Source organism: Mustelus asterias, unplaced genomic scaffold (assembly GCF_964213995.1).
Source record: "Mustelus asterias unplaced genomic scaffold, sMusAst1.hap1.1 HAP1_SCAFFOLD_35, whole genome shotgun sequence".
Taxonomy (NCBI): domain Eukaryota; kingdom Metazoa; phylum Chordata; class Chondrichthyes; order Carcharhiniformes; family Triakidae; genus Mustelus; species Mustelus asterias.
The window spans coordinates 2,911,300-2,983,388 of record NW_027590117.1 but is presented as its reverse complement, the minus strand read 5'-3'; the positions used below and the strand labels follow the sequence as shown (position 1 = coordinate 2,983,388).

The window sequence follows — 72,089 nt, the reverse complement described above, 5'->3', positions numbered from 1 at the left end:
AGCTGCATGTGTTCAAATACAGAGAAGTTATTTATTAAACGTTCCGTAGATTAATGATGAGAGTGAGTTTTAAACTCACCCGTGTAGACCATCGCTAAAACCGCTCGGCCATCTCCTCAGTCACCCAGGAGCTTGGAAAAAGGCCTCCATCCATTTGATTTTCGATCCATGAATATTTGGGGAAGAAGGTCACCCTCACCATCGCTCCTGGATGCCCAGCCAGATGGAATATGTTGGAAATGTAGTTGCTGCAAAACAGAGGAAATTTCCATCCCAGCAGGTCACCTTCTATGACTCATTCCCTCACCCTACAGTATAAATAATTCCCACATTTTATGCCTTTTAGCTCTGATAAAGGGTCAGCTGGACTCGAAATGTCACCTCTTTTCTCTCCTTACAAATGCTATCAGATCCGGGAGATTTTCCAGCATTTTGTCCATTGTTCATTAACATTTCTGATTTTACAATTGCGTTGCGAAAAGATGGTTGATAAGCTTAGGGAGACAATAAAAATATGTTTGCACTGGATCTTGATGTAGCGGCTGGCTCACCTCACTGGCCAGAGGGCATGATTCTTGCTTGGGGTAATAACATTACAATGCGGGAGGTCTCGGGTTCAAATCCTGCATGATCCCAGACACAATTTAAAAAGAAAGTTCTTCGCAATGGAGATGGCGACAATGAGCAAAAGTTGGGGCAGAGCTCATCTCCCGAGAAATCATTGCAGAGAATACGTCTCGAGAAGAAACCATACAGTCTGACAGAGTTGGCAATCCCACGGTTTTGTTTTATTTTTTCCACATTTTGGTATTACTCTGGTTCTCCCACTGAACCTTGAGGATTGGTGCGTTTCAGCAATCCAGTTCAGGGGAAATTAACAATTAGGATACATACACAAGAACACTGGAAACAGGAACAGAAGTAGGCCATTCGGCCCCACGAGCCTGCCCCGCCATTCAATAAGATCATGGCTGATCTGTTTGTGGTTCAATTTCCACATTCCCATCTACCTCCGATAACCTTTGATTCTGTTGCCGAACAATAATCTATCCATCTCTGCCTTAGTAAATATTTAGTACCCTGCCTCCACCGCCTTCTGAGTCAGAGAGTTCCAAAGTCGCACAATACTCTGAGAGAACAAAATTCTCCTCACCTCAGCCCGAAAAGCGGAAGATCAGTTTTCTTTAAGTGTCTGTTTTTCTGAATTCACCCACAACTGGAGACGTCCTTTTCACGTGTATCTTGTGAAGGTCATTCATGATCTGATGTACATCGAGCAAGTTACCTCCAATTCAGCCAGTTTGCGTTACCTTTCAGCCTAGTAAATCTCGTCTGCACTGTCTACCCACTCAGTTATCAAACTAGTAAAGCTTTCTGGACCGTTTCCAACGCAATTACATCCTTCATAGAATATGGATACCAAAATTTCGCACAATGGTCGAGATACTTCACAAATGACCTGTACAACTGAAGCATAATATTCGTTTCTTTCATGGTCAATTGCTTGTAATAAAGCAAACATTCCATTCACCTTCTTTATTACTTGCTGTACCTGCATACTAATTATTTGCGCCTCATGCACTAGAACACCGAGACCCCCTCTGCAACTTCGAATTCCACAACCGTTCTATATTTGAGTAATAATCTGATTTTGTACTCCTTCTGCCAAAATAAATAACTTCACATTATATTCCAGTTACCAGGCTTCAACCCATGTCCAGAACTTGTCTATAACTAGCTGCATGCTCCTTCTGTCCTCTTCACAACTCACTTTCCTCGATGTATTGTGTCTCCTGCAAATTCTGCTCCTATGCTTTCATGCTGTGGACTGGGGTAGCTGAGCTTCTATTGAAAGACAACTCCCAGACACAAAGGTCTGAATGATCTTTTCCTGTGCTGTAACTATTCTATGTGTATGGGTGCAGGAGTCATTCTGTGTCACTTGGTGTGTGGTGCAGGATTTGAGTGTGGAATTCATTGTCTATCTGTCAGTCACTGTGGGTGTGTATGAGTGAATGATTCATTCTGTGTGACTCTGTCTTTGTAAATACTTTGTAAATCTGGAGTAATTCAATAAATAATATACCTAAATGAAATTGGTTCAATTAGTTCTAATTGGTAAACTGCTCGACACACCCCTCCTTCCAGATTTCCATTAATTACAGCTGCGCGAATCGTCTCCAATGTTCTGGACGACAGCAAATTGCAAATGTTGCCGATCCAATCATAATTTAACAGTGATTTTTAGAGTGGATTTATTGATTAAATTACGAGGTGTGTCCTATCCCATCCCATTATTAATTCTTCATCTTGACCTGTTCCTGCAATATCGAAACTTGATGTGAATATCTTCCCTCTGTTGAAGTTCTGGTTTCGGCGAGTAGATGCCAGCAAACTCGGGTAGAACGAAGCTCACGTATTAGAGAGGGACAAACAGACAACACTTGTTGATGTTCTGTTGGCGATGGGAAGTTTTAGCAACACTAATATTGAACGTGGCTTTTAATGGCATTTACTTTGTAACAAACATTTGTTGTCGTTGGCTGTCCATCGATTCGAGGATAACATCCACTCAGGTCCGTAAGTTTCTCCTATGGATCTTCATGTGAGTGAACGGGGCGATTCTCGGCCCACAGATCTTTGGACACATGGGACAGGATGTCCCACGAGGTAGTGGGATCAAGAGCGCAGAATTAGCTTCCTGTTACTTTCTTCTCTGCCGCCATTCTGCCTCATCATTAAGATCCTGTGACTCAAAGCGTGCTGCAGCTTGGGGGACCGATTTTGGCCATTTTGAACGATGACTAACAAACTGCTCCCAGTCATCAGCATGAATGAATCGCTTCAACCTGGAGGACGTCGGGGAAGCATTGCTGGTGGAATTCCTCTCGTACACTTAGGATTCTCTGATACACTGGAGCAGTTACCTCATTGTGCTGAAACCACCAACAGTCAACGACATATATGAGAGAGTGAGATACATTCTTATCTGCCCTTCTCTGGTCCATTTTATCGAAATGAAATTTTTCAAAATCTTTCACTAATTTAAAGCCCAGAATCAGGCCACCCCTCAGCCTTGTTATTACAAGAAAAGAAAGATGCAAACAGTCAAAACTTTACCAGGCCTTTCCTTTGTTCTTAATTATTATTCTTTTTATGGGCTGTGGATTTCACCTGCAGGACCAACATTTGTTGCCCTTCCCGAATTGCCCTTCAACTGAGAGTGGCTTGCTCGCCCATTTCAGAGGGCAGGTAAGAGTCACCCACATTGCTCTGTGTCTGGAGACACATGTGCCCAGACCAGGTAAGGAGGGCAGACTGATTTATCTAAAGTGCACTGGTGAACCAAATGAGGTTTTATAACAATCGACAGTAGTTTCAAGGCGGCCATTACTGAGACCCAGTTTTTCAATTCTAGATTGATCAAATCAGTGAATTTAAATTTGACCAGCTGCCATGGTGGGATTCACTCCGTGTCCGCAAATATTAGTGCGGGCCTCTGGATTACCAGCGCAGTGACATTGCCTTTCATCCCTGTGAACAAAAACAGTTCATTCAGTTCATTATTAAACCTCTTCCTGAGGAGAATAGATTCCCCTCCCCACAGAATTCTATGAAATCTATTGCTGCAAAGCCTGTTGCTCCATTCGGGAGCATCAATAATTTATTAAGATTACACAGATGAGATTGATTTCTCAGGAGCTCAATAAATTAATGATATGAGAAAATTGAATGAAGCAGACAACAATGAAATACTTCCTGAAAAGGCGCCCTGCAATGTTTGCAAGAAAATGCTAAACTAATAGTTGATGAGTAACATGGTGGTTTTCCGGATCTTTTCTGCATAAAGCGACGGTGACAGGACTCGAACCTACAATCTTCTGATAACAGCGTAATCACGAAGTCTTATCCATTAGGCCACGCGATCAGCACACGTATTGATGCAGAGGGTGTTACTGCCATGTGAATAACTACCGTGGTTATATTCATTCTCAGTTCTATTTTTGGATGCTCCGCTGCTTTCCATATACCAGAAACTCGAAGGGAAAACTCCAGCTGCTCTAACCTGCAGAAAACTAAAGACCACTTCTAACATTCCTGGGTGCTGTCTGTGTGGAGTTTGAAATCAAAAGAGAAAATGCTGGAAAATCTCAGCAGGCCTGGCAGCATCTGTAAGGAGAGAAGGTGCTGACGTTTCGAATCCAGATGACATTTTGTATGGAGTTTGCACGTTCTCCCCGTGTCTGCCTGGGTTTCCTTCAGGTGTTCCGGTTTCCTCCCCGTTTCAACAAGGTGCAGATTAGGTGGATTGGCCAGACTATATTGACCCTTAGTGTCAGGGGGATTAGCAGGGTCATTACGTGTGGTTACAGGGATGGGGAGGGATTCTCTGTCAGAGAGTCGGTGCAGAATCAGTGGGCAGAATGGCCTCCTACCGCACTGTAGGGATCCTATGCCTCCTACACATCCTGCCTTAAACATTCAACACCTATCCCCGAATCTCCATGCTCGCAGTTAATGTAGCAACTTCCCCTATGTACCTTAGTTCAATATGTTTTTTACACGTCTCTTACACCACTCAATCTCGTGTGCTGCAAAGAGAAAACGCTCCGAATTATCCAACCAAACCTTGTAGCTAAAATCTCTCATCGCTGGATCCAAACCAGTAAATCTCCTTTTCTCCCTCCTAAGGACCCTCACACAATTTCTAAAGTGTGGTTACCAGGTCTCGTTGTGATTCTAAAACAGCCGCAGTTGATCCGAGCTTTATAAAGATTGAGCATAGCTTCCCTTCTTTTATATTCAGTGTCCTAATTAATGAGGCCGAAGATGCAATCCACTTCCCGAACGACTCACTCAAAATCTGCTCACGTTCAAAGATCTCTCTAAACCTCAGGTTCCTCTGATCCTGCAATCCTGTGTAGAACTGGAGCATTCAGAGTGGCAGGGTGGCACAATCATTGACACAGTGGTTAACATATTGCCTCACAGGTTCCATTCCGGCCTCAGTTCACTGTCAGCTTGGAATTTGCATTTTCTCCCCATGTTGCATGGGTTGCCTCCAGGTTCCCTCGTTTTCCCCACACAGTTCAAATATGTGCGGGTTAGGCTGATTGACCATGGATTGAATGCATAGTGTCTGTGGGATGAGACGGGTAAATGTGTGGGGTTATGGGAATAGGGCCTGGGTGGGATTGTCGTCAGTACAGACTCGATGGGCCAAAGTGCCTCCTTCTGCACTGCAGGGGTTCTATGTTCTGTTGCCTCTTTCCATCCCTTCTATCAGAATGCAGCACTGTTCCTGATTGTGGGATGAATAATGTGTTTCTACTACAATATTAGTCAGAGCTAAGACTGCAGCTTCTGTTTCTCCAAACCGGAATTTACAAGGACTTTTGGCACTGATACATTATCTAGCCGAGCAGACTCTGTCTCTGTCTATCCCTCCACCCACTCTCATCAACTCTATATGAAGGCTGAATATTGTTTAGTGTCTGAATGCACATAATATGTATCTTCATCTGATCATATAGTATTCAGCTTGTGAACAAGATCATCATTTCAACCAGTTCCGGGGTAACCCAGGCACAGCTCTGATTGGCTGCAACCCCCGAATCTGGGGAACTGACACAGTGAACATCGCCGGCCTCAGAGGCTTTAACAGTTACTGAGCTGCGAAACTCCAACTAATCGCCGATAATCCACAGCACAGAGCGAGAGAGGAAAGCCTGCCCTGGGAGCTGTCAATCTGAACATAAGAACATAAGAACATAAGAAATAGGAGCAGGAGTAGGCCATCTGGCCCTTCGAACCTGCCCCGCCATTCAACAAGATCATGGCTGATCTGAAGAGAATCAGTTCCACTTAACCGCCTGCTCCCCATAACCCCTAATTCCCTTATCGATCAGAAAACTATCTACCCGTGATTTAAACATAATCAACGAGGAAGCCTCCACCACTTCAATGGGCAGAGAATTCCAGAGATTCACTACCCTCTGAGAGAAGAAGTTCCCCCTCAACTCTGTTCTGAACCGCCCCCCCCCCCTTATTTTGAGGCTGTGCCCTCTAGTTCTGGTTTCCCTTCTAAGTGGAAAGAATCTCTCCACCTCTACCCTATCCAGCCCCTTCATTATCTTATATGTCTCTATAAGATCACCCCTCATCCTTCTAAACTCCAACGAGTACAGACCCAATCTGTTTAATCTCTCCTCATAAGCTACACCCCTCATCTCCGGTATCAACCTGGTGAACCTTCTCTGCACTCCCTCCAAGGCCAATATATCTTTTCACAAATAAGGGGACCAAAACTGCACACAGTACTCCAGTTGCGGCCTCACCAGTGCCTTGTACAGTTGCAGCAAGACCTCCCTGCTTTTATATTCTATCCCCCTCGTGATAAAGGCCAACATTCCATTCGCCTTCTTGATCACCTGCTGCACCTGCAGACTGAGTTTTTGCGATTCGTGCACAAGGACCCCCAGGTCCCTCTGCACAGTCGCACGATGTAATTTTTCTCCATTTAAATAATATTCCAATTTACTATTATTTCTTCCAAAGTGGATAACCTCACATTTGCTAACGTTATATTCCATCTGCCAGATCCTCGCCCACTCGCTCAGCCTATCCAAATCTCTCTGCAGACTTTCCGCGTCCTCCACGCAAACTGAGACATAGTTTGACTTGTCAATGTGCAAATGTGAATATTGTGTCAGAGAGAGTGTGTTGAAGGGGCGGCTGGGTTAGACTAATGTTATTGTGTTTGTGTGTCCGCCCTCAGCGCCGGATCTCGCCGTCCTTCTGGTGTCAAATCGCAAGATTTCCTGGCATAGGATCGCGCTGCTCCCTTGCTCAGGCCTGAAGAGAAAATTTAATGGAAAATGTTCGTCGATTGCAAGGGTTCAGTTGACAAACGGAGAATAAGTCAGCGCTGGACTGAGAGAGCGCGATCAATGCAGCAAAGAGACGGGTTGAAATGGAAATTGCTGCCCGGAATTCGGATGGAACTTTCTCAACAGGAAATATTCGGATTTCAGTAACAGAAATAATTAGTCTGAGAATGCGAAATGTCAAGTTTTAATTGTAATGGGATAGATTGTGAGGAGAGACAAACACAGAGAGGCTGGCGGAGCCGGGAGCTGACAGCAGCTTATCTCTGCTCCGTCCGCTCTCTGTCTTTAAATTGCTCTGTACCGCCACCACTGGTTTCATTTCGGATCCAGTTCTGACTCTCACACACATTTTCCACACACTCTCAGATGTCATTGTTTAAAAAGGGCTGCAGGGAAAAGCCTGGGAATTACAGGCCAGTGAGCCTCACAGCTGTGGTGGGTAAGTTGTTGGAAGGTATTTTGAGAGACAGGATCTACAGGCATTTAGTGACGCAACGACTGATTAGGGACAGTCAGCATGGCTTTGTGAGTGGAAAACCATGTCCCACAATTTTGATTGAGTTTTTTGAAGGGGTAATCAAGTGCAGTGAACTTGATGATGCCTACATAGACTTTAGCAAGGCCTTGACAAGGTACCACATGATAGGGTGTTGCATCAGGTTCAATCTCACGGAATCTAGGGTAGCTAAATGGATACAAAATTGGCTTGATGACAGAAAGCAAAGGGTGCTTGTCGAGGGCTGTTTTTCAAACTGGAGACCTGTGACCAGCGGTGTGCCTCAGGGACCGATGCTGGGTCCGCTGTTATTTGTTATTTATATTAATGATTTGGATGAGAATAGAGGAGGCATGGTTAGTAAGTTTGCAGATGACACCAAGATTGGTGGCATAGTGGAGAGTGAAGAAGGTTATCTCTGATTGCAACGGGATCTTGATCAATTGGGCCAGTGGGCTGACGAATGGTATATAGAGTTTAATTTAGATAAATGCGAAATGATGCATGTTGATAGATTGAACCAGGCAAGACTTCCTCAGTTAATGGTAGGGCGTTGGGAAGAGTTACAGAACAAAGGGATCTTGGGGTACAGGTTCATAGCTCCTTGAAACTGACGTCACAGGTGGACAGACTGGTGAAGACGGCATTCAGCATGCATGGTTACATTGGTCAGAACATGAAATACAATAGTTGGGACGTCTTGTTGAAGTTGTACAAGACCTTGGTAAAGCTACACTTGGAATACTGTGTACAGTTCTCGTTACCCTAATGTAGAAAGGATATTATTAAACTAGAAAGAGTGCAGAAGAAATTTACTGGCATCTAACGGGACTTGATGGTTTGAATTATAAGGAGAGGCTGGATAGATTGGGACTTTTTCCTCTGGAGCGTAGAAGGCTGAGGTATGATCTTATAGGGGTCTATAAAATAATGAGGGGCATAGATTAGCTAGATAGTCAATTCATTTTCCCAAAATTAGGGGAGCCTAAAACTAGAGGCCATAGGTCCACGTTGAGAGGGGTGAGATACCAAAGAGTCCAGAGGGGCATTTTTTTTCATAGAGAGGGTGGTGACTGTCTGGAACAAGCTGCCAGAGGTAGTAGTAGAGGCGGGTATAATTTTGTCTTTTAAAAAGCGTTTAGACAGTTACAGGGGCAATATGGGCACAGAGGGATATGGACCAAATGCGGGCAATTGGGACTATCTTAGGTGTTTTAAAGAAAAGGGCGGCATGGACGAGTTGGGCCGAAGGGGCTGTTTCCCTGCTGTAAACCTCTATGACTATATGACTCTGTCATCTTGTCGGCTTGGTGCATATTGTACCAGAAATATATCGTGTGCGTAAACAAGACAACAACTGCTTTCTGAACGAGCTGTCCAGCTCGATTCAATCTGTCAGAAATTATTGGACGTCTTTTAAAGCAACATCGGTTTATTTGCAATATTCTCTAATCTCTGAATATATACCATCAATTTGTCGCTTGTGTTTGGGTTTCCTGGGAAAAGCGAGCACTTAATCCAGACATCTTGAAATCAATTCTAACATGGAATTTCCATTGATGTCTTATTATTCTCAAGAATCCTCTTTCACTAACGTCCCAATATGACTATTCCTCCCTATTTTTCACGTGCTCCTTCCATTCCCAAACTGTTATCACCAGGAATAGCGAACGCTCAGCTTGTTGCAATGTGTTTGAATGAACACGATGTCATATCATATCCCTAGCATTTTGAATTTCTCATTCATTCAATGCATTGTTGTGAAATGCTTTTCTTATGTCCTGTGTGTCATTACATAAGAATCTTACTCTGAAATGAGACCTTGTTTTGCTCTTATGCTGCTATGTTTATTTTCTTTCACGTTATGATTTTTCTCATGGAAGTTACAGCACAGAAGCCATTCGGCCCATATTGTAGATGCCAGCTGAGAACACCCTGGTGCCCATTCCAATACCAACTTCCTGCGCCCGGCTCACAGCACAGATCCAGCTTTTCATAGAAAAAAAATACTGAAAATTACGATTCATTCCCGTGGATTGCCCTGGAGAAGCTAATTAAACATTTCAAATGAGAACCGCTGCGAGCAGGTTTCCAACCTGCGCATGGAATCCCCGCTGTGGTTCGAGTCCAACACCTTAACTGCTCAGCCACCACAGCGGCTTATCCGTACGAATGATGTAACCACTTCAGAAACGTTCATAGCAACTTCGTCAGGCACCTAGATTATGCAGAGCACAGCGTGTGAGGTGAAATCTGTTTGTCTCTCTCTTTTTGGTATCTTTATCTTTGATTATGAATTCACTTATTAGTTCAGAGACTTTTCGTCTATTTCAATATTTTTTTCAGCATAAAAAATTGAAGCCGAATTTAACATCGGCAAAAAAAAACAAGTTAAGTCCATTTTAATTCACAACCGGCAAACATTGCGTTCGAACTGTTTGTGCCCACATGCTTTGAAACGCAAGAAGCCGTGGATAAGGTGACAATTGATTAATACGATTAGCGGGAATTGAACCCGGGTCAACTGCTTGGAAGGCAGCTATGCTCACCACTATACCACCATCGCTGTGTTGCTTAAGTGCCCGTTAATTTCATTAGTTATAATTATGGAACTACCTGAATTGCTGATTTCATCAGACACCAGGTGTGTCCAAAGCACACGTTCATAAACTGAACTTGGCTTGTCTCGTTTTTCTGGACTGTTTAACTTACCTTTTTTACTGTTGTTTCTGACTGAGAACTCATTGATTAGTTTTGAGGCCTGTTCTTCCATTGAAACAAAGTTTACACTGAAAGCAAATTGAAGCTGGATTTACCGTTCGTAACTCATTGATAATAAGAATATTCAGTGAGTCCCATTTTAGGAGTGACCCTCTTCTGTTCTGACCTGCGATAGTTAATTAAATAAGTCACCACTGTGATGGTCAGGAACTGGCGCTTGGTCAACTGCTCGCACAGACACCACGACACCACCATCGCTCACCTGACTCTGCAACTTCCCCTGTATTTACGGAACGAATACACAAGGAACGAATTGGCACAGAAATCAAAGATTCGAGAATCCTATAACCGACGTTCCGTTTCGCGGAGTTTTACATTTTCCGTAGATCGGGGTGAGCAGGATCGCCCAATCAGAAAGCAGATCTCTGGAACATGGAATTTGATTGATATCATGTTTTACAATCATTTTAATCGGTAAAGTACCACGTTGATGTTATTTCACTCCAATCCAAAAAAGGTTCTGAATGAATCGTTAACTTGCGTTCAGCCAGGAGATGGCGGCAGTGAACAGTAATTTGGATTTGCTGTTTGTGTCCACACATCTGGACAGGAATGGACCGGCTGTTGCCGCGTAGTTGGCCAAGCAAGAGGCACAGATACTGACCAACTGCACCCGCTCCAAATAGATTCACAAAATTTCTGAACAAACGGAAAACAAGCGCAACTGATCTTTTAAGAAGATATGACAATCTCTGAAAGCATTATATTAACACATCTTCAAGAATCAATTTGCTGTAACTAATTCAATATGAACCGTTTCAATGTCAGCCCTATGCATGGCCAGTTCTCAAACAGGCATTGACTGGTGAGAAGTTTTAATGTTATCAGAGAACAGTCATCAATATTCTCAGAAAAGTGAAACTGCCACCCCGAACTTCATAGAGTACCTACAGTACAGAAAGAGGCCATTCGGCCCATCGATCCTATGCCAACAACATGCAGGCCCTATCCCAGTAACCCCACGTATTTAACATGCTAATGCTCCTGATACTAAGGGGCAATATAACTTGACCATTTCACCTAACCCGGCGCTAATTTTCATGGCGGAACGACCGATTCTGGAAAGACAAAATCTGCCACTAGTGCCGCAAATGAAACTAAGTCTGCTTTGGAGCTTCTGAAATCACATGGTTTCATGGTGGCAGCTTCTACCCAAAGCTGGTGTCCTAATTTGAATCGGTTGTCAGCTCGGGTTTCTCATTTGGATGAAGAATACGGAATGGTGCTGGACTATTCACCCTTCAAACCTGTGGAACTCCGTGTCTTACCTTCACATGGTCCGTGAACCTCAAAATATGTGATCAGTTCACCTTCAATCAGTCAAGTCGGAGACAGAGTTTCAAATGTCATAACAATAAAGATGAAATGCAAATCGATTTGTGCAGAGATTTTAAACATTGACGTCGCTGGTCAGGATGGCCGAGCGGTCCAAGGTCACAATCTCCACTGGAGGAGAGGGTTCAAATCTCACTCCTGACCGTAATTTCTCATTCGCGAGCCGCCATCCAAACCCAAGAAATCTCTCACCTGGCAGCACAAGGGCAGCAGACGCAGAGAAACAACGACCCGCTCTAAGTTCCACTCCGAAACCTACATCATCCTGACTTGGAAACATATTGCTGTTCCGATGGGTCACAATCCTGGAAATTCCTCTCTAACAGCAGTGCATGTTCTGACACCACATGGACTGCAGTGGCTACAGAATGAATTCATCGCCAATTACTCAAAGATAATTAATTTGGATAATATGTGCTTCCCGGGTCAGCGACACACATATCCCGTTTAAATGAAGTATTTTAAAGAAATCACCTCGCGCCACAGAATGGCCTTCAGAGCAGAAAACTGTGTGTATGAATCACATCCTGAACACGGCTACTTTTATAGCAAAAGTGGATCTGAAAACAGTAAATGGAACCAGCTCAAGATAAACCGCTTAATGTTTAGCGGAAGTGTTTCACTGAGTGATGTGTGCAATTCCCTCTGATGTGCTTGTTCAATGTCGGGGCAAGGCGGATTTGAAAGGTTTATGGGGAAATCGGTGCAGTCTCAATAGGCTACTGTAGGATTCAAATATTTTTCTTTCATGAATCTTTCCGAGATCCCGTAGCATCTGTGGAGAGAGAAACGGTCGTTCCCGTGAAATGTCTGCATTCGAAATGTGAACTATCTCTATTTTCACAGTTACGTTCCAGGTCTGGTCGTATCTCTTTTTTCACAAATACCACCAGATCTGGAACGTATTTCCAGCATTCCACTGTACCACGAGTAGCAGTGTCAAGCTCTGTGGCTTAGTTGGTGAAAGCGCCTTTCCGGTAGCAGGCATGACCCTCGTTTCAAATCAGTGTGCACATGCACTGGAAGTGTCTCTTTTTTGACAAATACCACAAGATCAGGAACGTTTTTCCAGCGCTCGCTTGTCGCAAGAGTCTCTGGGGTTTAGTTGGTTAAAGCGCCTTTCTAGTAAACAGATGATTCTCAGTTCAAATCTAGTTAGAGCCTTGACTTCTTTCACGTGATCTTTGCAATTGCGTAAGTCACAATGTCCGTTTCTTGCTAGTCAATGTTGCCTTTCCCATTCCAGTGCATGATCTCCACAGATGAAACAAAACCATATTTCCAGACTCCCCACGAATATCTCGAATGTTTACTTACACGATTCAGGTATTTTCATCATCTTGCAGTAAAAAAACATTTAATCTGCAATTAACCCAATGCTGCAAGTTCTTCAAACACAGATTTCCATTTTTTCCCTCCGGGAATTTCTAACAGTCAAATGGCCTTCGATTCATACAATCCCGACAGTGCTGAAGGAGACCATTCTGCTCATCGAGTCTGTACCGATTCTCAGACAGAGAATTGCACACAGGAAATATCCCCACGGCGCCACGCATCCACCCCGCTAATCTACCTATACAAACACGGTATGTTAGTCTTCATTGCGACAAGTTTCGAATACAGGAGCAAGGATGTGTTGCTGCAATTATACAGGGCCTTGGTGAGGCCACACCTTGAGTATTATGTGCAGTTTTGGTCTCCATTTCTGAGGAAGGATGTTCTTGTTCTCGAGGGAGTGCAGCGAACGTTTCCCACGATGATTCCGAGGATAGCAGGTTGGAGAGATTGACTAGATTAGGATTATTTTCGCTGGAGTTCAGACGAATGAGGGGGTTCTCACAGAGACGTAAAATTCTAACAGGACTGGACAGGGCAGATGCATGGAGGATGTTCCCGATGCTGGGGGAATCCAGAACCAGGGGTCACAGACTGAAGATTCAGGGTAGACTGTATAGGACGGAGGTGAGGAGACATTTCTACACCCAAAGAGTGGTGAGCCTGTGGAATTCATTTCCACAGCTAGTAGTTGATGCCAAAACATTGAATGTATTCAAGAGGCGGCGAGATATAGCACTTGAGGCAAAAGGGATCAAAGGGTACGGGTAAAAAGCAGGATTAGGCTATTGAGTTGGACAATCAGCCATGATCGTAATGAATGGTGGAGTAGGCTTGAAGGACCAAATGGCCTCCTCCTGCTCCTGTCTTCTATGAATCCCCCAAAGCGAGAATCATACCACTGGACCAACGAGCCGGTGACATGCAAGGAGCTGAGCCAATCAATATATGTTCCGCTCAAAGCAGACTAGCTGTCTTTGCAGACCATGATCGAGGAATAGAAAATGAAGAAAACACAGCAGATTTAAAGGGAAACATGATCCTCTTTGTCTTTAACACTGAGTATTCAACCAAATGTTCAATGTCGGAATTGTAGTTTCTCTCAGCGACATTGATTCCCATCATATCAGTTCAGAGAAAGTGTGGAAGAACACAGCTCAGTGTGTTCAAATACAGAGAAGCAATGCATGAAACGTTCCATCGATTCATGATGAGAGTGGGTTTTGCACCCACCCGTGCAGAATACAATCGATAAACAGACCATCGCCAAAACCACTCGACCATTTCGTCAACTTCTCAGAAACTTGTAAACCGTCTCCTTCCATTTGATTTTCTATCCATGAAGAATTGGGGAGGAAGGTTCCCCCCACAATCGCTCCTGGATGTCCAGCCAGATGGGACCTGTTTCAAATGTAGCTGCTGCAAACACAGGAAATTTCTATCCCATCAGGTCAGGGAATGTTAGGAATGGAGCGGTGTGAAACATTCCCAGACCATGTCCCACATGTTTCTCCTCAGCATGAAAACTCACCGCGGAAAGACTGAAACAGAGGCTCATTCAATCACATCATGATTCACATCACTCACACCTTAACCATGAGGCCACTGATGAAGTCAGGATGACTTCGAATTTCTCCTAAAATGCCAACTGACTGGCAGAATGACATTACACACGGGACTGGCGAGTCACAACCATCGGCTGACTTGGCGAGTAGTGAAAATTGATATAACTCCTTCTGATCTTCACGAGAACAGGCAGTGAAATAGAACATTGTTCATTGACACCTCTGCTGCATTGTGAAAAAGTGGTTGATAAACAATTGCGTTGTGAAAAGATGGTTGATAAACTTTGGGATACATTGAAAAGTTGTTTTCATTGCGTTGAGCTCCAACGGGTGGCTCGTTGGTCTAGGGGTACAATTCTCGCTTTGGGCGTAGCATTAAAATGCGAGAGGTCCCGGGTTCAAATCCCGGACGAGCCCAGGCAGGCGTTGTTTTAGAAGATAATTCCTTGCAATGAAGAGGGCGACAATGAGCGAAAGCCGAAGCAGTGCTGAGCTCCCGAGAACTCATTGCAGAGAAAATATCTCTGCAAAAGTCCGGAAGCAACCATACAGTCTGACAGAACTGGGAATCCCACGGTCTGATATTAATTTTTCCATAATTTACTTTCATTCCGGTGCTCCGAGTGAACCGTGAGTATTGGTGCATTTCAGCAATCCTGTTCAAGGGCAATTTACAACCAGGCGACATACACATCAACAGAGGAAATAGGAGCAAAAGTAGACCATTCGGCCCCACAAGCCTACCCCACCGTTCACTCAGATCATGGCTGATATGTTTGTGTTTCGATTTCCACATTTCTATCTATCCCCGATAACCTTTGGTTCTGTTGCCAAACAAGAATCTATGTACCTCCGGCTTAAAAATATTCAATATTCCCGCTTCCACCGCCTTCTGAGGCAGAGTTGCAAAGTCGCTCAATGCTCCGAGAGAACAGAATTTGCCATCCGAAAAGAAGAAGCTTAGTTTTCTTTAAGTGCCTGTTGTTCTGGATTCACACACAAATAGAGACATCACTTCCACGTGCAACTTGTGAAGACCATTCAAGATCTGAGGTGCTTTGAACAAGGTACCTCCCACTCGGAGTATCTCTGGGACAAAGACGCCCAGCCAGTCTGCGTAACCTTTCCTCTGATCAACCTAGTAAATCGTCTCTGCACTGTCGAACTATTCATGATATCAGACTGGTAATTCTCTTCTGGACCGTTTCCAACACATTCCCACCCTTCATTAAATATGGACACCAAAACTTCAGACAATATTCGAGATACTTCACTAATGACCTGTACAACTGAAGCATGACATTCTTTTCTCACACGCTGAAATGCTTGTAACAAATCAAATATTCCATTAACCTTTTTTATTCCTTGCTGAACATGCATACTAATTATTTGTGACTCGTGCACTCGAGCACCGAGATCCCTCTGCACCTTGGAAATCTGCAGCCGTTCTATATTTGAGTAATAATCTGATTTTGTTATCTTCCTGCCAAAGTGAATACCTGCACATTATATTCCAGTTGCCAGGTTTCTGCCCATGTACAAAACCTGTCTGCAGCTATCTGCAAGCTCCTTACGCACTCTCCACAAATTACTTAACGACATATATTGTGTCTTCTTCAAGTTTTGCTGCCATGCTTTCATGATGTGGGCTGGGATAACTGAGCTTCTATATAAAAGCCAACTCCCATGCTTTCATGATGTGGGCTGGGATAACTGAGCTTCTATATAAAAGCCAACTCCCTGACACAAAGGGCCGGATGATCTTTTCCTGTGCTGTAACTATTCTGTGTGTATGGGTGTGATAACCATTCTGTCGCACTTAGTGTGTGGTGCAGGATTTGAGTGTGGAATTCATTGTCTATCTGGCAATCTCAGTGGATGTATATGAGTGAATGATTCATAGAAATCATAGAAATCATAGAAACCCTACAGTGCAGAAGGAGGCCATTCGGCCCATCGAGTCTGCACCGACCACAATCCCACCCAGGCCCTACCCCCCACATATTTACCCGCTAATCCCTCTAATTTACGCATCTCAGGGGCAATTTTAACCTGGCCAATCAACCTAACCCGCACATCTTTGCACATCATTCATTCTGTATCACCCTGTGTTTTGTTCATCCTGTGATTGGGGAATTACTAATTGTCTCCCAGTCTCTCAGACACTGGGCGGCACGGTAGCACAGTGGTTAGCACTGCTGCTTCACAGCTCCCGGGTTCGATTCCCGGCTCGGGTCACTGTCTGTGTGGAGTTTGCACATTCTCCTCGTGTTTGCGTGGGTTTCCTCCGGGTGCTCCGGTTTCCTCCCACTGTCCAAAGATGTGCGGGTTAGGTTGATTGGCCAGGTTAAAATTGCCCCTGAGATGCGTAGGTTAGAGGGATTAGCGGGTAAATATGTGGGGGTAGGGCCTGGGTGGGATTGTGGTCGGTGCAGACTCGATGGGCCGAATGCCCTCCTTCTGCACTGTAGGGTTTCTATGATTTCTATGACTTTGTAGATCTGGAGTGATTCAATAAATAAGATACCTAAGTGAAATTGGGACCATTTTTTCGAATTCTTAAACTGCTCGACCCGATCCTCCACCCAACTATTTCATGTAACATTATCTGTTTGTATCTGAAATCCATTCTCCTTCCAACACTTATCCAGCTTTCCATTAAATGCAGCTGTGCTAATCGTCTCCAATCGTAGAATGCCGAAAGTACAGAAGGGAGGACATTTGGTGCATCGAGTGTGTACCGACTACAATCCCACCCAGGTCCTAGTTCAGTAACGCTCATTTACCCTGCTGATCCCGCTGACAATCGGGTCCATTTAGTATGGCCGATCAACCTAGCCCGCACATCTTTGGACTGTGGGAGGAAAGCCACACAGACATGGGGAGAGCGTGCAAACTGCACACAAACAGTGAACCGAGGCCGCAATTGAACCTAGGACCCTGGCGCTGTGAGGCAGGAGTGCTAACCACTGTGCCACCCAAAATTATTTCCAGTCTCTTCGCAAATTTCCCGTGTCATATCCTTCAGAACCTTTGGATGGTCAAACGAAATTTAAATCTGGTGATCGTTTCTTCTCGTGTTCTGCAGTGACATATTCACTGCAATGATTTCTCATGACCTCAAACCTGCTCCCGATTTAATAAACGATCGCTGGGCTTGTCCGGGTTTTAAACCCGGAAGCATTGGCATACTAATATTGCCCTAACCGAGAATCATACCCCTCGACCAACGAGCCAACTGCCAATGCTCTGGACGATAGCAAATTGCAAATGCTGCCGACTCAATGATGATTTAATATTGATTTCTAAAGTGGATTTAATGATTAAATTACGAGGTCTATCCAATCACACCCCTTTATTAATTCTTCATATTGACCTATTCCTGGAACACCCTCACTTGATGTGAACGTCTTCCCTTTGTTGAAGTTCTGGGTTGCGGCCAGTAGATGTCAGCACACCCAGGAAGAGCGAAGCTCACAGACCAGAGAGGTATAAATAAACAAGAATTGTTCAGACTATCGGGAAGTTTTAACAATATTAATGTTGGACGTGGCTTTTGTATGTTAGTTATTTTGTAACAAGCAGTTGTTATCGTTGTCTGTCTCTTAATTTGAGGATGACACCCAGTCAGGGCCGTGAATTACTGCCATGGGTCTTCAAGTGAGTGAACAGGCCCATTCTCGGCCCACCGAGCTTTCTTCTCTGTTACTTTATTCTCTCCCGCCATTCTGCCTCATAAAAGCGTGCTATAGATTGAGGGATATGTTTTGGCCATTTTCAACGATGAGTAACAAACTCCTCCCAGTCACCAGCATGAATGCTGCCTCGCTTCAATCTGGAGGATGGCGGGGAAGCATTACTGATGGAATTTCTCTCACACTCTTAGGATTCGCTGATACGCTGGTCGCATGTACATCATTGTGCTAAAGCCACCAACCATCAATGAGAGTGAGATACATTTTTATCTGCCCTTCTCTGGTCTATTGTATCGAAATGAAATTTTTCAAAATCTTTCACTAATTTACAGCCCAGCATCAGACCCCCCTCAGCCTTGTTATTGCAGGAGAAGAAGCATCCAGTTTCTCAATCCGTTACCAGGCCATTCTCTTTCTACATAATTATTCTACTTTTTATGGGCTGTTGGTGTCGCCTGCTGGACCAGCATTTGTTGCCTTTCCCTAATTGTCCATCAACTGAGAGTGGCTTGTTCCGCCATTTCAGAGGGCAGGTAAGAGTCACCCTCATTGCTCTGGGTCAACAGTCACATGGAGGGCAGACTTCTTTATCGAAAGTGCACTGGTGAACCAGATGAGGTTTTACAACAATCGGCGACAGTTTCAAGGCCGCTATCACTGATACTAGCTTTCAATTCCAGATTGATTTAATCAATGAATTAAATTTCACCAATGGTGGGATTTACTCCGTCTTCCCAATGATTAGTGCACGCCTCTGGATTACCAGCCCAGTGACATAACCTTTCATCCCTGTAAACAGAAACAGTTCATTCAGCTCATTATTAAACCTCTTCCTGAGGATGTGAGAATTCCCTCCACAGAATTTGATTCAACCATTTGCTGCAAAGCCTGTTGCTCCATTCGGGAGCATCAATGATTTATTAAGATCTCAAAGATAAGATTGATTTCTTGGGAGGAGAATAAAATAATGAGATTAGAAAATTGAGTGAAGAAAACAACAAGGAAGTGCATTCTCAGATAACGCCCGGCAACGTTTGCAAGAAAATGCAGAGCTTTCAGCTATCGAAGGACATTTCGTTTTTTTCCGGAACTTCGACCAGATTTCTGCATAAAACGACCGCGACAGGACTCGAACCTGCAATTTTCTGATAGCATCATCACTACGATTGCCGAAGTCAGACGCCTTATCCATTAGGCCACGCGGTCAACAGATGCAATATTGCACAGAATGTCAGTACCATGTGAATACCTACCGTGGTTATATATATTGTCAGTTCTATTTTTGGATGCTTCGCTGATTCCCAGATGCCACAAATTGAAGGGGAATCCCCAGCGTTTGTAACCGGCAGAAAACTGAATTTCATTACTAACATTCTTGGATGCCTGTCTGTGTGGAGTTTGCACGTTCTCCCCGTGTGCGTGGGTTTCCTTCGGGTGTTCCGGTTTACTCCCATCCCCAACGATTTGCAGACTAGGTGGATTGGCCAGGCTGAATTGACCCTTCTTGTCGGGGGGATTAGCAGTGTAATTACTTGTGGTTGCAGGGAGGGATTCTCCGTCGGAGAGTCGGCGCAGAATGTCTGGGCCGAGTGGCCTCCTTCCGCGCTGTTGGGATCCGATGCCTCCTATACATTAACTGTATATGAAGGGGGGATCTTGTTGGTTAATGACTGAGTGCAAACCATCTGTATCTTCATCTGAACAAATAGAATTCAGCTTGTGAACAAGATCATAATTTCAAACAGTTCTGGGTTAAACCAGGCACAACTCTGATTGGCTGCAGCCCCCCGAATCTGGGGAACAGACACTGTGAGCATCGCCAGCCTCAGAGGCTTTAATAGTTACTGAGCTGGGAAACTCCAATTATTCTCCCCGAATCCACAGCACAGAGCGAGAGGAGAGGAAAGCCTGTCCTCGGAGCTGCCAATCTGAGACACAGTTTGACCTGTCAATGTGCAGAGGTGAACACTGTGTCCGCGAGAGTGTGCTAAAGGGGCGGCTGGGTTAGACTAATGTTACTGTGTTTGTGTGTCCGCCCTCAGCGGCTGATTTCCCAGTCCTTCTTGTGTCAAATCACAAGATTCTCCTGTCATTGGATCGCGCTGCTCAGACCTGAAGAGAGAATTTAAGGGAAAGTTTGGGTCGATTTTAAGGTTTCAGTCGACAAAAGCGCGATCAATGCAGGAAAGAAACGGGTTGAAGTGGGAATTGCTGCCTTGAATTCAGATGGAATTTTCACGACAGGAAACGTTCGGATTTCAGTAACAGAAATAAGTCAGTCTGAGAATCGAGATAGTCTAATTTTAATTGTAGTGGGAGAGTTTGTGAAGAGAGAGAAACACAGCTGGAGGATCCGGGAGCTGACAACAGCTTGTCTCTGCACCATCCGCTCTCTTCCTTTCAGTTGCTCTGTGCCGCCACCACTGGTTTCATTTCGGACCCAGTTCTGACTCTCACACACATTTTCCACGCACTCTCGGATATCATTTTCTGCCAGAAATACATCTGATGCGTAAACATGGCAACAGCTGCTTTCTCATTGAGCTGCCCAGCTCGGTTGGATCTGTCAGAAATTATTGGGAGATTTTAAAGCAACATCGATTTGGTTGCAGAATTCTCTAAGATCTGAATATATTCCATCACTTTTTCGCTTGTGTTTGGAGTCCTGGGCTGAGTGACCACTTAATCCATAGACATTTTGAAATTAATTCTAACATGAAATTTCCTGATGTCTTATGATTGTCTATAATCCTCTTTTACTAACGTTCCAATATGATTATTCTTCCTTATGTTCCACATGTTCGTTCCATTCCCAAACTGTTTTAAGCAGGAATACGAAACGCCCAGTAATGTCCAGCTTGTAGCATGTTTTGAATGAACGTGATATTTCATCATCTAAGCAGCATTTTGAAATTCTCATTCATTCAATGTATTCTGATGAAGTGTATTTCTTATGTCCTGTGTGTCATGACACAAGAATCTTTCTCTGAAATAAGACCTTGTTTTGTCCTTGTGCTGCTCTTTTTCTTTCTTCTCAAGTCATGATTTTTCTCATGGAAGTTATAGCACAGAAGCCATTCGGCCTATATTGTCGATGCCAGCACAGTTCCCGGTCTTTATAGAAAGAGCCCACAGTAAATTAGAATTCAATATCATGGGCTGTCCTGGAGAAGCCAATTAAACATTTCCAATCTCGCTCATTGCGCACAGAGTTTGAACCTTCGCGAGGAAACGATGGTTTTGAGTCCAACGCCTTAACCACTCGGCCAACGCAGCTGCTTATCTCTCAAAATGATGTAATCACCTCAGCGATGTTCATGTTAACTTCATCAAGCACCAGGATTGTGCAGTGAGCAGTGTGTGAGCTGACATGTGTTCCTCTATTTTTATTTGGTGTCCTTATGTTTGACTGAGAATTCATTTGTTCAATTATTCTTCTATTTCAACATTGTTTTCAGGATAAAGAAATTGAAACCGAATTCTCGGTCCGAAATAAATAAAGTTAGAACGGGAAGCGTATTTATCGGCAATTGCCGCGTTCGAATTTTATTTTGTCCACAAAATGAAGTCATAACTACATTACCAATGCGATGGGCGGGAATCGAACCCACGTCAACTGCTTGGAAGGCAGCTATGCTCACCACTATACCACCATCGCTCGCTATGTTTAAGCAATGGTTATTGACATTTGTTATAATTACGGAAGTGCCTTAGTTGTCGATTTCCTCAGACACCAGGTGGTCCTGACGCACATTTTGTAAACTGAAATTGTTCACTCTTGTTTTTTGGACAGTTTAAGCCTACTTTTTAATATTGTACCTGCCTGGGAACTCATTGAATAGTTTTGAGGCCTGTTCTTTCGGTTAAAAATGTCTCCAATCAAAGCAAATTTAGATTCCAAGTCGAACGCCTGAACCACCCTGCCATCGGAGCTGTTTATTGGCCAGTCGATGCAACGACCTCAGTAACGTTCATATTGACTTCATCAGGATTATTGAGATCACAGTCAGGGAGGTCAACTGTGTTCGGTTCCCGTTACTTTATATCTTTGTCTCTGACTGAGAACTCATTCATTAGCACAGAGACTTCTTCCTCTGTTTCAATAATTTTTTTCTGCAGAGAGAATTTGAAGCGGAATTTTCCGTCCGAATAAATAATATTTAAACGGGACGTCCTTTTTGTTTCATTTCCGGCAAATGCTGCGTTTGAACTGTTTTTGACCACATGATTTGAAACGCAAGAGGCCGTAGATAAGGACCTAAATAAATGACCAGTGCTATGGCCGGGAACCGAATCCGGGCTAACTGCTTGGAAAGCAGCCATGCTCACCACTACACCACCATCTGTTAAATAGGTTGTTATTTTCATTAGTTATAATTACGGAATTACTTTCGTTGCTCACGAAGGTGTGTCCATAACACAATTTGTAAACTGATCTTGGCTGTCGCGTTTTTCTGCACAGTTTAACCCCCCTTTTCACTGTTGTTTCTGACTGAGAACTCATTGAATAGCTTTGAGGCCTATTCTTTCATTGCAACGAAGTTTACACAGGAAGCAAATCGTAGAAATATTTCCATTAATAACTCATGAATAATGAGAATCTTGAATGAATTTCATTTCAGATGTCCTGTTCTGTTCTGACCTGCGATAGCTAATTAAATAAGTCACCAATGTGATGGCCAGGAACCTTGATCGAGTGCTCACACAGTCACCACCATCGCCCACTTGACTCTTGGAGCTGCTGCTGCCCACAGAGGTGGCCAAGCAAGAGGCACAGATGTTGACAAACTGCACCCGCTCCAAGTAGATTAACAAAATGACTGAACAAAAAAAGGAACTCTGACAGTCTCTCTGAAAGCATTGCACCAACACCTCTTAAAGAATCAATTTGCTGTAACTAATTCAATATGAACCTATTCAATGTCAGCCCTATTCCTTGCCAGTCCTCAAACAGGCATTGACTGGTTAGAAATTTTAATCTTATCCGAGAACAGTTGGAGAAATTCCCAAAGAAGTGAAACTGTCGCCCTGAACTTCATAGAATCCCTACAGTCCAGGAGGCCATTCGGCTGATCGAGCCGGCGCAATCAGCAATCCCATAACCCCACATATTTAACATGCTAATACTCGTGACAGTAAGGGGCAATTGAACATGACCATTCCACCTAACCCGGCACTAATTTTCATGGCGGAACGTCCGATTCTGGAAAGACAAAATCCGCAACTGGTGCCTCAAATGAAGCTGGAGGCTGTTTTGGAGCTTCTGAAACCACATGTTCTCCTGGTGGCAAACCCCTGCCCAAAGCTGGTGTCGTGATTTGAATCGATTGCCAGCTCGAGTTTCTCATTTGGATGAGGAATATGGAATGGTGCTGGATTATTCACCCCAAATACCTGCAGAACTCGGTTGAAACTTCACGTTTGTTCGGAAACCTCAACATCAGTCCACCCTCAATCAGTGGGTCAATACGAAGACGGAGAAAATGCATCTACGACGAAGATAGGATTCGAACCCACGCGTGCAGAGCACAATGGATTAGCAGTCCATCGCGTTAACCATTCGGCCACCTCGTCATGCGTCTATACTGCCCCAAACCAGCTCTTGTGCTCTTAACACCCGCAACAAGAAGACATTTCTCCCGCAGGACAATGTTGTGGTCCTGCTCTCTCATTAATCTCGGTTCGTTGTAACTCTTCCATTCGATGTAAATCCATAGAAAGTAAAGAGGGAGACAGTTAATTTATCAGGTCCCTCCAGGTCAGAAGGTTCCGTGTTTAATTCACGTCAGGCTCCTGGAGGATTTCTGCAGTTCGTCTTTGGATTCTGCATCCGGGGAAAGTTGATTGTTTGCAAATGTTCGCGAAATGATACATTTCGAAATTATGATGAAATGATATTTTAGGGATACCTCCGGTTTCCACGAGCAGGTCATATTTTTGCTGTTTGTAAATTTAAAGCAACGTCCACGGTCCGAGATGATTCAGCGGACATCTCAGGGGAGAGCTGACTTCTGGTGATTTAACCGGAGGATTCACATCTCAGGCGGGGAGCAAGGCTGAGAAGGCGGGGCCTGTATCAATAATCTCAACCGATACGGGAAATGATCGGGAGCTGTTGGCTGAATCTGCTGCACAGCCAACTGAACTAAATCTGGGACAAATGCGCTGTGCCACCCACGGTAACACAAATCAACATGACGAAGCAAATTTGCTGCCGAGAAAATCCAGATTTGCTCTTGGACAGCAGCCGAATATGCCTTTTTGATGCGAGTGAAAACACGATAGCAAAGGGTGGTTTTGATCCATCTACCTCTGGGTTACGGGCCGCTTCCGCTGCGACACTCTGCTCCGAAACATAATGGCTTCCTGCCTATGACTGTTGCGCGGCAGTCCGACAACTATTGATTTAAAACAACAACCTCCGTGGTGGGACGCACACCCTGGCTGGACAATAACACATGACATCACCTCGAGTGTAACAGATAGAGAAAGACACACAGAAAAGCAGTAAGAGACTATCAGGATACACGCACAATGACAGACAGAAAAGGTGCCGAGCAAACCAGCAAGATACTGAGATGGAAAACATGATTATTTCTGAAAAGCTGTTTTCTGTTACACAAAGCCAGGCCCTGTTTTGAAATCTATTTCCTGCTGTTTAACTGTGTTCTGTGCTGTGTAACTGTTCTCTCTGTTGTGGAACTGTGACTCTGTCGTTGACAGATCTTCACTGTGGTTGTGTCAAATTCTTCCCTGTTGTGTAAATGTGTTCCCTGTTGTGTAAATGTGTTCCCGGTTGTGTAAATATGATCCATCTTGAGCAGAAGTTTTCTCGGTTCTGTAAAGGCGTGTCCTGTTGTGTGACATGTTCTCTGTTGTTCTGTGATGTTGTCTCTGGAAAACAATCGACGGAAATTTCAAGGCCGCCATTTCTGAAGCTTGCATTCAATTCCAGCATTATTTGGGCCGAATGGCCAACTCCTGTTTCTGTTTTCTATCCATGTTTCTATGTATTAAATCCGTGAATTTGAATTTTGCAAGCTGCCGTGGTGGGATTTACTCCGTGTCCCCAAATATTAGTCCGGACCTCTGGATTGCCAGCCCAGTGACATAACCTTTCATCCCTGTGAACAAAAACAGTTCATTCAGCTCATTATTAAACATTAGAATTCCATCCACAAAATTCCCCTTGGCCGATTGATAACAAAGCATTTTGTTCGAGTTGGGAACATCAATAATTTATCCAGATCAAACAGATATTGTGGAATTGTTCGGATCAAAAATTCTAAGATAAGTGAGAATTAAATGGACAAAGTTACAAGGGAAGTAATTCTGAGAAAGCTCCCTGCAATTTCTGAAAGAAATAGTGGATTTCAGTCAACAGGCTCAGTTTTGAGGAGGTTCCACCAGATTTCTGTACAAAGTGACTGGGTTGGAAACTGTAATCTTCAGATAGCATCACAAAAGGCACCGTTAGGCTCCGGTTACGCGCCTGAAAGTGAGTGATTTTTGTGGAGTATGTGGAATATTTCTTGTTCCAGTCCTGTTCAGCCACCGCCACCGCCCCCCCCCCCCCACCCCGCCACCCCCTCTTCCCACCCCCCAACTCTTTTTCCGTTACGTCGATGACTGTATCGGTGCTGCTTCCTGCTCTCATCTGCGCCTGGAAAAAATAGCGATTTTGCTTCCATTTTCTGCCCTCGCATTTTCGCATGGTCCAAATCCGACACTTCCCTACCCTTCCTTGACCTGTCTGACTCCAATTCTAGATAGACTGACCACCAGTAACTAAAGCCCCACCGACTCACACGCCGAGTACAGATCCTCATACCCCGATCCCTGTAAGGACGCCATCCCCATTCTCCTAGTTTGTTCACCTCAGTCGGAACTGTTCCCCTGATGCCTCTTTCCAAATCGGCGCTCCTGACATGAACTCCAACTTCCTGACACCAAGGTGCCTCCACCCCGACCCTCGGTGTTTGGTTAGGCGCTCAACCGTGCCCTATTCGTCTCCCGCACCTCTGACCTCACCCCTTTCTCCTCGCAGAGCCACGATCGGCTCCCAAAATACAGAAGTCAAACAGACATTGTTATCGTCTTCTTTTCCATCTGTTCACTCAATATTTCGTCGATATCTTCACAAAATCCAATAGGAATGGCGATCAGTTTTCCAGTCAGTGATCAGCCCTCTGGAGGTGATTAAAGAAAATGAACAGTTTCATCCACTCTCGAAACCCTGGGGGCTTGAACCTGCGCGGTGAACCACATTAGATTTTAAATCAAACGCCTGAACAACTCGGTCATCGCAACTATAACCAACATCTAACTAACCAGTTTATGAACAGCTGATTTCTTCAAAGTTTACCTTTGATTGTCTCGCCAGACAATGACGAGGAATCTAACACACTATCCGTTGCGCCACAGAGCCACACCTGGTGCACTTATTCCCCATCCCCATATGGGAATTTCTGACGTATCGAACAGACAGTTCAAAAGTTCAGCAATTGGACAATGACTATATTTCAAAAATCCTTTATTATCAGTGAAATGATTTGGGACGCCCTTTGGTTCTGAAAAGAGCTACAGAAATTCCAGTCGAACTCTGAAAGGACACAGACAGCTTAGTGGAATGGGGGGACATGTGGCGGATTAAGTGATTCATTTTGGTGGGAAGAACGCAAAGAGACAATACAAAATAAAGGATATAATTCCAAAAGGGGAAACAGGAACAGCGGGAAATATATGGACCTGTGTACAAATCATTGAAGGTGGCAGGGCAGTTTGTAACAGCCGTATATTATCCCCGGATTTAAAAACAACATCAGGATTTTGATACAAATTTTCTGCAAAGAAAATCCAGATGTACTATTCGATCGCACATTAGATATTCCAAGCATTGCCTGTCGCCTGAGGTATGGTAACCCTTGGGCTAAATCGCCACCAGTAAGCTCTCCCTTTTGAGGGGGAAAGCAGCCTCTGGTCATTTGCAACTACGGCGACTTGACCTTTATATCTGTGTCATATTCTTTGATTTTATTTGATTTGATTTATTCTTGTCACATGCATTAGTACACAGTGAGAAGTATTGTTTCTTACATGCTACGCAGACAAAGCATACCATACAAAACGAAGGAAAGAAGAGAGCGCACAATGTAGAGTTACAGTCACAGCAACATGTAGAGAAAGATCAAATTAATACGAGGTAGGTCCAATCAAAATTCTGATGGTAACAAGGAAGAAGCTGTTCTTTACTTGGTTCGTGCCTGCCCTCAGATTTTTGTATCCAGTTCTCGACAGAAGCCGGTGGTAGATAATCTGTCCACGGTGTGTGGCTGCTTCAACTCGCTGCTTTTCCAAGGCAACGCGGGCGTGTCAATGGATGGCAGGCTGGTTTGCGTGATGAACTGGCTTTGTTTACGACACTTTGTCGATTTTTTGCGGTCCTGGACAGAGCAGGAGCCGCACCAAGCTGTGATGCAACCAGAATGAATGCTTTTTCTGGTGCATCTGTCTGTATTCAGACTGTGTTTTGCATTATCTGCTGCTCAATGAAGATTGGGATCTTTCTGATTCGATCAGTTAAACTGTGCGTGGAGAAGTGACTTGTTCTGACTGTCAGCTTCCGGAACTGAAACATGGTTTCTCAATTAATTCTGTCTCTGTCAACCTTTGGTACTGCAACTGAATTCCTGTATCCCCTCATTTTCACTCAACGACTAATGTTGTTTATTCATTCCTGGGATGTGGGTGTCGCTGGCTGGGCCCGCATTATTGCCCATCCTAAATTTCCCTTGAACTGAGCGGCTTGATAGGTCACCTCAGAGGGCAGCTTAGAGTCACCAAAGTTGCTGTGTGTCGGGGGCCCCATTTAGGTCCAAACCAGTTAAAATATTCATTGCTTAAAGGACATTAGTGAAGCAGTTGTCTTCCTTTTGACAATCGATCCATGGTCGTCAGACTTTTAATCCCAGATGTTCTTAATTGATGAAATTTCACCATTTGCCTTGGTGGTGGTGGTGGTGGTCTCTCTGTGTGTGTGTGTGTGTGTACGTGAGAGAGAGAGATTCTCACATAATCAGTCCGTTTGTGAGTGTGGATTAACCTTTTATATTCCCTCACAAACACTGTGATCCCCTTGCTTTTGTGAATTCCCAAGAAGCATTTGTACTACTGAGACCCTGGTGGTCGGGTGGAGGGTGGGGTGAGGGTTGAAGGCAATGCCGCAGGGTGCTGAGTGTGGAAGCAGCCGATTTTAAAGCTTGTGAGTTGGAAAGTGAAGAGTGAACGTGTCTGTGTGAAGATCACAGAAAAGGTTTGTCTGGACCTGCGCACTCGAGACAAGTTTTGGGTTGTCAGTAAATGAACTCCTGTAATGAAGGGACAAAATCAGAAAGAGGAAATGCTGGAAATATTCAGCAGCTCCGAAAGCAGCTGCGGAGAGATATTCCTGTCGCCAGGATATAACTCTCCTATTGGATACTTCACGTTGCTCAGATCTGACACTCTCAACACCTTCGTGTAAGGAACAGGGAGGGCGGGAATTGGGTCTTTGTTGATTTGAGCAAACAGCGCAATCCAGCAATGAGAAGTCCTCAGCCCCCGGCGGCTTGGGAAAGGATGGGACTCAGATACAGGACTCTGGTTGGGGTTCAAAAATGGAAAAATACATCGAGTTATAAATGTAATGACAATAAAGATGGAATTCAGATCGACTTGTGCAGAAATTTTACACTTGGCCAATGTAGTCAGGATGGCCGAGCGGTCTAAGGCGCTGCGTTCAGGTCGCAGTCTCTTCTGGAGGCGTGGGTTCAAATCCCACTCCTGACAGTAATTTTTCGTTCGCGAAGCAGCATCCAAACCCAAGAAATTTCTCACCTGGCAGCACAAGGGCAGTTGATGCTGAGAAACAACGACCACCTGTGAGTTCCACTCCGAGACACACTTCAACCTGACTTGGAAATGTATCACCGTTCCCCTGGCTGGCTCACAATCTTGGAACTCCCTCCCGAACAGGAGTGTATGTGCACATATACCACATGGACTGCAGCGGCACCAGAATGAATTCATCGCCAATTACTCAAAGATTATTAATTTGGACAATAAATGCTTCTCGCGCCAGCGGCACACATATCCCGTATGAATAAAGTACTTTTTAAAAAATCACCTCGTGCCACAGAAGGAGCACATCTGCCTTCAGAGCAGAAAACTGTGTGTGAATCACATCCTGAACACGGCTACTTTTATACCAGATGTGTGTCTGAAAACAGTAAGTGGAACCAAGCTCACGTTAAACCGCTCAATGTTTAGTGGAAGTGTTTCACTGAGTGATTTGTGTGATTCCCTCTGATGTGCTTTCTTTTGTGAATTCCTAAGGAGCACCTCCCCTGAGACCCTGATGGGCGGGTGTCGGGGAAAGGCGGATTTGAAATGTTTACAGGGAAATCGGTGCAGTCTCGATGGGCCACTGTGGGATTCAGTTATTTTTCTTTCATGAATCTATCCGAGATCCCATAGCATCTGTGGAGAGAGAACCGGTCATTCCCGTGCAAGGTCTGCATCTGAAATGTGAACTATCTCTATTTTCAGAGGTACGTTACAGATCTGGTAATATCTCTTTTTTCACTAATACCACCAGATCTGGAATGTATTTCCAGCATTCTGCTGTACCCACGAAGAGCGGAATCAGGCTCTGTGGCTTACTTGGTTAAAGCACCGATTTAGTAAACCAGACGATTCTGGATTCAGATCCTCGGATTCCTTTCCAGTGAACTTTGCAACTGCGTAAGTCGCAATATCCATTTCTTGCTTGTCAATGTTGTCTTTCCCTTCACAGTGGATAATCTACAACGATAAAAAAACATAGTTCGAGAGTCTCCTCAAATATCTTGCCTATTTATTAAACGTGATCCAGATACTTTCATCATCTTGCAGTAAAAAAACATTTAATTTGCAATAAATCCAATTCTCCAAGTTCTACAAACATAGCGTTCCATTGTTTTCTCAGGGAATTTCGAACAGAGTCAAATCGCCTTAGAATCACACCATCCCGACAGTGGTGAAGGAGACCATTCTGCCCATCGAGTCTGTCCCGACTCTCCGACAGAGAATCGCACACAGGACCTATTCCCGCAGAGCCACGCATCCACCCCGCTAATCTACCGATACATACACCTTGGTGACCAAGGGGCAATCTAGCATGGCCAAATCCACCCAACCTGCTCATCTTTGGACAGTGGGAGGAAACCCGAGCACCTGGTTTCCTGAGATAACTTGCCTGGATGAATGCAATTTGAACAGCACTGCAAAAACTTGGCACCATCCAGGACAAAGCTTCCCACTTCATTCGCTTCCCATGCATAAAGCTTCACTCCCTCCACTCCCGACACAAAATGGCAGCAGTTTGCGCCATCTACAAGATGCACTGCAGCAACAAAGCAAGGCTCCTTTGCCAGCACCTTCCAAACCCACGACCACGACCGCCTAGAAGGACAAGCGCAGCAGACACATCAGAATAACACCACCAGGTTGCAGGGCACTGATATTTATTTATTGATTGTAGTTATTTATAAGTTGTTGTTGTTGCACGTGTGTGTTGTTTAATCTTCGTGATCTTCAAAAGAAGCGAAATATCTAATTGAAAAAGATGCTACTATTTCTCACCCAACCAGCGAACGTCGTGTCAAACTTTAAGAAAGCCCCCGGGGTTTGCGATTTATTTTTGAGTCAGTGGTTTCCCTGGGAGCCAATAAACAGAAGCAGCATGAAGAGATGGCAGAGCAGGAAATGTCGGTGCCGAAGCTGAATCACATCAACGGAGCAGCAACCTGCTTTCTACTAATCGGACCCCAAGTCCGATTCTGGTGGGACTGAAACCCACAACCTTTGAATGGCTGACTTGCCATTATTTAGATGTCTAACGCGCTACCCAAAGCGCCACATGCTGGAAGTTTGCTTTACTTGTCCATATATGGATGTTTGACAATGTGGAAAGTTCAACAATCTCGTAGTTAAAAAGTCAAGGACTGTGAAGAGGGACTTTATTGATTGCAAGTCATGTTGCTACATCTTATGTCTGTTAAAACAGCTGTGGGAATACAGACCATTTTGTCCTTTGTACATGAAATCTGTCCATCACAGAATGATCCTCCCTCTTTCTCTTCCTTATTCTCGTGGGCAGCTCGGAATGTAATCTCACAGGCTTGATAGTCGGGGGCACATTCTACTCTATCTGTCACAGCGCTGATCAGAATCTGTTCCCTGTTCCAGTTAAACACCTGCACAGAACACAACGCAAAGCTGGAAGCTGGAAACCAGAATCAAAAACCGACAATGCTGGATATGCTCAGCAGGCGATGGATGAATGGAGATTCCTGTAAAAGAGACCTTGGGGTACAGGTTCATAGCTCCTTGAAAGTGGAGTCACAGGTGGACAGAGTGGTGAAGAAGGCATTCGGCATGCTTGGTTTCATTGGTCAGAACATTGAATTCAGGAGTTGGGACGTCTTGTTGAAGTTGTACAAGACATTGGTAAGGCCACACTTGGAATACTATATACAGTTCTCGTCACCCTATTATACAAAGGATATTATTAAACTAGAAAGAGGGCAGAAAAGATTTACTAGGATGCTATCAGGACTTGATGGTTTGAGTTATAAGGAGAGGCAGGATAGACTGGCACTTTTGTCTCTGGACTGTCAAAGGCTGAGGGGTGATCTTATAGAGGTCTATAAAATAAGGAGGGGCATAGATCAGCTAGATAGTCAATATATTTCCCCAAAGGTAGGGGAATCTGAAACTAGAGGGCATCGCTGTAAGGTGAGAGGGGGAGATACAAAAGGGTCCAGAGGGGCAATTTCCTTCACACAGAGGGTGGTGAGTGTCTGGAACAAGCTGCCAGATGCAGTAGTAGAGGCGGGTACAAATTTGTATTTTAAAAAGCATTTAGAGAGTTGCATGGGTAAGATGGGTATAGCGGGATATGGGCCAAATGCGGGCAATTGGGACTAGCTTTGGCATTTTGAAAAAAAGGCGGCATGGACAAGTTGTCCGAGGGCCTGTTTTCATGCTGTAAACCGCTATGACTATATGACAAGCCGCTGAAGCACAGCACAGTTGCACAGTTTAAAGTTTCCTTTCATCCACAATAGATATTCCGTTCGAGTATTTTGAACAATTCAAATTGAAAATGTGCATTGTTATTCTCGTCGCCACAGCCTGAAAACAACTCCAGGCATTGATCTCTCCCTTGGATTTTAAATTTGTAAATCCATTCTCTATCTTCTAAACCTACTATGGAACTGTATCCATCACCCGCTCATTTCCTTGTGAATGAGCAGGAGAATTGAAGATATATTTGGATAATTTTCCTTTGACTACATTTGTACAGAAGCATCAAGGTCAAGGAGGGAACCACACACAGCACTTCATGAAATTCACCTACTAAAAGATGACAGTGTTTAATCAAGGGATGGTTCTATTTATTCACTTATTATTAATGGAGAATATAAAAGTTGGAACAGTGTGCAATCTGGGCATTGTAACTGAGCAAAGTGAAACACAATGCGGACTGGGCAGGATAAGCCTAGCATGGGCAATGGACAGAGTGGAGGTGCGACGTTGGCTGGCTTGTGAGACGGCGCAGGGAGATGTTGCAAGATGAAGGTACATCGGAAAATGGGAGTGTAAAATGTTGAATGATGAATGTGCAAGTAGAATGTGCAATGTAGACTGCAGGCTGGATATTCAATGGGTTCTGTGATGGGTGAATAGACTGTGGAATCTTGGCATGGTAAAGGTGCAATGGGAATTAGGACGGGTAAAGGTGTATCCTTTATTTTATATCACCTCTCCTCGATCTTCGGACCAAAATGCATCACTTCACACTTCCTTACATTAATTAAATTGTATCTGTCACGTGTCTGCCCATTCCACCAGACTGTCTATATCTTCTTGCAGATTATCAATATCCTCCTCACTAAAAATCATAATATTTTCAAATTTTGCACCACTGACAAATTTTGAGATCGAAACCTAAGCTCCCAGATATAGGTCAGTAACATATATCAAGAAAAGCAAATTTCTCTCTATATAATATCCCCAATCAGAAATAGGTAAAACCTTCTGAAATATATGCTTTAATAGGTTTGTACTAATAATTAAACTGTTGCTGAATAAAATTCTAACTAAGCTAATGATTCAAATGCCATTTGGTTCCAAATATAATGCCAACCGGCACTAATACATTCAATTATAAGCCTAGCCATGCTCATTTATCAGGATTTAAATGACGAATACAGAGGGAAGCAGCGTACTGGTAGATTTCAAAATGAAATGGCCAAAACATTTAGTATTTCTAAATTCCTCAGTCCCAGGTTCAATATGATGTGAACAATTCTTGTCTGCTGTGTCCCTCTCTGATGTCTGAACTTCAGCCTACCAGAGTGTGCTGACATACACTGGCCGCAATACAGAACTGCAGTAGAGCGGAAAAATGCATCTTAACTGTCGCTGTTGCAGAGACAGATCAAACAGGAGTTAGTGATTGGATATCGGCATTACATTCCATAGAGAAATCAATATTAATGTACTTTTCAATGCAGTTAGTATAACTTCGAATTTGCTATTACCTGGAGCAGTTGAGTCGACTTGCACAGATGTACGAAAGGAAAATCTCGGTAATGAGACGATGGAGAATGAATTTCAGAGATAAGCAGATGATGTTACGTTGAAGATTTTTAGTAGAGGATAGTGTGGAATCATGTACTAATTAGAACAAAAGGCCCTGTTTCAATTATGTACCTTCCAGATAGAATGTGTACAGATTTGCAAAGTCTCTCAGAGAGATTCATAATGAACATCACACACATATGTCGCACCAGAGACAGAGCGATACAGAATGAGTCCAACACTCATACACCTCGAATCTTAGAATGGATACAGCAAAGAAAGGGAGATCATTCGGCCCTTTGTCTCTCTGCTGGTCTGTACAAGAACAACTCAGCTCATCCCTTTCCCGTCCTTGTCTCATAACCATGGAAATCCTTTCACTTCAGGTGCTGATTCCATTCCCCCTTGACAGCCCTGATTTGATGCTGCCTCTGCCACCCTCTCAGGCAGTGCATCCCAGGTCCTATATACTCTGCACATTAAAAGCCATCCTTCTCTCCTCAGGCAATGGGAGCAATATTTCTTCATCTACTCTTCTTAGACTGCACCCACAAGCCCACCACCTCTACCAGGGTAGTGGCAGAGAGATTCTTTCCACTTAGAAAGGAAACAAGAACTTGAGGACACAGCCTCAAAGTAAGGGGGAGTCAGTTTAGGACAGAGTTGAGGAGGAACATCTCCTCTCGGAGGGTAGTGAATCTCTGGAATTCTCTGCCCATTGAAGCAGTGGAGGCTACCTCGTTCAATATGTTTAAGTCACAGGTAGATAGATTTCTGATCAATAAGGGAATTAACAGTTTTGGGGAGCGAGCGGATAAGTGGAACTAAACCACTATCAGATCAGCCATGATCTTATTGAATGGCGGGGCAGGCTCGAGGGGCTAGATGGCCTACTCCTGCTCCAATTTCTTATGTTCTTATGTTCTTACCATCTCGAAGGACAGCGGCAATAGATACATGGGAACACCAGCACTGCAAGCTCCCCCTCAAGCCACTCACCATCCTGACTTGGAAATACATCGCGGCTCTTTCGCTGTCAGAGTGGCAAAATCCTGAAAGACTGTCTGGCGAACAGCACTGTGGCTGTACCGACACCTCATGGACTGCAGCAGTTCAAGAAAGCAGCAAACCATCACATTCTTAACGTCAGTTGGGGATTGGCAATGGATGCTGGCCTCTTCAGTGATGCCCACCTCTCGAAATGAATAAAACAAATAAACACTCGCAACTACAACCAGAGACAGATAGATACAGAACAAATCTCACTCACGTGCAGGTTTGGATCCAATCTGAATCCCCAATCACATTCACTAACAGAGCGTAAAATGCAGTCGAAATTGGGCGATCGTTATCCAGTTGCAGTTTAACCAGATTTTTATACAAGAATAGAGAACATCTTAACACAACGTGCAACATTTTCACCCAATGTGGAGCATCATGAGACCAGTTAATCATCTTTCTGCCGAACAGAAAACATCTTCACGGGAGAATATGTTCACAGAACACGGAACACGTTTACAGAGCAGGGCATATATTCACAGAACGTTTTTAAAAAGTACACAACATGGATCATATTTATACAACCGGAAAGATATTGACAGCATCAGGGAAGCATTTTACACAACAGCAGAAAGCACCTCTCAACAACAGAGAGCAGAGTTACACAGCAGGAAATATATTTAGAAATGTGTACTTGCAACAGAAAATTCCTTTAAAAATAGAGATCGATTTTCCAATTCCGTGCTTTGCCGGTTTCCCATCACCTTTACCTGTCGTTACGTGTTCAGACAATCTCTCTTACTGCTATTGTGTGTTTTTCTCTGTTTTATTCTCGGTTTGATGCAGTGGCTGAGCGTCTTGACACTGGAATGTGTATTAAATGATGCAGGAGCGAAAATCTGCCTGACTATATTGATAGGCAGCAGAAACGGCTTTGACCGGAGCAGAGTGGCGCAGCGGAAGCGTGCTGGGCCCATAACCCAGAGGTCGATGGATCGAAACCATCCTCTGCTATTCCTATTATCACTGACAATGAAACGACTTGTGATTTTTACGTGGAGTCTGCAGACAGGTATTTAGATCGGCTTCTCTTTTCTCCAAAAAACCTCGATCTGCAGTGAATCAATTTTATATGCAAGGAAGCATAGGATCGGGAAACATCAAGAAAGCAGCAAACCATCACCTTCCGAATGTCAGTTGGGGATTGGCAATGAATGCTGGCCTCTTCAGTGATGCCCACCTCTCGAAATGAATAAAACAAATAAACTCTCGCAACTACAACCGGAGACAGATAGATGCAGAACAAATTTCACTCACGTGCATGTTTGGATACAATCTGAATCCCCCAATCACATTCACTAACAGAGGGTAAAATGCAGTCGAAATTGGGCGATCGTTATCCAGTTGCAGTTTAACCAGAGTTTTATACAAGAATAGAGAACATCTTAACACAACGTGTAACATTTTAACCCAATATGGAACATTATGAGACCAGTTAATCATCTTTCTGCCGAACAGAAAACATCTTCACGGAGAATATTTTCACACAACACGGAACACGTTTACAGAGCAGGGCATATATTAACAGAACATTTTTCAAAAGTACACAACATGGATCATATTTATACAACCGGAAAGATATTGACAGCATCAGGGAAACATTTTACACAACAGCAGAAAGCACCTCTCAACAACAGAGAGCAGAGTTACACAGCAGGAAATACATTTACAAATATGTACTTGCAACAGAAAATTCCTTTAAAAATAGAGATCGATTTTCCAATTCCGTGCTTTGCCGGTTTCCCATCACCTTTGCCTGTCGTTACGTGTCCAGACAATCTCTCTTACTGCTATTGTGTGTTTTTCTCTGTTTTATTCTCGGTTTGATGCAGTGGCTGAGCGTCCTGACACTGGAACGTGTATTAAATGATACGGGAGCGAAAATCTGCCTGACTATATTGATAGGCAGCAGAAATGGCCTTTACCGGAGCAGAGTGGCGCAGCGGAAGCGTGCTGGGCCCATAACCCAGAGGTCGATGGATCGAAATCATCCTCTGCTATTCCTATTATCACTGACAATGAAACAACTTGTGGCTTTTACGTGGAGTCTGCAGACAGGTATTTACATCGGCTTCTCTTTTCTCCAAAAAACCTCAATCTGCAGTGAATCAATTTTATATGCAAGAAAGCATACGAACGGGGAACATCTTAACACAACATGCAACAATTTACTGACAGAAACATCTTCACGGAGAATCTTCTCAAACACCATGGAACACATTTTCAGAGCAGGGGCCATATTAACAGAATAGAAAAAAAACATTTACACAGCCGGAAACACAACAGCGGAACATCTTACACAACAGCAGAAATCATCTCTCAACAACAATTGAGACAGTTACATGGGTAAGATGGGTCTGGAGGGTATGGGGCAAACACGGGCGATTGGGAATCGCTCGGTGGTAAAAAACTGGGCGGCATGGACAAGTTGGGCCGATGGGGCTGTTTCCATGTTGTAAACCTCTATATCATAGAGCACAGCAGGAAAAAAAACAGTGAAACACTTTGCACAACAACAGTGAACATCTTTGAAGAGCAGAGAGCACAGTTACACAGCGGTAAATATATTTATAAACATATTTACAAGAGAAAACTCCTTTCAAACATCAGTGATCAATTCCGTGACTGTCGTTACACGTGGACAAACAGCCTCTTTGGCTGCTTTTGTGTGTGTCTTTCTCTGACCCTTTATTCTTGGTGTTATGCAGTGGAATTTTGTAGCCAGACTGAGCCTCCTGACACTGCTGATGGTGTTAAACAACAGTGTGGAAGTGAATATCTGCCGGATTACATTGATAGGCAGCGAGGGTGGGGGGTAGGGTGAGGGGGAGGGAGGAGTGGGAAGGAGGAATCATAGAATCATAGAAACCCTACAGTGCAGAAGGAGGCCATTCGGCCCATCGAGTCTGCACCGACCACAATCCCACCCAGGCCCTACCCCCACATATTTACCCACTAATCCCTCTAACTACGCATCTCAGGGACAATTTTTAACCTGACCAATCAACCTAACCCGCACATCTTTGGACTGTGGGAGGAAACCGGAGCACCCGGAGGAAACCCACGCAGACACGAGGAGAATGTGCAAACTCCACACAGACAGTGACCCGAGCCGGGAATCGAACCCGGGACCCTGGAGCTGTGAAGCAGCAGTGCTAACCACTGCGCTACCGTGCCGGGGGGACGTGGAGGAAGAGAGGGGAGGGGGAGGGGTGGGGGAGGGGGTAGAGGGAGGGGGGAGAGGGAGGGGAGGGGAGGGGGAGATGGGAGGGGGAGGTGAGGGGGGAGAGGGAGGGGAAAGGGGGAGGGAGCGGGGGAGGAGGGGGCGGGAGCGGGGGGAGGAGGGGGCGGGCGTGGTGGGAGGAGGGGAAAGGAGGTGGAGGGGGATGGGAGGAGCAGGAGGGGGGAGGAGGGGGGAGGAGGGGGAGGGGAGGGGAGGAGGGAGGAGGGGGCAGGGGTCGTGGGGGAGGGGGGAGCGGGCGGAGACTGGGGAGCGGAGGCCGGGGGTGGAAGCGAAGATGGACTTTCTGTAGCAGACTCGCGCAGCTGAAGCGTGCTGGGCCCATAGCTCAGAGGCCGATGGATCAAAACCATCCTCTGTTACTTCCTCTTAACAATAAAGCAAAACCACTTGACTACAATTCTGCAGCATTTACGTGGAATATGCAGGCATGTATCTGCATTGGCTCCTCTTTTCTGTTATAAGCCTCAATCCAGTTTGATATGCACTCAGGGTGTAGATACTGTGAACAGGCACCAGATATATTAGACAGACGTAATGGTGCACAGGGCACAATTTCAGAATTTGTGGACAATGTGAAATTTGGAAGCATTGTGAACTATGAGGAGGATAGTGTAAAACTTCAAAAAGGACAGAGGCAAGTTGACGGTATGAGTGGACAAGTTACAGATGAAATTCAAAGCTGAGAATTGTGAAGTGATTCATTCCGGTAGGAAGATTGTAAAGAGACAATGAAAAGTAAAAGGAAAACAGTTCCAAAGTATCGAATCCATTTCATTAGTGACGTTTCTCAGTCCTACAACTCGAAATGAGGTGCAATAGTACAACTCTAAAATAACACCAAATTACTGCGGATGCTGTCATCTGAAACCAAAAGAGAAAATGTTGGAAAATCTCTGCCGGTCTGGCAGCATCTGTAAGGAGTGAAATGAGCTCGTGTTTCGAGTTCAGATGACCCTTTGACAAAGGGTTATCTGGATTGGTTTACTGCCAATTGGTAACTTCCTTAAAGTCAATAATAATCCATTCAAAACATCCGCATATGTATTTTACAATCATAATTACTCATTTGAATGAAATTACTGCATCTCACATTACTTCGTGTTAGCTCATAAACGTATTTAAAAGTCATTTAACTGAATGCTGCGAGTTTTATCAATGCCTTAATGTCGACTGGTTTAAAAATCTAACCACCCATCAGGGGTTCCACTTACAGCTATTAAATGTCATGAGAAGTCTGGACAGAATGGATAGGGACAAACTGTTCCCACTCGTGGAATGATGAAGAATGAGAGAGAACAGATTGAACATCATGAGCAAAGGAAGGAATAGGAAGACGAGGAAAACATTTTTCACACAGTGAGGGTTTAAAGTTTGGCACGCACTGCTGGAAAGTGCGGTGGATACAGATTCAATTGAAACGGTCGAAAGGAGTTAGATTATTATCTGCCCCGTTACAGGGAGAAGGCGGAGATGCTCATTTTCTGTCACAACTCCTCACATAATTTCTCATTCATCATTCATCACTGAATCGAGTGTGAACTGTTCTCTTGTCGTTTCTAAACAAGTAGAAGTGCAGCACTGATTAAATGACAGTTGGTGGCATAAGTCACTGGAGAGTTTAAAAATTACAAATATCTGTCTAAAAGGAGATGAGGATGGCACAGAGACGGAATTTGAAATAAAAACAGAAAATGCGAGAAGCCTCATGCAAGTCTGGCAGCATCTATCGGGGGAGAAACAGAGTTAATGCTTGTCGGTGTCTGGGACTCTTCAGAGTTGAGGAGAGTTTGAAATGTGACGAATTTAAAATGTTCTCGAGAATTCGGAGCACAATCTGGATTATTCATTCAAGCAATTACAAAGGCAAATGGCATGTTTGGTTTTATTGCAAGTGAATTGGAGTAGATGAAGAAAAGTGTCTTGCTACAATTGTACAGGAGTTTATGGAGACCACATCTGCAATGCTGTGTGCAGCTGTGGTATCCACATTTGAGAAAAGATCAGTTTGCATTAGAGGTGGTACAGAGAAGGTTCACTGGATTGCCCCCTGAAATGAGGTGGTTGTTCCATGTTGAGAGGCCTAGTGAATTATTCTGAGAGACCCTAAAGCTCAGAACAATGTGTAGATGCTGAGTGAATGATTCCATTGCTGTCCTCTGGGCAGACGAGTGGCAGATGAAGTAAAAGTAAAGAAAAGTAAAGTTAAAGTAAAGTTTATTAGTCACATGTAAGGCTTACATTAACACTGCAATGAAGTGACTGTGAAATTCCCCAATTTGCCACAGTCGGGCACCTGTGCGGGTCACTCACCGAACTACATGAAGTTCAATGCAGAGAAGTGTGAGTTGATTCATTTTGAGAGTGTGGAGAAATAAAGGGAGCAACACTTAACGAAATGCAATAAAAAAGGGATCTCGGTTTCTCAGTACAAAAGTCTTTAAAGGTGGCTGGGCATGTTGAGAGAGCAGGTAATAAAGCAAATGACACACTATGTTTTATTGGAGGATTGAATACATGAATAAGAAGATCATGTTGAGATTTTAAATACACGAGATAGGCCACACCTGGAGCACCGAGTCCAATGCTGGGCACCACACTTGAAGAAGTTTGGAGGGAGTGCAAAGGATATCCACATGAATGATTCTATTGACCATGATTTGTAGCAATGAAGATCGATTGAGAAGTTGGGTATTTTTCCTCACGGAAAGAAGTCTGTGAGGACCCGTAGATGCAAAGGTCGCATTGAGGAAGCAGGTGTGCTGCAGAAGGATTTGGATTGACTGGGAGAGTGTGCAGAGAAATGGCAGAAGGAAAACAATGTGGAAAAGTGTGAGGTTATGCACTGTGGAAGGAGGAATGGAGGCACAGATTACTTTTTAAATTGTGAAATGCTTAGGAACTCAGGATCACAAAGGGACTTGGGAGCCCTTGTTCAAGATTCTCTTCAGGTAAACGTGTAGGTTCAGTCGGCAGTTAGGAAGGGAAATGCAATGTCGAGAGGGTTAGAATACAAGAGCACGGATGTACTTCTGAGGCTGGCAAAGGCTCTGGTCAGACATCATTTGGAGTATTGTGAGCAGTTTGGGCACCGTATCGAAGGAAGGATGTGCTGGCCTTGGAAAAGGTCCAGGGGAGGTTCACAAGAATGATCCATGGAACGAAGAGCTTGTTGTATGAAGAACGGTTGAGGACTCTGGGTCTGTACTCGTTGGAGTTTACAAGGATGAGGGGGGGAGCGTATTGAAACTTAAATGATACTGGGGGGCCTGGAGAGACTGGACACAGAGAGGATGTTTCCACTTGTAGGAAAAACTAGAACCAGAGCACAACCTCAGACGAAAGGAACGTTCCTTTAAAACAGAGATGAGGAGGAATTTCTTCAGCCAGAGAGTGGCGAATCTATGGAAATCTTTGCTGCAAAAGGCTGTGGAGGTCAGGTCGTTGAGTGTATCTCAGACAGAGATAGATAGATTCTTGGTTAATAAGGGGATCAAGGGTTATGGGGAAAAGACAGCAGAATGGGAATGAGAAAAATGGCGGAGCAGATTCGATGGGCTGAGTGGCCTAATTCTGCTCCTTTGTCTTTTGGTTTTATGAAAGAGAAATAAGAGTGGCTTTCGCACTGCTGCTGCAGAATGACAGGGACCTGGACTCAATTCAGGCCTTGGGTGACTGTACGTATTTTTCTCATTTTCTCTATGCCCACGTGGCTTTCCTCTGTGTGCTCTGGTTTCCCCCCACACTCCATTGATAGGGTAAGTGGATTTACCATGCTAAATCTACTCTTATGTCTCCCAGAATGTTTAGCTTAGGAGGATTAACAGGATAAATATGTGAGGTTGCGTGGATAGGTCAGAGAATCAGTGCAGATTCAATGGGCCGAATGGCCACCTTTTGCAATGCAGGGATTCAATGATAGAGGTTTTTATGTTCCAGTCAAGCGTTCATCAAGAGCCAGAGGAAAAATTTCAAAATAAGTGTCAAAATTGCACAGATTCAGTGCCTAATGTACACATCTTTGGAAACTAAAGGAACATTTAACATGGCCAATCCACCCAACCTGCACATCTTTGAATCACGGGAGTCTACCAGAGCACCCAGAGGAAACCCACGGGGTAGAATGTGCAAAATTTGCACAGTCAGCAAAGGCCAGGAGCAAACCGGGGTCTCTGGGGCTGTGAGGCAGGAGTGCTAACCACTGTGCCACTCAAAATTATTTCCAGTCTCTTCGCAAATTTCCCGTGTCATATCCTTCAGTACCTTTGGATGGTCAAACGAAATTTAAATCTGGCGATCGTTTCTTCTCGTGTTCTGCAGTGACATATTCACTGCAATGATTTCTGATGAGCTCAAACCTGCTCCCGATTTAATGAACGATCGCTGGGCATGTCCGGGTTTTAAACCCGGAACCTCTGGCATACTAATATTACCCTAACCGAGAATCATACCCCTCGACCAACGAGCCAACTGCCAATGCTCTGGACGATAGCAAATTGCAAATGCTGCCGACTGAATGATAATTTAATATTGATTTCTATAGTGGATTTAATGATTAAAGTACGAGGTCTACCCAATCACACCCCATTATTAATTATTCATATTGACCTCTTCCTGGAACACCCTCACTTGATGTGAACGTCTTCCCTCTGTTGAAGTTCTGGGTTGCGGCCAGTAGATGTCAGCACACCCAGGTAGAGCGAAGCTCACAGACCAGAGAGGGATAAATAAACAAGAATTGTTCAGACTATCGGGAAGTTTTACCAATATTAATGTTGGACGTGGTTTTTTATGATAGTTATTTTGTAACAAGCAGTTGTTATCGTTGTCTGTCTCTTGATTCGAGGATGACACCCAGTCAGGGCCGTGAATTACTGCCATGGGTCTTCAAGTGAGTGAACAGGCCCATTCTCGGCCCACAGACCTTTCTTCTCTGTTACTTTCTTCTCTCCCGCCATTCTGCCTCATAAAAGCGTGCTGTAGATTGAGGGAAATGTTTTGGCCATTTTCAACGATGAGTAACAATCTCCTCCCAGTCACCAGCATGAATGCTGCCTCGCTTCAATCTGGAGGATGTCGGGGAAGCATTACTGATGGAATTTCTCTCACACTCTTAGGATTCGCTGATATGCTGGTCGCATGTACATCATTGTGCTAAAGCCACCAACCATCAATGAGATGTATGAGAGAGTGAGATACATTTTTATCTGCCCTTCTCTGGCCTATTGTGTCGAAATGAAATTTTTCAAAATCTTTCACTAATTTACAGCCTCCCTCATCCTTGTTATTGCAGCAGAAGAAGCATCCAGTTTCTCAATCCGTTACCAGGCCATTCTCTTTTTATGGGCTGTTGGTGTCGCCTGCTGGACCAGCATTTGTTGCCCTTCCCTAATTGTCCATCAACTGAGAGTGGCTTGTTCGGCCATTTCAGAGGGCAGGTAAGAGTCACCCTCATTGCTCCGGGTCTGCAGTCACATGGAGGGCAGACTTCTTTATCTAAAGTGCCCTGGTGAACTAGATGAGGTTTTACCACAATCGGCGGCAGTTTCAAGGCCGCCATCACTGACACTAGCTTTCAATTCCAGATTGATTTAATCAATGAATTAAATTTCACCAGTGGTGGGATTTACTCCGTCTTCCCACGCCTCTGGATTACCAGCCCAGTGACATGACCTTTCATCGCTGTTAACAGAAACAGTTCATTCAGCTCATTATTAAACCCCTTCCTGAGGAGATTAGAATTCCCTCCACATAATTCGATTCAACCATTTGCTGCAAAGCCTGTTGCTCCATTCGGGAGCATCAATAATTTATTAAGATCTCAAAGATAAGATTGATTTCTTGGGAGGAGAATAAAATAATGAGATTAGAAAATTGAATGAAGAAAACAACAAGGAAGTGCATTCTCAGATAGCGCCCTGCAATGTTTGCAAGAAAATGCAGAGCTTTCAGCTGAAGAAGGACATCTCGTTTTTTCCGGAACTTTGACCTGATTTCTCCCTAAAACGACCGCGACAGGACTCGAACCTGCAATTTTCTGATATCATTATCACTATGATAACCGAAGTAAGACGCCTTATCCATTAGGCCACGCGGCCTACAAATGCAAGTTAATACAGAATGTCAGTACCATGTGAATACATAGAACATAGAACATAGAACATTACAGCGCAGAACAGGCCCTTCGCCCCACGATGTTGCACCGACCAGTAAAAAAAAAACTGTGACCCTCCAACCTAAACCAATTTCTTTTCGTCCATGAACCTATCTACGGATCTCTTAAACGCCCCCAAACTAGGCGCATTTACTACTGATGCTGGCAGGGCATTCCAATCCCTCACCACCCTCTGGGTAAAGAACCTACCCCTGACATCGGTTCTATAACTACCCCCCCTCAATTTAAAGCCATGCCCCCTCGTGCTGGATTTCTCCATCAGAGGAAAAAGGCTATCACTATCCACCCTATCTAAACCTCTAATCATCTTATATGTTTCAATAAGATCCCCTCTTAGCCGCCGCCTTTCCAGCGAAAACAATCCCAAATCCCTCAGCCTCTCCTCATAGGATCTCCCCTCCATACCAGGCAACATCCTGGTAAACCTCCTCTGCACCCTCTCCAAAGCCTCCACATCCTTCCTGTAATGTGGGGACCAGAACTGCACACAGTACTCCAAGTGCGGCCGCACCAGAGTTGTGTACAGTTGCAACATAACGCTACGACTCCTAAATTCAATCCCCCTACCAATAAACGCCAAGACACCATATGCCTTCTTAACAACCTTATCTACTTGATTCCCAACTTTCAGGGATCTATGCACACATACACCTAGATCCCTCTGCTCCTCCACACTATTCAAAGTCCTCCCGTTAGCCCTATACTCAACACATCTGTTATTCCTACCAAAGTGAATTACCTCACACTTCTCCGCATTAAACTCCATCCGCCACCTCTCGGCCCAACTTTGCAACCTGTCTAAGTCTTCCTGCAAACTACGACACCCTTCCTCACTGTCTACCACACCACCGACTTTGGTGTCATCAGCAAATTTGCTAATCCACCCAACTATACCCTCATCCAGATCATTAATAAATATTACAAACAGCAGTGGCCCCAAAACAGATCCCTGAGGTACACCACTTGTAACCGCACTCCATGATGAATATTTACTATCAACCACCACCCTCTGTTTCCTATCCGCTAGCCAATTCCTGATCCAATTTCCTAGATCACCCCCAATCCCATACATCTGCATTTTCTGCAGAAGCCTACCATGGTGAACCTTATCAAATGCCTTACTAAAATCCATATATACCACGTCCACTGCCTTGCCCCCATCCACCTCCTTGGTCACTTTCTCAAAAAACTCAATAAGGTTAGTAAGGCACGACCTACCTGCCACAAAACCATGCTGACTATCACCTATCAATTCATTACTCTCCAAATAACTATAAATCCTATCCCTTATAATTTTTTCCAACATCTTGCCGACAACAGAAGTGAGACTCACCGGTCTATAATTCCCGGGGAAGTCTCTGTTCCCCTTCTTAAACAATGGGACAACATTCGCTAACCTCCAATCTTCTGGTACTATACCAGAGGCCAACGACGACCTGAAGATCAGAGCCAGAGGTTCTGCAATCACTTCTCTTGCCTCCCAGAGAATCCTTGGATAAATCCCATCCGGACCAGGGGATTTATCTATTTTCAGACCCTCCAGAATATCCTGCACATCCTCCTTATCAACTGTAATACTGTCTATTCTACTCCCTTGCAACCCAGTGTCCTCCTCAGCTATATTCATGTCCCCTTGCGTGAACACCGAAGAGAAATATTGGTTCAATGCTTCACCAATCTCCTCCGGTTCCACACATAACTTCCCTCTGCCATCTATAACTGGCCCTAAACTTGCCCTAACCAACCTTCTGTTCTTGACACACCTACCGTGGTTATATTTATTGTCAGTTCTATTTTTGGATGCTTCGCTGATTCCCAGACGCCACAAATTGAAGGGGAATCCCCAGCGTTTGTAACCGGCAGAAAACTGAATTTCATTACTAACATTCTTGGCCGACTGTCTGTGTGGAGGTTGCACGTTCTCCCCGTGTGCGTGGGTTTCCTTCGGGTGTTCCGGTTTACTGGCATCTCCAATGGTGTGCAGATTAAGTGGACTGGCCAGGCTGAATTGACCCTTATTTTCAGGGGGATTAGCAGTGTAATTACGTGTGATTACAGGGAGGGATTCTCTGTCGGAGAGTCGGTGCAGAATGTCTGGGCCGAATGGCCTCCTTCCGCGCTGTTGGGATCCTCTGCCTCCAAGACATCCTGTCTTAAATCTTCACTGCCTGTCCCTGAATCCTTCTGCTCGCAGCTAATGCAGCAACTTGGCCTGTGTTCAATGTATTATGCTCTTTTACACGTCTCTTACATCACCACTCAATCCCGTCAGCTGCAAAGAGAGAAAATCCGAATTATCCAGCCAAACCTTTGAGCTAAAATCCATCATCGCTGGATCCAAAGCAGTAAATCTCCAAAGGACACTCACACACTTTCTAAAGTGTCGTTAGCGGGTGTGGGTGCAATCCCAAAATAGCTGCAGTTAAGCTGAGCTTTATTAAGATTGAGCATAACTTCCCATTTTTTATACTCAATGCCTCCATTTATGAAGTAAGAAGTCTCACAACACCAGGTTAAAGTCCAACAGATTTATTTGGTGTCTTACTTCTTACTGTGTTTACCCCAGTCCAACGCCGGCATTTCCACATCATGGCTTCCATTTACGAAACCAAACATCCAATCCGCCTTCCTGACAGCTCTCCCAAATTCGCCTCTCTCCTTCGAAGATCTCTCTGAACCTCTGGTCACTCTGAGCCTGCACACTGCTCAGAACTGGACCATTCAGTTTCTATTGCCTCTCCCCATCCCTTCTGTCAAAATGCAGCACTGTCCCTGAGTGTGGGATTAATAATGTGTCTCTGTTGCAATATCAGTGAGAATCTCCAAGAGAATCTTTCTGGATAAAGCCGGAATTTACAAGGATTTCAGCCACTGAGACATTGTCTGGCCGTCTGTGTATCATCGCCCTAACTCAGTCTGTCCATGTCTATCCCTCCACCCCCACTCGTTAACTGTATATGGAGGGCGGATCTTGTTGGTTAATGACTGAGTGCAAACCATCTGTATCTTCATCTGAACAAATAGAATTCAGCTTGTGAACTAGATCATAATTTCAACCAGTTCTGGGTTAATCCAGGCACAGGTCTGATTGGCTGCAGCGCCGCCCCCCCCTTCCCCCCCGCCCCCCTAATCTGGGGAACAAACACTGTGAGCATCGCCGGCCTCAGAGGCTTTAATAGTCACTGAGCTGGGAAACTCCAATTATTCTCCCCGAATCCACAGCACAGAGCGAGAGGAGAGGAAAGCCTGTCCTCGGAGCTGTCAGTCCGAGACACAGTTTGACCTGTCAATGTGCAGAGGTGAACACTGTCAGCGAGAGTGTGTCAAAGGGGCGGCTGGGCTAGACTAATGTTACTGTGTTTGTGTGTCCGCTCTCAGCGCCTGGTTTCCCAGTCCTTCTTGTGTCAAATCACAAGATTCTCCTGTCATTGGATCGCGCTGCTCAGACCTGAAGAGAGAATTTAAGGGAACGTTTTGGTCGATTTTAAGGTTCCAGTGGACAAACAAAGACGAAGTCAGCGCTCAACTGACAGAGCGCGATCAATGCAGCAAAGAAAGGGTTGAAATGGGAATTGCTGCCTTGAATTCAGATGGAATTTTACATAGAACATAGAACAGTACAGCACAGAACAGGCCCTTCGGCCCACGATGTTGTGCCGAGCTTTATCTGAAACCAAGATCAAGCTATCCCACTCCCTATCATCCTGGTGTGCTCTATGTGCCTATCCAATAACCGCTTAAATGTTCCTAAAGTGTCTGACTCCACTATCACTGCAGGCAGTCCATTCCACACCCCAACCACTCTCTGCGTAAAGAACCTACCTCTGATATCCTTCCTGTATCTCCCACCACGAACCCTATAGTTATGCCCCCTTGTAATAGCTCCATCCACCCGAGGAAATAGTCTTTGAACGTTCACTCCATCTATCCCCTTCATCATTTTATAAACCTCTATTGAGTCTCCCCTCAGCCTCCTCCGCTCCAGAGAGAACAGCCCTAGCTCCCTCAACCTTTCCTCATAAGACCTACCCTCCAAACCAGGCAGCATCCTGGTAAATCTCCTCTGCACTCTTTCCAGCGCTTTCACATCCTTCTTATAGTGAGGTGACCAGAACTGCATACAATATTCCAAATGTGGTCTCACCAAGGTCCTGTACAGTTGCAGCATAACCCCACGGCTCTTAAACTCCAATCCCCTGTTAATAATAGCTAACACACTATAGGCCACCTTCACAGCTCTATCCACTTGAGTGGCAACCTTTAGAGATCTGTGGATATGGACCCCAAGATCTCTCTGTTCCCCCACAGTCTTCAGAACCCTACTTTTGACCCTGTAATCCACATTTAATTTAGTCCTACCAAAATGAATCACCTCACATTTATCAGGGTTAAACTCCATTTGCCATTTTGCAGCCCAGCTTTGCATTCTATCTATGTCTCTTTGCAGCCTACAACAGCCCTCCACCTCATCCACTACTCCACCAATCTTGGTGTCATCAGCAAATTTACTGATCCACCCTTCAGCCCCCTCCTCTCAGTCATTAATAAAAATCACAAAGAGCAGAGGACCAAGCACTGATCCCTGCGGCACTCCGCTAGCAACCTGCCTCCAATCCGAAAATTTTCCATCCACCACCACCCTCTGTCTTCGATTTGCACGACAGGAAACGTTCGTAATTCAGAAACAGAAATAAGCCAGTCTGAGAACCTAGAGTGTCTAATTTGAATTGCAGTTAGAGAGTTTGTGAGGCGAGAGAAACACTACTGGAGGATCCGGGAGCTGACAACAGCTTGCCTCTGCACCGTCCGCTCTCTTCCTTTAAGCTGCTCTGTGCCGCCACCACTGGTTACATTTCGGACCCAGTTCTGACTCTCACACACATTTTCCACACACTCTCGGATATCATTTTGTGCCAGAAATATATCTGATGCCTAAGCATGGCAATAGCTGCTTTCTCAATGAGCTGCCCAGCTCGGTTGGATCTGTCAGAAATTATTGGGAAATTTTAAAGCAACATCGATTTGGTTGCAGAATTCTCTGATATCTGAATATATTCCATCACTTTATCGCTTGTGTTTGGAGTCCTGGGCTGAGTGACCACTTAATTCATAGACATTTTGAAATTAATTCTAACATGAAATTTCCTGACGTCTTATGATTGTCTACAATCCTCTTTTACTAACGTTCCAATATGATTATTCTTCCAAATATTCCACATGTTCGTTCCATTCACAAACTGTTTTAAGCAGGAATACCTAACGCCCAGTAATGACCAGCTTGTAGCATGTTTTGAATTAACACGCTATTTTATCATCTCAGCAGCATTTTGAAATTCTCATTCATTCAATGTATTCTGATGAAGTGTATTTCTTATGTCCTGTGTGTCATTACACAAGAATCTTTCTCTGAAATAAGACCTTGTTTTGTCCTTGTGCTGCTCTTTTTCTTTCTTCTCAAGTCATGATTTTTCTCATGGAAGTGACAGCACAGAAGCCATTCGGCCCATATTGTCGATGCCAGCACAGTTCCCGGTCTTTATAGAAAGAGCCCACAGTAAATTAGAATTCAATATCATGGGCTGCCCTGGAGAAGCCAATTAAACATTTCCAATCTCGCTCATTGCGCACAGAGTTTGAACCTTCGCGAGGAAACGATGGTTTTGAGTCCAACGCCTTAACCACTCGGCCAGCGCAGCTGCTTATCTCTCAAAATGATGTAATCACCTCAGCAATGTTCATGTTAACTTCATCAAGCACCAGGATTGTGCAGTGAACAGTGTGTGAGCTGACATGTGTTCCTCTATTTTTATTTGGTGTCCTTATGTTTGACTGAGAATTCATTTATTCAATTATTCTTCTATTTCAACGTTGTTTTCAGGATAAAGAAATTGAAACCGAATTCTCCGCCCGAAATAAATAAAATTAGAAGGGGAAGCGTATTTCTCGGCAACTGCCGCGTTCGAATTTTATTTTGTCCACAAAATATAGTCAAAACTACATTGCCAATGCGATGACCGGGAATGGAACCCGGGTCAACTGTTTGGAAGGCAGCTCTGCTCACCACTATACCACCATCGCTCGCTATGTTTGAGTGATTGTTATTTACATTTGTTATAATTACGGAACTGCCTTAGTTCCGATTTCCTCAGACACCAGGTGGTCCTGACGCACATTTTGTGAACTGAAATTGTTAACTCTTGTTTTTTGGACAGTTTAAGCCTACTTTTTAATATTGTACCTGCCTGGGAACCCATTGAATAGTTTTGAGGCCTGTTCTTTCAGTTAAAAAAGTCTCCAATCAAAGCAAATTTAGATTCCAAGTCGAACGCCTGAACCACCCTGCCATCGGAGCTGTTTATTGGCCAGTCGATGCAACGACCTCAGTAACGTTCATATTGACTTCATCGGGATTATTGAGATCAGTCAGGGAGGTCAACTGTGTTCGGTTCCCGTTACATTATATCGTTGTCTCTGACTGAGAACTCATTCATTAACACAGAGACTTCTTCCTCTGTTTCAATATTTTTTTCTGCAGAGGGAATTTGAAGCGGAATTTTCCGTCCAAATAAATAATCCTTTTTGTTTCATTTCCGGCAACTGCTGCGTGTGAACTGTTCTTGACCACATGATTTGAAACGCAAGAGGCCGTGGATAAGGACCTAAATAAATGACCAGTGCTATGGCCGGGAACCGAATCCGGGCTAACTGCTTCGAAGACAGCCATGCTCATCACGACATCACCAGCGCTTGCTCTGCTAAAGTGGTTGTTATTTTCATTAGTTATAATTACGGAATTACTTTCGCTGCTCACGAAGGTGTGTCCATAACACAATTTGTAAACTGATCTTGGCTGTCGCGTTTTTCTGCACAGTTTAACCCCCCTTTTCACTGTAGTTTCTGACTGAGAACTCATTGAATAGCATTGAGGCCTATTCTTTCATTGCAACAAAGTTTACACAGGAAGCAAATCGAAGAAATATTTCCATTAATAACTCATGAATAACGAGAATCTTGAGTGAATTTCATTTCAGGTGTCCTGTTCTGTTCTGTTCTGACCTGCGATATCTAATTAAATAAGTCACCAATGTGATGGTCAGGAACCTTGATCAAATGCTCACACAGTCACCACCATCGCCCACTTGACTCTTGGAGCTGCTGCTGCCCGCAGAGGTGGCCAAGCAAGAGGCACAGATGTTGACAAACTGCACCCGCTCCAAGTAGATTAACAAAATGACTGAACAAAAAAAGGCACTATGACAGTCTCTCTGAAAGCATTACACCAACACCTCTTAAAGAATCAATTTGCTGTAACTAATTCAATATGAACCTATTCAATGTCAGCCCTATTCCTTGCCAGTCCTCAAACAGGCATTGACTGGTTAGAAGTTTTAATCTTATCCGAGAGCAGTTCGGGAAATTCTCAAAGAAGTGAAACTGTCGCCCTGAACTTCATAGAATCCCGACAGTACAGAAGGAGGTCATTCGGCTGATCGAGCCGGCGCCATCAGCAATCCCATGCAGGCCCGTAACCCCACATATTTAACATGTTAATGCTCGTGACAGTGAGGGGCAATTGAACAAGACCATTCCACCAAACCCGGCACTAATTTTCATGGCGGAACGTCCGATTCTGGAAAGACAAAATCCGCAACTGGTGCCTCAAATGAAGCTGGAGTCTGTTTTGGAGCTTCTCCTGGTGGCAAACTCCTGCCCAAAGCTGGTGTCCTGATTTGAATCGATTGCCAGCTCGAGTTTCTCATTTGGATGAGGAATATGGAATGGTGCTGGATTATTCACCCCAAATACCTGCAGAACTCGGTCGAAACTTCACGTTTGTTCGGAAATCTCAATATCAGTCCACCCTCAATCAGTGGGTCAATACGAAGACGGAGAAAATGCATCTACGACGAAGATAGGATTCGAACCCACGCGTGCAGAGCGCAATGGACTAGCAGTCCATCGCGTTAACCATTCGGCCACCTCGTCATGCGTCTATACTGCCCCAAACCAGCTCTTGTGCTCTTAACACCCGCAACAAGAAGACATTTCTCCCGCAGGACAATGTTGTGGTCCTGCTCTCTCATTAATCTCGGTTCGTTGTAACTCTTCCATTCGATGTAAATCCATAGAAAGTAAAGAGGGAGACAGTTAATTTATCAGGCCCCTCCAGGTCAGAAGGTTGCGTGTTTAATTCACGTCAGGCTCCTGGAGGATTTCTGCAGTTGGTCTTTGGATTCTGCATCCGGGGAAAGTTGATTGTTTGCAAATGTTCGCGAAATGATACATTTCAAAATTATGATGAAATGATATTTTAGGGATACCTCCGGTTTCCACGAGCAGGTCATATTTTTGCTGTTTGTAAATTTAAAGCAACGTCCACGGTCCGAGATGATTCAGCGGACATCTCAGGGGAGAGCTGACTTCTGGTGATTTAACCGGAGGATTCACATCTCAGGCGGAGAGCAAGGCTGAGAAGGCGGGGCCTGTATCAATAATCTCAACCGATACGGGAAATGATCAGGAGCTGTTGGCTGAATCTGCTGCACAGCCAACTGAACTAAACCTGGGACAAATGCGCTGTGCCACCCACGGTAACACAAATCAACATGACGAAGCAAATTTGCTGCCGAGAAAATCCAGATTTGCTCTTGGACAGCAGCCGAATATGCCTTTTTGATGCGAGTCAAAACACGATAGCAAAGGGTGGTTTCGATCCATCTACCTCTGGGTTACGGGCCGCTTCCGCTGCGACACTCTGCTCCGAAACATAATCGCTTCCTGTCTATGACTGTTGCGCGGCAGTCCGACAACTATTAGAAACATAGAAACCCTACAGTGCAGAAGCAGGCCATTCGGCCCATCGAGTCTGCACCGACCACAATCCCACCCAGCCCCTACCCCCACATATTTACCCGCTAATCCCTCTAACCTACGCATCTCAGAATTCTAAGGGGCAATTTTTAACCTGGCCAATCAACCGAACCCGTACATCTTTGGACATCCATTGATTTAAAACAACAACCCCCGTGGTGGGAAGCACACCCTGGCTGGACAATAACACATGACATCACCTCGAGTGTAACAGATAGAGAAAGACACACAGAAAAGCAGGAAGAGACTATCAGGATACACACACAATGACAGACAGAAAAGGTGCCGAGCAAACCAGCAAGATACTGAGATGGAAAATATGATTATTTCTGAAAAGCTGTTTTCTGTTACACAAAGCCAGGCCCTGTTTTGAAATCTATTTCCTGCTGTTTAACTGTGTTCTGTGCTGTGTAACTGTTCTCTCTGTTGTGGAACTGTGACTCTGTCGTTGACAGATCTTCACTGTGGTTGTGTCAAATTCTTCCCTGTTGTGCAAATGTGTTCCCTGTTGTGTAAATGTGTTCCCGGTTGTGTAAATATGATCCATCTTGAGCAGAAGTTTTCTCGGTTCTGTAAAGGCGTGTCCTGTTGTGTGACATGTTCTCTGTTGTTCTGTGATGTTGTCTCTGGAAAACAATCGACGGAAATTTCAAGGCCGCCATTTCTGAAGCTTGCATTCAATTCCAGCATTATTTGGGCCGAATGGCCAACTCCTGTTTCTGTTTTCTATTCATGTTTCTATGTATTAAATCCGTGAATTTGAATTTTGCAAGCTGCCGTGGTGGGATTTACTCCGTGTCCCCAAATATTAGTCCGGACCTCTGGATTGCCAGCCCAGTGACATAACCTTTCATCCCTGTGAACAAAAACAGTTCATTCAGCTCATTATTAAACCTCTTCCTGAGGACATTAGAATTCCATCCACAGAATTCCCATTGGCCGATTGATAACAAAGCATTTTGTTCGAGTTGGGAACATCAATAATTTATCCAGATCAAACAGATATTGTGGAATTGTTCGGATCAAAAATTCTAAGATAAGTGAGAATTAAATGGACAAAGTTACAAGGGAAGTAATTCTGAGAAAGCTCCCTGCAATTTCTGAAAGAAATAGTGGATTTCAGTCAACAGGCTCAGTTTTGAGGAGGTTCCACCAGATTTCTGTACAAAGTGACTGGGTTGGAAACTGTAATCTTCAGATAGCATCACAAAAGGCACCGTTAGGCTCCGGTTACGCGCCTGAAAGTGAGTGATTTTTGTGGAGTATGTGGAATATTTCTTGTTCCAGTCCTGTTCAGCCACCGCCACCGCCCCCCCCCCCCACCCCGCCACCCCCTCTTCCCACCCCCCAACTCTTTTTCCGTTACGTCGATGATTGTATCGGTGCTGCTTCCTGCTCTCATCTGCGCCTGGAAAAAATAGCGATTTTGCTTCCATTTTCTGCCCTCGCATTTTCGCATGGTCCAAATCCGACACTTCCCTACCCTTCCTTGACCTGTCTGCCTCCAATTCTAGATAGACTGACCACCAGTAACTAAAGCCCCACCGACTCACACGCCGAGTACAGATCCTCATACCCCGATCCCTGTAAGGACGCCATCCCCATTCTCCTAGTTTGTTCACCTCAGTCGGAACTGTTCCCCTGATGCCTCTTTCCAAATCGGCGCTCCTGACATGGACTCCAACTTCCTGACACCAAGGTGCCTCCACCCCGACCCTCGGTGTTTGGTTAGGCGCTCAACCGTGCCCTATTCGTCTCCCGCACCTCTGACCTCACCCCTTTCTCCTCGCAGAGCCACGATCGGCTCCCAAAATACAGAAGTCAAACAGACATTGTTATCGTCTTCTTTTCCATCTGTTCACTCAATATTTCGTCGATATCTTCACAAAATCCAATAGGAATGGCGATCAGTTTTCCAGTCAGTGATCAGCCCTCTGGAGGTGATTAAAGAAAATGAACAGTTTCATCCACTCTCGAAACCCTGGGGGCTTGAACCTGCGCGGTGAACCACATTAGATTTTAAATCAAACGCCTGAACAACTCGGTCATCGCAACTATAACCAACATCTAACTAACCAGTTTATGAACAGCTGATTTCTTCAAAGTTTACCTTTGATTGTCTCGCCAGACAATGACGAGGAATCTAACACACTATCCGTTGCGCCACAGAGCCACACCTGGTGCACTTATTCCCCATCCCCATATGGGAATTTCTGACGTATCGAACAGACAGTTCAAAAGTTCAGCAATTGGACAATGACTATATTTCAAAAATCCTTTATTATCAGTGAAATGATTTGGGACGCCCTTTGGTTCTGAAAAGAGCTACAGAAATTCCAGTCGAACTCTGAAAGGACACAGACAGCTTAGTGGAATGGGAGGACATGTGGCGGATTAAGTGATTCATTTTGGTGGGAAGAACGCAAAGAGACAATACAAAATAAAGGATATAATTCCAAAAGGGGAAACAGGAACAGCGGGAAATATATGGACCTGTGTACAAATCATTGAAGGTGGCAGGGCAGTTTGTAACAGCCGTATATTATCCCCGGATTTAAAAACAACATCAGGATTTTGATACAAATTTTCTGCAAAGAAAATCCAGATGTACTATTCGATCGCACATTAGATATTCCAAGCATTGCCTGTCGCCTGGGAACCCTTGGGCTAAATCGCCACCAGTAAGCTCTCCCTTTTGAGGGGGAAAGCAGCCTCTGGTCATTTGCAACTACGCCGATTTGACCTTTATATCTGTGTCATATTCTTTGATTTTATTTGATTTGATTTATTCTTGTCACATGCATTAGTACACAGTGAGAAGTATTGTTTCTTACATGCTACGCAGACAAAGCATACCATACATAGCGAAGGAAAGAAGACAGCGCACAATGTAGAGTTACAGTCACAGCAACATGTAGAGAAAGATCAAATTAATACGAGATAGGTCCAATCAAAATTCTGATGATAACAAGGAAGACGCTGTTCTTTACTTGGTTCGTGCCTGCCGTCAGATTTTTGTATCCAGTTCTCGACAGAAGCCGGTGGAAGATAATCTGTCCACGGTGCGTGGCTCCTTCAACTGGCTGCTTTTCCAAGGCAACGCGGCGTGTCAATGGATGGCAGACTGGTTTGCGTGATGAACTGGCTTTGTTTACGACACTTTGTCGATTTTTTGCGGTCCTGGACAGAGCAGGAGCCGCACCAAGCTGTGATGCAACCAGAATGAATGCTTTTTCTGGTGCATCTGTCTGTATTCAGACTGTGTTTTGCATTATCTGCTGCTCAATGAAGATTGGGATCTTCCTGATTCGATCAGTTAAACTGTGCGTGGAGAAGTGACTTGTTCTGACTGTCAGCTTCCGGAACTGAAATATGGTTTCTCAATGAATTCTGTCTCTTTCAACTTTTGGTACTGCAACTGAGTTTCTGTATCCCCTCATTTTGACTCACCGATTTATTTTGTTTATTCATTCCTGGGATGTGGGTGTCGCTGGCTGGGCCCGCATTATTGCCCATCCTAAATTTCCCTTGAACTGAGCGGCTTGATAGGTCACCTCAGAGTGCAGCTTAGAGTCACCAAAGTTGCTGTGTGTCGGGGGCCCCATTTAGGTCCAAACCAGTTAAAATATTCATTCCTTAAAGGACATTAGTGAAGCAGTTGTCTTCCTTTTGACAATCGATCCATGGTCGTCAGACTTTTAATCCCAGATGTTCTTAATTGATGAAATTTCACCATTTGCCTTGGTGGTGGTGGTGGTCTCTGTGTGTGTGTGTGTGTGTGTGTGTGTGTGTGTGTGTGTGTGTGTGTGTGTGTGTGTGTGTGTGTGTGTGTGTGTGTGTGTGTGTGTGTGTACGTGAGAGAGAGAGAGATTCTCACATAATCAGTCCGTTTGTGAGTGTGGATTAACCTTTTATGTTCCCTCACAAACACTGTGATCCCCTTGCTTTTGTGAATTCCCAAGAAGCATTTGTACTACTGAGACCCTGGTGGTCGGGTGGAGGGTGGGGTGAGGGTTGAAGGCAATGCCGCAGGGTGCTGAGTGTGGAAACAGCCGATTTTAAAGCTTGTGAGTTGGAAAGTGAAGAGTGAACTTGTCTGTGTGAAGATCACAGAAAAGGTATGTCTGGACCTGCGCCCTCGAGACAAGTTTTGGGTTGTCAGTAAATGAACTCCTGTAATGAAGGGACAAAATCAGAAAGAGGAAATGCTGGAAATATTCAGCAGCTCCGAAAGCAGCTGTGGAGAGATATTCCTGTCGCTCGGATATAACTCTCCGATTGGATACTTCACGTTGCTCAGATCTGACACTCTCAACACCTTCGTGGAAGGAACAGGTAGGGCGGGAATTGGGTCTTTGTTGATTTGAGCAAACAGCGCAATCCAGCAGTGAGAAGCTCCTCAGCCCCCGGCGGCTTGGGAAAGGATGGGACTCAGATACAGGACTCTGGTTGGGGTTCAAAAATGGAAAAATACATCGAGTTATAAATGTAATGACAATAAAGGTGGAATTCAGATCGACTTGTGCAGAAATTTTGCACTTTGCCAGTGTAGTCAGGATGGCCGAGCGGTCTAAGGCGCTGCGTTCAGGTCGCAGTCTCTTCTGGAGGCGTGGGTTCAAATCCCACTCCTGACAGTGATTTTTCGTTCGCGAAGCAGCATCCAAACCCAAGAAATGTCTCACCTGGCAGCACAAGGGCAGCTGATGCTGAGAAACAACGACCACCTGTGAGTTCCACTCCGAGACACACTTCATCCTGACTTGGAAATGTCTCACCGTTCCCCTGGCTGGCTCACAATCTTGGAACTCCCTCCCGAACAGGAGTGTATGTGCACATATACCACATGGACTGCAGCGGCACCAGAATGAATTCATCGCCAATTACTCAAAGATTATTAATTTGGACAATAAATGCTTCTCGCGCCAGCGGCACACATATCCCGTATGAATAAAGTACTTTTTAAAAAATCACCTCGTGCCACAGAAGGAGCACATCTGCCTTCAGAGCAGAAAACTGTATGTGAATCACATCCTGAACACGGCTACTTTTATACCAGGTGTGTGTCTGAAAACAGTAAGTGGAACCAAGCTCACGTTAAACCGCTCAATGTTTAGTGGAAGTGTTTCACTGAGTGATTTGTGTGATTCCCTCCGATGTGCTTTCTTTTGTGAATTCCTAAGGAGCACCTCCCCTGAGACCCTGGTGGGCGGGTGTCGGGGAAAGGCGGATTTGAAAGTTTTACAGGGAAATCGGTGCAGTCTCGATGGGCCACTGTGGGATTCAGTTATTTTTCTTTCATGAATCTATCCGAGATCCCATAGCATCTGTGGAGAGAGAACCGGTCATTCCCGTGCAAGGTCTGCATCTGAAATGTGAACTATCTCTTTTTTCAGAGGGACGTTACAGATCTGGTAATATCTCTTTTTTCACTAATACCACCAGATCTGGAATGTATTTCCAGCATTCTGATGTACCCTCGAAGAGCGGTATCAGGCTCTGGGGCTTAGTTGGTTAAAGCGCCGATTTAGTAAATCAGAAGATTCAGGATTCAGATCCTCGGATTCCTTTCCAGTGAACTTTGCAACTTCGTACGTCGCAATATCCATTTCTTGCTTGTCAATGTTGTCTTTCCCTTCACAGTGGATAATCTACAACGATAAAAAAAAACATAGTTCGAGAGTCTCCTCAAATATCTTGACTATTTATTGACGTGATCCAGGTACTTTCATCATCTTGCAGTAAAATAACATTTAATTTGCAATAAATCCAATTCTCCAAGTTCTACAAACATAGCGTTCCATTGTTTTCTCAGGGAATTTCGAACAGAGTCAAATCGCCTTAGAATCACACCATCCCGACAATTGTGAAGGAGACCATTCTGCCCATCGAGTCTGTCCCGACTCTCCGACAGAGAATCGCACACAGGATCTATTCCCGCAGAGCCACGCATCCACCCCGCTAATCTACCGATACAAACACCTTGGTGACCAAGGGGCAATCTAGCCTGGCCAAATCCACCCAACCTGCTCATCTTTGGACTGTGGGAGGAAACCCGAGCACCTGGTTTCCTGAGATTACTTGCCTGGATGAATGCAATTTGAACAGCACTGCAAAAACTTGGCACCATCCAGGACAAAGCATCCCACTTCATTCGCTTCCCATGCATAAAGCTTCACTCCCTCCACTACCGACACACAATGGCAGCAGTTTGCGCCATCTACAAGATGCACTGCAGCAACACAGCAAGACTCCTTTGCCAGCACCTTCCAAACCCACGACCACGACCGCCTAGAAGGACAAGCGCAGCAGACACATCAGAATAACACCACCAGGTTGCAGGGCACTGATATTTATTTATTGATTGTAGTTATTTATAAGTTGTTGTTGTTGCACGTGTGTGTTGTTTAATCTTCGTGATCTTCAAAAGAAGCGAAATATCTAATTGAAAAAGATGCTACTATTTCTAACCCAACCAGCGAACGTCGTGTCAAACTTTAAGAAAGCCCCCGGGGTTTGCGGTTTATTTTTGAGTCAGTGGTTTCCCTGGGAGCCAATAAACAGAAGCAGCATGGAGAGATGGCAGAGCAGGAAATGTCGGTGCCGAAGCTGAATCACATCAACGGAGCAGCAACCTGCTTTCTACTAATCGGACCCCAAGTCCGATTCTGGTGGGACTGAAACCCACAACCTTTGAATGGCTGACTTGCCATTATTTAGATGTCTAACGCGCTACCCAAAACGCCACATGCTGGAAGTTTGCTTTACTTGTCCATATATGGATTTTTGACAATGTGGAAAGTTCAACAATCTCGTAGTTAAAAAGTCAAGGACTGTGAAGAGGGACTTTATTGATTGCAAGTCATGTTGCTACATCTTATGTCTGTTAAAACAGCTGTGGGAATAAAGACCATTTTGTCCTTTGTACATGAAATCTGTCCATCACAGAATGATCCTCCCTCTTTCTCTTCCTTATTCTCGTGGACAGCTCGGAATATAATCTCACAGGCTTGATAGTCGGGGGCACATTCTACTCTATCTGTCACAGCGCTGATCAGAATCTGTTCCCTGTTCCAGTTAAACACCTGCACAGAACACAACGCAAAGCTGGAAGCTGGAAACCAGAATCAAAAACCGAAAATGCTGGATATGCTCAGCAGGTGATGGATGAATGGAGATTCCTGTAAAAGAGACCTTGGGGTACAGGTTCATAGCTCCTTGAAAGTGGAGTCAGAGGTGGACAGAGTGGTGAAGAAGGCATTCGGCATGCTTTGTTTCATTGGTCAGAACATTGAATTCAGGAGTTGGGACGTCTTGTTGAAGTTGTACAAGACATTGGTAAGGCCACACTTGGAATACTGTATACTGTTCTGGTCACCCTATTATACAAAGGATATTATTAAACTAGAAAGAGTGCAAAAAAGATTTACTAGGATGCTATCAGGACTTGATGGTTTGAGTTATAAGGAGAGGCAGGATAGACTGGCACTTTTGTCTCTGGACTGTCAAAGGCTGAGGGGTCTATAAAATAATGAGGGGCATAGATCAGCTAGATAGTCAATATATTTTCCCAAAGGTAGGGGAATCTAAAACGAGAGGCCATCGCTGTAAGGTGAGAGGGGGAGATACAAAAGGGTCCAGAGGGGCAATTTCCTTCACACAGAGGGTGGTGAGTGTCTGGATCAAGCTGCCAGATGCAGTAGTAGAGGCGGGTACAAATTTGTCTTTTAAAAAGCATTTAGAGAGTTACATGGGTAAGATGGGTATAGCGGGATATGGGCCAAATGCGGGCAATTGGGACTAGCTTTGGCGTTTTGAAAAAAAGGCGGCATGGACAAGTTGTCCGAGGGCCTGTTTTCATGCTGTAAACCGCTATGACTATATGACAAGCCGCTGAAGCACAGCACAGTTGCACAATTTAAAGTTTCCTTTCATCCAAAATAGATATTCCATTCTAGTATTTTGAACAATTCAAATTGAAAATGTGCATTGTTATTCTCGTCGCCACAGCCTGAAAACAACTCCAGGCATTGATCTCTCCCTTGGATTTTAAATTTGTAAATCCATTCTCTATCTTTTAAAGCTACTATTGAAACTGTATCCACCACCCGCTCATTTCCTTGTGAATGAGCAGGAGAATTGAAGATATATTTGGATAATTTTCCTTTGACTACATTTGTACAGAAGCATCAAGGTCAAGGAGGGAACCACACACAGCACTTCATGAAATTCACCCACTAAAAGGTGACAGTGTTTAATCAAGGGATGGTTCTATTTGTTCATTTATTATTAATGGAGAATATAAAAGTTGGAACAGTGTGCAACCTGGGCATTGTAACTGAGCAAAGTGAAACACAATGCGGACTGGGCAGGATAAGCCTAGCATGGGCAATGGACAGAGTGGAGGTGCGACGTTGGCTGGCTTGTGAGACGGCGCAGGGAGATGTTGCAAGGTGAAGGTACATCGGAAAATGGGAGTGTAAAATGTTGAATGATGAATGTGCAAGTAGAATGTGCAATGTAGACTGCAGGCTGGATATTCAATGGGTTCTGTGATGGGTGAATAGACTGTGGAATCTTGGCATGGTAAAGGTGCAATGGGGATTAGGACGGGTAAAGGTGTATCCTTTATTTTATATCACCTCTCCTCGATCTTCGGACCAAAATGCGTCACTTCACACTTCCTTACATTAATTAACTTGTATCTGTCACGTGTCTGCCCATTCCACCAGACTGTCTATATCTTCTTGCAGATTATCAATATCCTCCTCACTAAAAATCATAATATTTTCAAATTTTGCACCACTGACAAATTTTGAGATCGAAACCTAAGCTCCCAGATATAGGTCAGTAACATATATCAAGAAAAGCAAATTTCTCTCTATATAATATCCCCAATCAGAAATAGGTAAAACCTTCTGAAATATATGCTTTAATAGGTTTGTACTAATAATTAAACTGTTGCTGAATAAAATTCTAACTAAGCTAATGATTCAAATGCCATTTGGTTCCAAATATAATGCCAACCGGCACTAATACATTCAATTATAAGCATAGCCTTGTTCATTTATCAGGATTTAAATGACGAATACAGAGGGAAGCAGCGTACTGGTAGATTTCAAAATGAAATGGCCAAAAGATTTAGTATTTCTAAATTCCGCAGTCCTAGGTTCAATATGATGTGAACAATTCTTGTCTGTTGTGTCCCTCTCTGATGTCTGAACTTCAGCCTACCAGAGTGTGCTGACATCCACTGGCCGCAATACAGAACTGCAGTAGAGCGGAAAAATGCATCTTAGCTGTCGCTGTTGCAGAGACAGATCAAACAGGAGTTAATGATTGGATATCGGCATTACATTCCATAGAGAAATCAATATTAATGTACTTTTAAATGCAGTCAGTATGACTTCGAATTTGCTATTACCTGGAGCAGTTGAGTCGACTAGTACAGATGTACAAAAGGAAAATCTCGGGAATGAGACGATGGAGAATGAATTTCAGAGATAAGCAGATGATGTTACGTTGAAGATTTTTAGTAGAGGATAGTGTGGAATCATGTACTAATTAGAACAAAGGCCCTGTTTCAATTATATACCTTCCAGATAGAATGTGTACAGATTTGCAAAGTCTCTCAGAGAGATTCATAATGAACATCACACACATATGTCGCACCAGAGACAGAGCGATACAGAATGAGTCCAACACTCATACACCTCGAATCTTAGAATGGATACAGCAAAGAAAGGGAGATCATTCGGCCCTTTGTCTCTCTGCTGGTCTGTACAAGAACAACTCAGCTCATCCCTTTCCCGTCCTTGTCTCATAACCATGGAAATCCTTTCACTTCAGGTGCTGATTCCATTCCCCCTTGACAGCCCTGATTTGATGCTGCCTCTGCCACCCTCTCAGGCAGTGCATCCCAGGTCCTATATACTCTGCACATTAAAAGCCATCCTTCTCTCCTCAGGCAATGGGAGCAATATTTCTTCATCTACTCTTCTTAGACTGCACCCACAAGCCCACCACCTCTACCAGGGTAGTGGCAGAGAGATTCTTTCCACTTAGAAAGGAAACAAGAACTTGAGGACACAGCCTCAAAGTAAGGGGGAGTCAGTTTAGGACAGAGTTGAGGAGGAACTTCTCCTCTCGGAGGGTAGTGAATCTCTGGAATTCTCTGCCCATTGAAGTAGTGGAGGCTACCTCGTTCAATATGTTTAAGTCACAGGTAGATAGATTTCTGATCAATAAGGGAATTAACAGTTTTGGGGAGCGAGCGGATAAGTGGAACTAAACCACTATCAGATCAGCCATGATCTTATTGAATGGCGGGGCAGGCTCGAGGGGCTAGATGGCCTACTCCTGCTCCAATTTCTTATGTTCTTATGTTCTTACCATCTCGAAGGACAGCGGCAATAGATACATGGGAACACCAGCACTGCAAGCTCCCCCTCAAGCCACTCACCATCCTGACTTGGAAATACATCGCGGCTCTTTCGCTGTCAGAGTGGCAAAATCCTGAAAGACTGTCTGGCGAACAGCACTGTGGCTGTACCGACACCTCATGGACTGCAGCAGTTCAAGAAAGCAGCAAACCATCACCTTCCGAATGTCAGTTGGGGATTGGCAATGAATGCTGGCCTCTTCAGTGATGCCCACCTCTCGAAATGAATAAAACAAATAAACTCTCGCAACTACAACCGGAGACAGATAGATGCAGAACAAATTTCACTCACGTGCATGTTTGGATACAATCTGAATCCCCCAATCACATTCACTAACAGAGGGTAAAATGCAGTCGAAATTGGGCGATCGTTATCCAGTTGCAGTTTAACCAGAGTTTTATACAAGAATAGAGAACATCTTAACACAACGTGTAACATTTTAACCCAATATGGAACATTATGAGACCAGTTAATCATCTTTCTGCCGAACAGAAAACATCTTCACGGAGAATATTTTCACACAACACGGAACACGTTTACAGAGCAGGGCATATATTAACAGAACATTTTTCAAAAGTACACAACATGGATCATATTTATACAACCGGAAAGATATTGACAGCATCAGGGAAACATTTTACACAACAGCAGAAAGCACCTCTCAACAACAGAGAGCAGAGTTACACAGCAGGAAATACATTTACAAATATGTACTTGCAACAGAAAATTCCTTTAAAAATAGAGATCGATTTTCCAATTCCGTGCTTTGCCGGTTTCCCATCACCTTTGCCTGTCGTTACGTGTCCAGACAATCTCTCTTACTGCTATTGTGTGTTTTTCTCTGTTTTATTCTCGGTTTGATGCAGTGGCTGAGCGTCCTGACACTGGAACGTGTATTAAATGATACGGGAGCGAAAATCTGCCTGACTATATTGATAGGCAGCAGAAATGGCCTTTACCGGAGCAGAGTGGCGCAGCGGAAGCGTGCTGGGCCCATAACCCAGAGGTCGATGGATCGAAATCATCCTCTGCTATTCCTATTATCACTGACAATGAAACAACTTGTGGCTTTTACGTGGAGTCTGCAGACAGGTATTTACATCGGCTTCTCTTTTCTCCAAAAAACCTCAATCTGCAGTGAATCAATTTTATATGCAAGAAAGCATACGAACGGGGAACATCTTAACACAACATGCAACAATTTACTGACAGAAACATCTTCACGGAGAATCTTCTCAAACACCATGGAACACATTTTCAGAGCAGGGGCCATATTAACAGAATAGAAAAAAAACATTTACACAGCCGGAAACACAACAGCGGAACATCTTACACAACAGCAGAAATCATCTCTCAACAACAATTGAGACAGTTACATGGGTAAGATGGGTCTGGAGGGTATGGGGCAAACACGGGCGATTGGGAATCGCTCGGTGGTAAAAAAACTGGGCGGCATGGACAGGTTGGGCCGATGGGGCTGTTTCCATGTTGTAAACCTCTATATCATAGAGCACAGCAGGAAAAACAGTGAAACACTTTGCACAACAACAGTGAACATCTTTGAAGAGCAGAGAGCACAGTTACACAGCGGGAAATATATTTATAAACATATTTACAAGAGAAAACTCCTTTCAAACATCAGTGATCAATTCCGTGACTGTCGTTACACGTGAACAAACAACCTCTTTGGCTGCTTTTGTGTGTGTCTTTCTCTGACCCTTTATTCTTGGTGGAATGCAGTGGAATTGTGTAGCCAGACTGAGCCTCCTGACACTGGTGATGGTGTTAAACAAAAGTGTGGAATTGAATATCTAACGGATTGCATTGATAGGCAGCGGGGGTGGGGGTAGGGTGAGGGGGAGGAGGAGAGGGGGGAGGGAGGAGTGGGAAGGAGGGAGGGGGGACGGGGAGAAAGAGAGGGGAGAGGAGAATGGAAGGGGGAGGGGGGAGAGGAAGGGGGAGGGAGAGATGGGAGGGGGAGCGGGAGGGGAAAGGGGGGAGGGAGCAGGGGAGAGGAGGGGGCGGGGGAGGGGGGAGGGCGAGGGGGGAGGAGGGGAAGGCATGTGGAGGGGAAGGGGAAGGAGGGGGAACGGGGGAGGAAGGGGAGGGGGAGGGGAGGAGGGAGAAGGGGACAGGGGTCGTGGGGGAGGAGTGAGGGGGCTGAGACTGGGGAGCGGAGGCGGGGGGGCGGGGGGCGGGGCGGGTGGAAGCGAAGATGGACTTTCTGTAGCAGAGTGGCGCAGCTGAAGAGTGCTTAGCCCATAGCTCAGAGGCCGATGGATCGAAACCATCCTCTGTTACTTCCTCTTAACAATAATAACAAAACCACTTGACTACAATTCTGCAGCATTTACGTGGAATATGCAGGCAGGTATCTGCATTGGCCCCTCTTTTCTGTTATAAGCCTCAACCCAGTTTGATATGCACACAAGGTGTAGATACTGTGAACATGCACCAGGATATATTAGACAGAGGTAATGGTGCACAGGGCACAATTTCAGAATTTGTGGACAATGTGAAACTTGGAAGCATCGTGACCTGTGAGGAGCCTGGTGTAAAACTTCAAAAAGGACATCGGCAAGTTGACGGAATGCGTGGACAAGTTACAGATGAAATTCAAAGCTGAGAATTGTGAAGTGATTCATTCTGGTAGGAAGATTATAGAGAGACAATGAAAAGTAAAAGGGAAACAGTTCCAAAGTATCTAATCCATTTCATTAGTAACGTTTCTCAGTCCTACAACTCTAAATGAGGTGCAATAGTACAACTCTAAAATAACACCAAATTACTGCGGATGCTGTCATCTGAAACCAAAAGAGAAAATGTTGGAAAATCTCTGCCGGTCTGGCAGCATCTGTAAGGAGTGAAATGAGCTCGTGTTTCGAGTCCAGATGACCCTTTGACAAAGGGTTATCTGGATTGGTTTACTGCCAATTGGTAACTTCCTTAAAGTCAATAATAATCCATTCAAAATATCCGCATATGTATTTTACAATCATAATTACTCATTTGAATGAAATTACTGCATCTCACATTACTTCGTGTTAGCTCATAAACGTATTTAAAAGTCATTTAACTGAATGCTGCGAGTTGTATCCATGCCTTAATGTCTACTGGTTTAAATATCTTACCACTCCATGAGGGGTTCCACTTACAGCTATTAAATGTCATGAGAAGTCTGGACAGAATGGATAGGGACAAACTGTTCCCACTTGTGGAATGATGAAGAATGAGAGAGAACAGATTGAACATCATGAGCAAAGGAAGGAATAGGAAGACGAGGAAAACATTTTTCACACAGTGAGAGTTTAAAGATTGGAATGCACTGCTGGAAAGTGCGGTGGATACAGATTCAATTGAAACGTTCCAAAGGAATTAGATTGTTATCTGCCGCATTACAGGGAGAAGGCGGAGATGTTCATTTTCTGTCACAACTCCTCACATAATTTCTCATTCATCATTCATCACTGAATCGAGTGTGAACTGTTCTCTTGTCGTTTCTAAACAAGTAGAAGTGCAACACTGATTAAATGACAAGACAGTTGGTGGCCTAAGTCACTGGAGAGTTAAAAAATTACAAATATGTTTCTAAAAGGAGATGAGGAAGGCACAGTGACGGAATTTGAAATAAAAACAGAAAATGCAAGAAACCTCATGCAGGTCTCGCAGCATCTATCGGGGGAGAAACAGAGTTAATGCTTTCGGTGTCCGTGACTCTTCTTCAGAGTTGAGGAGAGTTTGAAATGTGACGGATTTAAAATGTTCTCGAGAATTCGGAGCACAATCTGGATTATTCATTCAAGCAATTACAAAGGCAAATGGCATGTTTGGTTTTATTGCACGTGAATTGGAGGAGATGAAGAAAAGTGTCTTGCTCCAATTGTACAGGAGTTTATGGAGACCACATCTGCAATGCTATGTGCAGCTGTGGTATCTACATTTGAGAAAAGATAAGCTTGCATTAGAGGCGGTACAGAGAAGGTTCACTAGATTACCCCCCGGAAAGAGGTGGTTGTTCCATGTTGAGAGGCCGAGTGAATTATTCTGAGAGACCCTAGAGCTCAGAACAATGTGTAGATTCTGAGTGAATGATTCCATTGCTGTCCTCTGGGCAGACGAGTGGCAGATGAAGTAAAAGTAAAGAAAAGTAAAGTTAAAGTAAAGTTTATTCGTCACATGTAAGGCTCACATTAACACTGCAATGAAGTTATTGTGAAATTCCCCAATTTGCCACAGTCGGGCACCTGGGTGAGTCAATCACCTAACTAGATGATGTTCAATGCACAGAGGTGTGAGTTGATTCATTTTGAGAGTGTGGAGAAATAAATGGAGAAACACTTAAGGAAATGCAGGAAAAAAGGGATCTCAGTTTCTCAGTAGAAAAGTCATTAAAGGTGGTTGGGCATGTTGAGAGAGCAGGTAATAAAGCAAATGACACCCTATGTTTTATTGGAAGGTTGAATAGATGAATAAGAAGATCATGTTGAGATTTTAAATACACTAGATAGGCCTCACCTGGAGCATTGAGTCCAGTGCTGGGCACCACACTTGAAGAAGTTTAGAGGGAGTGCAAAGGATATTCACATGAATGATTCTGTTGACAAAGATTTGTAGCAATGAAGATCGATTGAGAAGTTGGGTATTTTTCCTCACGGAAAGAAGTCTGTGAGGACCTGTGGAGGGAAACGTAACATTGAGGAAGCAGGTGTGCTGCAGAAGGATTTGGAAAGGCTGGGAGAGTGGGCAGAGAAATGGCAGAAGGAAAACAATGTGGGAAAGTGTGAGGTTACGCACTTTGGAAGGAGGAATGAAGGCACAGATTACTTTTTAAATTGGAAATGCTTAGGAACTCAGAAGCACAAAGGGACTTGGGAGTCCTTGTTCAGGATTCTCTTAAGGTAAACGTGCAGGTTCAGTCGGCAGTTAGGAAGGGAAATGCAATGTCGAAAGGGGTGGAATACAAGAGCACGGATGTACTTCTGAGGCTGGCAAAGGCTCTGGTCAGACACCGTGTGGAGTATTGTGAGCAGTTTGGGCACCATATCTAAGGAAGGATGTGCTGGCCTTGGAAAAGGTCCAGAGGAGGTTCACAAGAATGATCCATGGAACGAAGAGCTTGTTGTATGAAGAATGGTTGAGGACTCTGGGTCTGTACTCGTTGGAGTTTACAAGGATGAGGGGGGTTCTTTTGAAACTTAAAGGATACTGGGGGGCCTGGAGAGAGTGGACACAGAGAGGATGTTTCCACTTGTAGGAAAAACTAGAACCAGAGCACAACCTCAGACGAAAGGAACGTTCCTTTAAAACAGAGATGAGGAGGAATTTCTTCAGCCAGAGAGTGGCGAATCTATGGAAATCTTTGCTGCAAAAGGCTGTGGAGGTCAGGTCGTTGAGTGTATCTAAGAAAGAGATAGATAGATTCTTGAGTAATAAGGGGATCAGGGGTTATGGGGAAAAGACAGGAGAATGGGAATGAGAAAAATGGCGGAGCAGATTCGATGGGCTGAGTGGCCTAATTCTGCTCCTATGTCTTATGGTCTTATGGAAGAGAAATAAGGGTGGCTTTCGCACTGCTGCTGCAGAATGACAGGGACCTGGACTCAATTCAGGCCTTGGGTGACTGTACGTATTTTTCACATTTTCTCTATGTCCACGTAGCTTTCCTCTGTGTGCTCTGGTTTCCCCCCACACTCCATTGATAGGGTAAGTGGATTTACCATGCTAAATTTCCCCTTATGTCTCCCAGTATGTTTAGATTAGGAGGATTATCAGGATAAATATGTGAGGTTGCGTGGATAGATCAGAGAATCAGTGCAGACTCAATAGGCCGAATGGCCACCTTTTGCAATGCAGGGATTCAATGATAGAGTTTTTTATGTTCCAGTCAAGCGTTCATCAAGAACCAGGGGGAAAATTTCAAAATAAGTGTCAAAATTGCACAGATTCAGTTCCAAATGTATACATCTTTGGAAACTCAAAGGAACATTTAACATGGCCAATCCACCTAAGCTGCACATCTTTGAATCGTGGGAGTCAACCAGAGCACCCAGAGGAAACCCACGGGGGAGAATGTGCAAAATTTGCACAGTCAGCAAAGGCCAGGAGCAAACCCGGGTCTCTGGGGCTGTGAGGCGGGAGAGTGGGATTAGGTAGCGTGCAATTTCAATAAGGCAGTGTAGACTTGATGGACCAAATGGGCTGTTACGGCATTGTAAAGATTCTGTGGTTTGGAATCTAAAACATGATCCTATTGAATGGAGCAGCAGGCTTGAGGGGCCAAGTGGTCCACTTCTGATCCGATTTATTGTGCTGCAGTGTCCAGAAAGCTGCTAATTGATTTCTCATCATTAAATCAGAATTTACTCCAGATACCGTTCATGCATCAACCCTGTGCTCAGTGACAAACACTGACTCGTGGTTAAGCAATGTCTCAATTTTAATATTCTTATCCGTGTTTCCAAAACCCTCCATGTCCTCAGCTCTTCCTCCCTTTCATCACCTCCAGCGTAACAATCCTCTGAGATATCTGAGCTCCACTGATTCTGCCCTCATGGTAAGAAGTCTCACAACATCAGGTTAAAGTCCAACATGTTTATTTGGTCGCAAAAGCCACGAGCTTTCGGAGCGCTGCTCCTTCATCACGTTACCTGACTTACCTGATGAGGGAACAGCGCTCTGAAAGCTAGTGGCTTTTGCGACCAAATAAAACTGTTGGACTTTAACCTGGTGTTGTTAGACTTCTTACTTGGTTCACTCCACCAGTGATATTCGTACTTTCAGCTCTCTGGGTTTCAGCTCTGGAATACGGTCTCTAAAAGCCCCTGGCTTCCAGCTTGCTTTCCTCTCGTTCATTTCTGTCGCCTGTTCCCTTCATTTCTTTCCTCCTTCCTTTCCCGCGGGTTTCAGCTTTTGCATCCTCTGACTTTCCGCAATCCTTTTGCCGCTTTAACTGCCATCAACGAATTATAATTGTACAACTATAATTGTGTGAGCAGTTCCACTTTAAGGATTCTTTCCGCCTCCAGCTCTTTGATTTCTCATTGGTTTCAGCTCCGGATCGAATTGAATGACGCAATGACGCTGGGCTGGGAGTGAAGCTCACGAGTTTGTTTATTTGGTTTGACCTAAAAAGAGGGCAAATATCAACGATAACCCACTACCATCGGACCGGCAGTCGCGCACGAGCGGCACAGTCCGATTGGACACTGCGTTACGATTGGCTAGACAAGATGTCAATCACATTGTGGGGCTGTTGTTGTTAGCAACGCGGTCTGCGATTGGTTACAATTGGGAGCATCATTTTCAATGGTCTCGAACTTCTGACTATGGAACCCATTGATTGGATAAGACAGCTGTCACTCAGTGGGCGCAGAGCGGCCATTGGATAATCGCGATGCGTCAATTTCCGATTGGTTTTCCCAGCTGTCGGTCACAGGCCGTTGGCGGGGATTTACCCCGGGCCCATCAGACACCGCGCGGAGCGGCAGCAAATGCACCGCAAGTGGCTTCAGTCCCCGGGTCCGGATCCATCCACAGCGGGGCTCCGGATGGGTGAAGGGTTTTGGTAGCGGGAATCTCATCCTGCCCGGCTGTAAATGGGGTGGCACAGTGGTTAGCACTGCTGCCTCACAGCGTGGGGAGCGTGGATTTCCTCCGGGTGCTCCGGTTTCCTCCCACAGTCCAGAGATGTGCGGGTTAGGTGGATTGGCCATGCTAAACTGCTCCTTCGTTTCATGGGGACCAGCTCGGGTCAGTGCTGGGGGTAGAACCTGGGTGGGATTGTAGTTGGTGCAGACTCGATGGGCAGAATGGCCTCCTCCTGCACTGTCGGATTCTATAAATCCGCAGCTTAGTGTTTCCAATGGCAGCTTCCTGTGTAAACATGTCACGCTGCAGTTCCCCCGTCTCAGCAATAGCGGCACTGCCCTAAAAAGAGGGCAATAGCGGCACTGCAAACTCCCTGGAGTCAGACCAATCAGCACAGAAATTGGGATCTTCCCGTGCTTTGTGTGTTGGGCTCAGTGTCACAGCAGGTTAGAGCAGCTCACTTTGCAGAGGCCACGGTTAGATACTGGGATCTTCCTGTGCTCTGTTTTGGGATGGGGCTTGGTTACTTTGAGTGAATCTCCCTTATTGTTTGGTTCTAATTACAGCCTCTCTCTCTCTTACAGTCAGTCTGGGTGTTCCTGACTGAGCAGAATGGCCTGATCTCACCACACATATTGAGAGGGAGGAGCTGCCGCTCGAGATGAAGATGATTGAGAACTCCAGCTTTCTCTCCACTCGTTTACTGAGTGGGCCTTCATCCATCATTAGTTTTCCAGGATGTCAGGTACATGAACATCTTCACCTGCTGTGCACACTGACCTGACAGTTTTGTTTTCCATCATAGTTTATTACAATCCATTTAATTATGCATCTTCAGCCTTGTTGAAGCAATATGTCAGACAACACTTTCCACAGTATTGTCTGTTGAAGTGACTAGCCATGAAACACCAGGACCACACTCCTCAGAAGGACATTCACGCCGCAGGCGATAAA

General features: G+C 44.5%; 1 long non-coding RNA gene and 7 other non-coding genes across 8 annotated transcripts in view; 4 read left to right on the top strand and 4 right to left on the bottom strand.

The window, feature by feature from the left end:
• Positions 1-19,211: 19,211 nt before the first annotated feature.
• trnar-ucg (transfer RNA arginine (anticodon UCG)) lies at positions 19,212-19,303 on the bottom strand. The gene is given in 2 exon segments: positions 19,212-19,247; positions 19,267-19,303. It is a non-coding gene; the product is annotated as a tRNA-Arg (tRNA).
• A 2,380-nt stretch (positions 19,304-21,683) lies between these two features.
• trnag-ucc (transfer RNA glycine (anticodon UCC)) lies at positions 21,684-21,755 on the bottom strand. Its single transcript has one exon. It is a non-coding gene; the product is annotated as a tRNA-Gly (tRNA).
• Positions 21,756-23,589: 1,834 nt separating this feature from the next.
• On the bottom strand, positions 23,590-23,671 carry trnas-gcu (transfer RNA serine (anticodon GCU)). The gene has a single exon. It is a non-coding gene; the product is annotated as a tRNA-Ser (tRNA).
• Positions 23,672-28,841: 5,170 nt separating this feature from the next.
• trnal-cag (transfer RNA leucine (anticodon CAG)) lies at positions 28,842-28,924 on the top strand. Its single transcript has one exon. It is a non-coding gene; the product is annotated as a tRNA-Leu (tRNA).
• Positions 28,925-35,704: 6,780 nt separating this feature from the next.
• Positions 35,705-35,776, top strand: trnam-cau (transfer RNA methionine (anticodon CAU)). The gene has a single exon. It is a non-coding gene; the product is annotated as a tRNA-Met (tRNA).
• A 16,366-nt stretch (positions 35,777-52,142) lies between these two features.
• Positions 52,143-52,224, bottom strand: trnas-gcu (transfer RNA serine (anticodon GCU)). The gene has a single exon. It is a non-coding gene; the product is annotated as a tRNA-Ser (tRNA).
• Positions 52,225-57,660: 5,436 nt separating this feature from the next.
• Positions 57,661-57,743, top strand: trnal-cag (transfer RNA leucine (anticodon CAG)). Its single transcript has one exon. It is a non-coding gene; the product is annotated as a tRNA-Leu (tRNA).
• Positions 57,744-71,014: 13,271 nt separating this feature from the next.
• Positions 71,015-72,089, top strand: part of LOC144482195 (uncharacterized) — a 7,870-nt gene continuing 6,795 nt past the window's right edge. Inside the window, exons 1-2 of the long non-coding RNA XR_013495905.1 lie at positions 71,015-71,112; positions 71,720-71,880. This is a non-coding gene — a long non-coding RNA (uncharacterized LOC144482195). The remainder of the gene's footprint in view (positions 71,113-71,719; positions 71,881-72,089) is intronic.